The sequence below is a fragment of the Lissotriton helveticus genome, chromosome 4_1 (assembly GCF_964261635.1).
Source record: "Lissotriton helveticus chromosome 4_1, aLisHel1.1, whole genome shotgun sequence".
In the NCBI taxonomy this organism is placed as follows: domain Eukaryota; kingdom Metazoa; phylum Chordata; class Amphibia; order Caudata; family Salamandridae; genus Lissotriton; species Lissotriton helveticus.
Genome location: NC_136063.1, coordinates 1,131,789,145 through 1,131,861,233, shown reverse-complemented (window position 1 = coordinate 1,131,861,233; position 72,089 = coordinate 1,131,789,145).

Sequence of the window (72,089 nt, the reverse complement as noted above, 5' to 3'; positions counted from 1 at the left end):
GTATCAGGCCAAAGTACTGTGCTGAGGAGGGCTCCTGGAGCTCACCCACCCAGCTCCGTATGAACTGCGGGGGCCTATGTTAGCACCGCCTGGGCTGCAGGGGCCTATGTTACGCTACTGCCCCGATGACAATATTGGTCCGCATTAATTACCACTGTAACTGTATTTTTTCTGTGCCCTCTCAGTTTTTCGACTCCGGTTTCACAAAGCATGTTGTTTCATGAGTAGACTAGTTATATGTATTTTTCAGGAGTAAGACTTTCTTACTTTCTGGTTAGAAGAATATGCATATTTTACTCCTGGAAACTACCGGATGGATATCCGCTGTAATTTGCATCACAGCAGTGCTTAATTTGTGCCGGTGCTTTCCGGTGCTAAGCACCGGCACTTATTTCTCAGGCCCGGGTCTACTACACTGGGCGGCATATAACCTGAAATTTGGTTATTTTCGCATTGTGTGCACTTTCGCCCAGGCTGACATATGCGCAGCTGCATCCACTTTCACAGTGCTAAAAAACAAATTTCAGGTTACATGCTGCCTGAAACTAAACACAATTACACAAAAAGGTAGTAGTGTTCCCAACTTGGGAAAAACTAAGAACAAATTTCATGAGAATCCAGTCAATGGCGTGATGAGTAAGCAGTTGCTGTATGTACAGCGGCGTGCTAAGAAAGCTGTAAGCACTCACTACCCAAAAGTGCCATAAGCAAGTTGAGAAATCAACCTACCACAATTCATAAGAAAATCAGCTAGTGCACCACACCCATACACAATGTAAAAAGGTCCTAAGAACAACCCAAACTATGAGGACCAATGTTGGTGATGATTCAATAAACAATTTCCAAGAGTCCTTTGATATTGTAGGGCATTCCAAAGTTCCAGAGGATGAGATGAACAATCCACAAAGCTTCAGTACGAAATGTTGCTTTTATTAGTCTTCCAACAAATATCCAATATAAAGAACAGCCAACACGTGTTTTGTTTTAACCTGGTCAGCACAATGACTTTCTCAAGGCTAATGGTTGATTCTTAATGATTCCAAAAATCAAATATATACAATCCAAGAAATATCAACTCAATGAAGAGTCTCCACAATGTGAAAGCTAAAGTCAGGTCAGGTCAGTCCCCACTGCTGAAAAAGTATAAGAGCAGTGCGTATGGTCCACAATAAGGTACGTAATCCCGTGTTGTAATTGTCCCAGAACCTCTTAAAACGATACCCTGTCTTATGGCAACAAAAAGTAACACAGTGGTGGGAGAACCAACCGTAAGCCGTAGGATCCATCTGTAATAGCGACTCAACGTACGAATTCCCCACGCATGATAACGCTAAAACTAAACACCACCACGGAGCCTTTCATGAAAGTAACTCCGTGTTTTTTTTTCTTTTATTTACTATTAGTGAGGCAGCCGCCCAGTGTAGTAGGCAGCGTTGTGACATCAGGATGGTTACAGAACTGGATCCCTCGTGGACCCCCAGTTCTGGGCCCTTCCAATCCGAGGCCCCTGCTGTCCTACGTTCTCCAGGACACTCAAGCCCTCCTCAGGCCTTGGCTGCCCGAGCCCTGCTCCTTTCTCCGGGGCAGCCATGGCAGCTGGGGTGGGCCGGCAGCTCCCATCTGACTCTCTGGGACTGCTTTCACTTTCTGTTCCGGGCATGGCCTTCACTGTGAGGCATGGAGTACTGCGACCTGCAAGGCTGTGCTGAGGGGCCCTAGACCGGATCCCCGGGACCAGCCAGCACTCTCCGCAAAGAGACTGAAACTCAACTGGAGCAGAAGGCACAGGTGCTGTGGCCAATGCCCAAGGCCCGCAGGGGGCACCAAATGACCCTAGTGCTGAGTGAGGCGCTACAGAGGTGGAAGGACCTGGAGGCAGTGGATGGTGATGGTGAGTTGAGGGGGTGAACCACTGCACCGACTGGGAGTCTAGGGTGAGCAAGGAAACTTTGTTTACAAGCATTAGATAAGTGGGGGTGGGCAGAGTTGTCATGTAGGGGCGAGGGGGCAGTGGGGGGTCACCTAGCTCTAGCTGCTAATGTGTGCTCTCCCCAGAGCCACAAGAGTGGAAGAGAACGGAACCCAGTTGTGGAGAAATACACTGCTTATACTAAAAACTGTAGGAGAAAATATCTGTGTGTGTGTATATATATATATATATATATATATATATATATATATATATATATATATATATTCACTGAAAAAACCATAGGTTATAGACCATATATAGTTAGGAATTAGCATTTAAAAAACCTTATTTTACTCACACAAAACCATTGAAATTCCATATATAGTTAGTTGCACTAACTATATATCGCGCACCCGCAATCCACTGCTGATGATGTCACATATTACATCATTCATGACATGGTCAGTGACATCACTGATGACATCACTGATGACATCTCAAATGACATCACTGATGACATCACTGATGACATCTCATTTGACATCATTCTTGTGCTAATACGATAAACCTCTTCAGACTCTAATATAACCTTAGATACACTCAGTGTATACAGACACTCACACACTGTCACTCATCCATGGAGTTACTCACACACCTAGTCAGTCATGCAAAGAAACAATCTCACCTCCATTTCCTCAACTATACAGTTATACACACCTTACTTATTCAAACATATACTAACACATATTTACTCTCTTATACAATCCCTGATACAAGTTCACAATGATCCATACAGCCACTCACACATTCAGTGGCTCTCATGCACAGTTATTTATATATGCCAACTCTCACATGTACTGTGTTTTACATATGTACTTACTATGACATGTAGCATTGAGATATCCATTCACTCATCAATACACTCATGCACACAGTCAACCGCCCATGTAGCTGTTTCCACATGCACTCTTGAACTCATACACCTAGTGAATCAACTGCTCACACATCTATGCACAGAGTCACACACCTCCCAGCCACCCCCACACAAACTCAATCTCCCATACAAATACTTGGGCAACCAATCAATAACACATATAACCTCTCGTATAGCTAATGATCAACACATGCAGCAGTTTACATCACAACAGACATACTGATGCACACATTCAGACAGTTTAGTCACTAACCCATGCATTTAGTACGACACATTTATTCACTCACTCATACTGTGGAAAAGTAAATTTTGCCATGTTCTGTGTCCCTACGTGTCATCCATCATATGTTATGTGTGCATGATTAAATATGCATATGCATTCCCCATGTTCGATTAATGACGCAATTATAGTTGTGTCCATCTCTAATATGCCAGTTTCTAGTCCTCGTGAATACTACGAATATCAGGCCTATGTAAAGTTACGTTGCCACGTTTCTCAGTGTGCACGTTATTTCATTGTAAAGTCCCCGTTTCTAGGCCTCAAAAGGGCCTGGACACCAGATTCAGCTCCTGTCTCCTGAAAACCTCGCCGAGGAGCGATACAGCCCCCACCTGTATCCTCGACCCTTCACTTACTTCCTGCCTCACAGTGCCCGGTTCAGCCTGGCTCTGCCTCTGAGTCTGCCAAAAGTATGTTATAGTTCCAGTTATCAGTTCAGTCCTCCTTCTCTGCATTCCTAAGTTACTGAACTGCATCAATAGTTTCAGTCATTGTCTAGCCTTTCCGGCTCCATGTAAGAGAAAGACTGCATTTAATGGTCATTTAATATTCTTCATCACGCACTACATGTAGAATAATGCATGGTCCAGTCTTAGAATCAAGTTAGCTTTTCCCCTCCTGACTTCTAGTTTATATCAACATGTTCTCTAAACATCAGATACTAGATACTGCTTAGGTACATGTCGCCCTGACTCTCCAGACTTCAGTCTCTGCTCCTAGCACAGAGTTCATAGCCCCCAGCTTCTCCTAGTGATACGTCATTGCTAGTTTGCGCGCACCATCAGGTTAGAGGTCCCGGCTCCTTAGGTAGCCCCCTCCATGGTTTCCGCCCCATTCATGACATATTCTGTTACGTTTGCATCACATGTCTATGTATACGCCCTGTTACACCTCTTTTCACCCTTATCTTTCGCGACTGCTACGCGTCACACCTTCTGCTCCACCCACTGCTACGCCTATTGCAATGTAATGCTATGTGTTTGCGTTATGTATATATGCTCACGCACTGTTATTAAAAAATTCATTCCTTTTCCTTGTCCCGATCCTGACACCAGCAGCGCTGCTGGGCCCTGCCATCCTATTCCTATGCAGGTTGTCCTGTTCCTGTCCTTTATGCTGTAATAAACCTGCGAAACTCCTACTACCTCGAATTTTGACTCTTATTTATTGAGCTATCTGTTATTCATTTATACATTCAAAAATAGGGTATTATTTATTTATTTACCACATAATGGCGCCCGAACAGGGACTTGCCCTTTCCCCACGCGTCGGTGAAGCCACGCCGACCCCCTGACCCTCTGCAGTCGTGACGGAACTCTTCTGCGCACCGGCAGATATTTCTGCTTCAAGTATCCCTCAGGCCCACGGAGGAGACGGAGGAGGCGGTCCAGCATCCAAACGAGACGGTGGAGGAACGCGGCGAGTCCCGACCAGAGCCCAAGCCGAGAGTTCAAGGTCCGAGGTATCCGGAGGCCCACCCGTAACAGAAGTCCGAAGTTCGTCCGTCCGACGTCCAAGCAGTCCCCGTCCAGTCTGAGGCCTTCCGTTCTTGCTGCCCGGTGAGTACCGTTACTGGGGTGGTATCTAGACAGGGTCAATTTAATTGACTCTGGTCCGTGGGTTGGTGGTTCACAGACCCACAAACGAAGTGTCCACTTCGGTGGATGCGGGTCCTGACGTGTCTCTTTATGAGACCGGTAAGTTTCGTACTGTTTCAGCAGTGCATCTAGTTCCTGCTCTAGTCAGTTCTGTTCTCGAGAAAATTCATGTATTCTGTGTTCCGTATTCCAGGTAGTATTCTGTTCGAACTGTTATTTTTAAATGTTCTTCATGTATTTTAATGTCGTGGTATGAATGGGGAATAAGTATCGTGTTTATTGTGTATTGTATTGTGTCTAGATTATAGTTCAGTCATGCCGCTCTTTTCGAAATTACGTCAGTTAAAAACCAGAAAGGGTCTGCTGGAAGCAGCAGTTCCAGTTCCGCCTAGGGACAGTCCAGGTCATTTTATGTATCAGAAGCATGGCATAAGTGCCATATTGTATCTAGATTTATGGGTAGAGTATACCAAACAGTTAGAAGAAAAGTATAGATGGCCCGTATCGGGTACATGGGATGCCGAATGCATCATGCGAGTAGAAGAAGCATTATGGAAAAAGAAAGCCAGACAGTCACAGAAAGATGCCATCGAGTTATGGCGCAAAGAAGCTCATAAAAGAACTGAAAAGGAAATCAGAAAGTCAGAATTAAGTAGAGAATCCTTAGAACGAGCACAAGAAAAAGAACTAATCGAGATAGGTGAACAAGTCAGAGCCGAACAGTCAGACAGACAGAGGCATGCCCTTATTAGGGGTATGTATCCTCTCCTTGCCGAGGGCTTGCCAAAAGCGACCCCAGAGGCATCCAGTAATTTCCCGTTACCATTAGTTCCGACCAAACTACGTCACAAACAGACCGCAGCTGATATTTTTATTTCGTCCTATTTGGACGACACAGTCCCAGAATATGCAAATCCTGTTCGCGCTCCGCCAGTCCCTGTAAATCAGGCACTTCCCGCTCCTCCAGACACCGGAGTACCTGTTACGGTACCCCCGGTCCAGCCCGCCATACAAGTCCAGCCTACATTTCCATTTCCCACTCTGCCAGGACGAAGAGCCTCAGTAGACGACTCTAGTATAGGGGCCGCAGGGGGAGGTACTCCTCAAACCCCGCCGCCACACAAGCGTTTAACGACAGCCGAATTACATGCACAAGCGTCACAGCGTACGCCCAGACATCAGACTGTAGCAGAAATAAGAAAATCCCTTGCCGAATGCGGCTATGATCCAGTCCCAGGCGAGGATAATATGGTTTTATATTCATTTCGCGTAAGAAAGGTGACCGAGTATCTAGTCACCTTACCGAATATGAAAGAAGATCTAGACAGAATATATCGTTTCATCCGTACAGGGGATGATCCAGAAAGTATTAGCGAGGCCATGTCTCAAAGGAAAGCCGAGATCCAGCTCATGATATTAAAGTTTCTGATCAATTGTCTAATAAGAGAACAAGATTACCCGTCTAAAGATCCGGCTGAAATGAGAACCCTGACAAGGTGGAGTGATAATATAGCCGAGGGTAAGCACAAGACCGTCGGTGCTATGGAGAGTATGTACAAGAAAATCCGTAGAGAAATAATAAAATTACACGAACAGCGTAAAGCAGCACAAGTAAGCGAGAAAGAAAGTAACTCTGATCCTGAAGAGTTAGACGACGAGAATCCCGCCAGAATAGCGTATGTAGGAAAATCTAGATTTCCAGATCGCCATTTACGCCTAGAACACAAGTCTATTTTTCATCATCCAGCACCAGAACAAGGTTCACTAGAACAAGTGTTTCAAGCTACCGATCACATTTTGAAATCACGAATCGGTTACAGTGAGTTAAGTACCATGCATGAACAAGAACTAGCCCGATCAGCAGTCCGATGGATTACTGATTCTACCACTTTTCCAGACGAAATAGTGGCACAAATGTTTCTGAAAATGCCCCCAGCCGAGCAACGACTGGTGGGTATGTATATGATTCAGCACCTCATTACATTGTATGAGGGTCAGCACTCTGATCCAGGCCCGTTACATGATGTCCTGAACGAGTTACTCCAGTATAGATGGAAAGGTTTAGGTACCGATTTAATTAGTGTCATTCTAGAACAGCGCCACAAATATAGAACGTTTTTGAATCCGCATTTTGTTCCTGCCTCACCCCCAGAAGGTAAACCATTTTACATGGAGAGACAGAATCCGTTACGAGAAGTCCACCCAGTCAGAGGAACGGGTGGCGAACTAGAACGAGTGTTTGTTTACACTCCGATTACAAAGATGGAACTCCTCGAGATGAAGAAATTAATTCCCTGTCATGACAAAGATCCAGCAGGGTTCCATAGAGAATTAAAAGACATGCTCCGTATGGGAGAATACACGTATCCAGATATAATTAAAATGTTAAAGGTTCTGCTGCCCGCAGGGGTGTATGAAAAGCTCAAGGAAAAAGAATGGGAGGTGGGGGAGAAAAAGATCGATTGGGCAGTTCTAGAAGCTGAAGATAAGGCACGAGTACCAGGTACCGGTCTTGGAGATAAATGTAAAGAATTACCGGAATTATTAATACAAGTTTTACCCAGATTATTGACAACTAGAAAAGAAGACTGGGATGCAATCTCAGCCTGTAAACAGAAACAAGACGAAGATATTAGTGATTTTTATTCTAGATTTGAAAAATGTTTTAGCATCAACAGTGGCCTCAAGACAAGTAGTGAGTCATACCCTCACCTTTTTGTTACTAAATTAGTCGAGAATTCAAGCCCACAAATTAAAAATCGAGTTTTAAAAGTCGAAAGTACCTGGCAAGCTAATACCCCGTCCCAGATGTTGCAGATGCTTCAATACCACCAGAATAGAATCAGAGAAGAACAAGAACACGAAAGAAAACGTATGAAAGACACGAAAATGAAAGTACTAGTTGCACAATCTGTTCCTCAAGACAGTCAGAAGAGGGGTCCGAATCAAGCCAGTCATCCTGCAGCTCCCGTTAAAGGGAACTGCAATTATTGTAAACAGCCAGGTCATTTTATAAATGAGTGTGCAGTTCTGAAACACAACATAGCTACTGGTAAGACTAAAGAAAGACCACGTCCGCCTAGACAAGAACAAGTTTCACAGATTCCTCAGCCACAGAATGCACAACAGACAGTTACCGCACCGCAGCCTATTGCTGCAACACAGCATGTTACATCGCAGATGTACCAGTATGCACAGTCTGAGTATCCAGAGTACCAGCAGTATTCATGAAACAGCCTAGAGAGGGAGGTAGGCTTGCCTCTCATCGAGATACCTGTAGATCAAGAAGGTCCCTATGTTCACAGTCAAGTATTAGGGAAAGACAGAAAGTTTTTGATTGATACAGGGGCAAGTAGGACCACAATTAGTCACGCCGAAGTTCCAGGGGCTCCGCTCTCAGGCTCAAGAAATGTTTCCCTTGGATTCTCAGGAAAACCTATCGTAAATGAGATTTCAAAACCAGTTTCTCTAGAAGTAGGTCCATTGTCCCGCACTACTGATCTGTTACTTACTAAGTCATGTCCAGAAAATCTATTAGGCATTAAAACACTGAAAGAGTTAGGTGCAGTTATATGCTGTTCCCCAGAGGGAATACGATTGTTCCTACGTGACTTTAAGGGTCACTATGTATTACGAGATTTTGATTCAAGACTGTCTAATGTTCCGCAGCACTTATGGGCGCAAGGTCCAACTGATGTAGGTTACATGCAAATCACACCCTATCGTGTGACTCTCAAGCCAGGTGTAGTGTTACCACGAATCAGACAGTACAGATTGCCACCTGAGGCTGTAGCAGCCTTATCCAAAATTATTGACGAGCTTATTGCTCAAGGAGTGGTTGTAGAAACTGACTCCAACGTATGTAATTCTCCGATCATTCCAGTCATGAAACGTACTGATCCAAATGCACCCCCAGTATATCGATTAGTGATTGACCTACGAGAGCTTAATAAATGTATTATTCCGCAGTACCCAGTTGTCCCAGACATCTCTTCCCTATTAACGGCCATTGATTCCGAAGCCACGTTCTTTACTGTAATCGACCTCAAGAACGCATTTTTCAGTGTCCCTATTCATCCAGACAGCCAGTTCCTTTTCGGATTTTGTTTAAATGGAAGGAGCTATATGTTCACACGCGCTCCTCAAGGTTTCACAGAAAGTCCTAGTATTTATAGTCAAGCACTTAAAAGACAACTAGACAACATTCACATGCCAACTGACACTGCCCTGCTCCAGTATGTCGATGATCTACTGATCACAGCCCGTTCTGAACGTGACTGCGAACGAGCGTCACTTACAGTTCTGTATTTTCTGGCCGAGATGGGGCACAAGGTGTCCCCTTCAAAGCTCCAGTTCTGTGTCCAGCAAGTGATCTACTTAGGCCACTTACTGTCCAAGAGGGGTAGACAGTTGACACCAGACCGTATCCAGTTAATAGCGAGTCTTCCTCAGCCCAAGACCCAGAAGGAGGTACGTGCTTTTATTGGCCTTACTTCTTATTGCAGACAATGGATTCCTCAGTATGCATTTCTAGCCAAGCCACTGATACAGTTAACGACACAGGAGGCAGCCGTATCGACTGTCCTCCCTTGGACATCTGAACATACACTTAGTTTCAATGAGTTAAAGAAAGCCCTATGCCAAGCTCCAGTTCTAGCAACACCGAACTACAGTAAGTCTTTTACACTTTTCGTTACTGAACGCGAAGGTACAGCATTATCTGTTCTCACACAAGATCAAGCAGGACAATACAAGCCCTGTGCTTATTTTTCAAGCACATTAGATCCTGTAGCCCAGGCTCTGCCTGCGTGCCTCAAGTCAGTTGCAGCCACAGCCCTAGCTATCAGACAAAGTGATTCCATAGTCTTAGGACACTCCTTGACAGTACAAGTTCCACATTCCGTGGAAGTTCTTTTAAACCGAACACAAACTCAGCACTTGACAATTGCACGTTTAACAGGTTATGAATTGACACTGTTCCAGCCACACATAGAAATCAGACGCTGCAACGTTTTAAATCCTGCTACACTGTTACCATCAGTTAATTCAAATCCAGCCACACATGATTGCGTGGAAGTAGTTAACATTACGACAAAGCCAAGACAAGATCTGACAGATACTCCGTTACCAGACCCCGACCTGACGCTTTATGTGGATGGTTCATGTATGAGAACAAGTACAGGAGAACTAGTCGCCGCGTATGCAGTGACTACTGACACTGAAGTTATTGAAACACACCGTATTGATACCCTGTCCGCTCAAGCAGCAGAGCTAGTTGCTCTGACACAAGCCTGCATACACGCCAAGAACTTGAAAGTTAATGTTTACACAGATTCACGTTACGCATTTGGAGTTGTACACGACTTCGGAGTGCTCTGGCAGGAGAGAGGTTTCATGACTTCTCATGGAACCAAGATTCAGCATGGTCTCCTTATTCAAGCTCTGTTAGATGCCATACATTTACCGACATCTATCGCTATCATGAAGTGCAAAGCACATACGAAAGTTACTGACCCCATTTCTCAAGGTAACGATCTAGCAGATCGCACAGCCAAGCTCACAACACAGACTCTAGACATTCCAGTTAACATGACACACACTCCAGATCCGATTACATGCATGACAGTTAAGGACCCTACACAAGATGTCATAGATATCCAGTTACATGCTACTCCCGAAGAAATCAAGAAATGGTCCGAACAAGGAGGGGTCCAGACAGATCAAGGATGGTTAACAAAGGGTAGAGCCACATGGTTTCTCCCCGACTCTATGGTTCAAGTCATTATTAATACCGCACATAGTCCAGCACATTTAGGAGAAAAAGCTATGTTAGACAGTATCCAGAACATTTGGTTCAACAAGCATTTACGAGCTGCAGCCAAGCAGAAAGTCCGTACCTGTATGATATGTTGTCAGTTTAATCCAGGTAAAAGTGTCCCGGTAGAACAAGGTGGATTCCAGCCCCCTGACCACCCTTTTGAAGTCCTCCAGATGGATTATATTCAGATGGAGCGATGTCGAGGTTTCAAGTATGTCCTTGTAGTTGTATGCGCTTTGTCCAGGTGGACAGAAGCATATCCAGTCCCAGATTACACAGCCGCGACCACTGCCAAGCAGTTGGTTCGTGAGTTCTTCCCCCGTTATGGACTCCCTAGAGTCGTATATTCTGACAACGGCCAGCCATTCTCATCTGAACTCATGAAGCATGTTTCCCTGTTGTTAGGGTACCAGTGGAAGTTTCATTGTGTACGCCATCCTGAAGCAGCCGGTCTTGTAGAGAGATATAATCAGACTCTGAAAATCCGTATCGCCAAAGTATGCAAAGAAAAAGGTGTGGACTGGCTAATAGCTCTGCCAGTCGCTTTATTTTATATGCGCATGGTCGCACATTCCAGATCAGGTCTGTCCCCGTATGAGGTCGTTTTCGGCCGCTCCCCTAACATGTGGGGTACTCCTAGACCCCGAAGTATTACCGATGTTTCAAGTAATATGCTGACAGATTACCTAGCTTCCTTGATGTCTGCCCTCAACTCATGTCGTTCACAGGTTGCCGCCGCATTTCCAGACAATACCGAGGTGGCACCGCATGAAATCGTTCCAGGATCCATGGTGATGGTGAGGAATTTTGACAGATCAAGTCCGCTGGAGCCTCGCTGGAAAGAGCCCCGACAGGTCCTCCTCACCACCCGTACAGCCGTGAAGTTGGAAGGTCGCAAAGGCTGGGTGCACCTTTCTCATGTAAAACAGTTTAATGGACTGAAACCCGTCTTAAAGAACATTTCCCAGGATTTGAAGGATTGCCAAAATATTGTTCTCAAGGACTGTCCCGCAAAAGACATTGCTACAACCCCTCCCCTGTTAGAGAAAACTCCGCAACAGGAGTACAAGCTAAAACTCCGGTCTAGTAAAATAAGTCAGTCAGTTTGATTGTCTAAGTCCTCCCCTAGGTGAAACGGTTAGACTGTTTCTGACATGTATAAAATAGACCCCCATAGTGAGAGAGTTAGTCAAACCTCAATTCGATGTATCGTTTTTCTATGTTTCATATTGTTTCTCAGCATTATGATTTCCTGCACCAGTTATGCATTTTTCTTGTATTTCCCAGTTCTTCATGTAAATAAGTCTGCTAATGCTACAGTAGAGCACACGTTTAGTGATCTGCCTCCTCATGAACTCTCTTACCGCCTCGCTATGCGAAATAACTCATTCATCCGCATGTTACATTACTCACATCAGACCAGCAATGCCACTAATTGTTGGGTGTGTGGTCGACTCCCCCCTTTCCAGATGCCGAAGGGAGTTCTGCCACTTTTTCCTTATCCATTCTCACATAATGGTTCGTGTGGAGCATGGTCCACGTTAACGTCATCCTCAACAGATATGTCTTTTCTTAACAATACATGTTTTCCAGACAAGCAAGGTCTTCCCCACAGAACAGGGTTAGATCTAGAAAATGAAGTGTATAATTTAGGTAATTATTCTTCGAATTTCATGGTCTTGAATGTTCAGTCTGATACTACTCCAGACTTACCTGCTATTTCAGTACTGCCAGTCAAAGGTGAATTATGTGTCCGAAATTATGGTTCCGTACATGTAGGACATAGTGATTGTACTACTATTGTCAAGTATAGTGACAGTGGGAAATCTATCTTCAAAGCTTCACGTCATTCTTATTTTATTTGTGGTCAAACTGCATATGTTCGTCTGCCCCTCGGTTGGGAGGGAACCTGTTACATTGCCTTCCTACTGCCACCAGTTTTCCTAGCCCCACCTGATTATCATAGAAACACACATCTAGTACACGTTAGACATAGAAGGGAGTCCCCAATTGTCGATTATACTGAAACTGCTCTAGAACAATATACAGATTTCAACAGAGGTTTCTTTTTCTTTATAGGACCTATCCAGAATAGTAAGCTAATCCGTAGGTTAACAAGAACTCTTGAAGCTGTGGTAAATGAGACTGCCTCTGCTCTAGGTAACTTAACCGAAGAGCAATCTGCTATGAGATTTGTCGTTTTACAGAATCGTCTCGTCCTTGACGTCATACTGGCCGATAGGGGCGGGGCCTGTAGAGTCATCGGATCTAGTTGCTGCATTTTCATTCCAAATAACGCGCCGTCTGTTTATTCAGCTATAACCAGACTCCATAAAATTGCCCATCTGTTACACCAAGATCCAGGCACCTGGACATGGTCCGGTTGGTTCTGGAATATAATTTCCGCATGGGGATGGAAAATATTGTCCTTCCTAGGTATCGCAGTAGCGATCATATTCAGCTGCTGTCTCTGTATACAATGTGGCCCTGCGATTTGCGGCATTTGTGCTACCTCTTGTATTCCTAGTCCCAAGCCCCGTTCTAAATCCCGTTCCAGGATAATTCGAGACGAGCAAATGATACTGTATGAAATGATAGATGGTATCATGAATATTGATGTTTCCTGATGGAAACGTAGTGACAAGGAGGGAATGTGGAAAAGTAAATTTTGCCATGTTCTGTGTCCCTACGTGTCATCCATCATATGTTATGTGTGCATGATTAAATATGCATATGCATTCCCCATGTTCGATTAATGACGCAATTATAGTTGTGTCCATCTCTAATATGCCAGTTTCTAGTCCTCGTGAATACTACGAATATCAGGCCTATGTAAAGTTACGTTGCCACGTTTCTCAGTGTGCACGTTATTTCATTGTAAAGTCCCCGTTTCTAGGCCTCAAAAGGGCCTGGACACCAGATTCAGCTCCTGTCTCCTGAAAACCTCGCCGAGGAGCGATACAGCCCCCACCTGTATCCTCGACCCTTCACTTACTTCCTGCCTCACAGTGCCCGGTTCAGCCTGGCTCTGCCTCTGAGTCTGCCAAAAGTATGTTATAGTTCCAGTTATCAGTTCAGTCCTCCTTCTCTGCATTCCTAAGTTACTGAACTGCATCAATAGTTTCCGTCATTGTCTAGCCTTTCCGGCTCCATGTAAGAGAAAGACTGCATTTAATGGTAATTTAATATTCTTCATCATGCACTACATGTAGAATAATGCATGGTCCAGTCTTAGAATCAAGTTAGCTTTTCCCCTCCTGACTTCTAGTTTATATCAACATGTTCTCTAAACATCAGATACTAGATACTGCTTAGGTACATGTCGCCCTGACTCTCCAGACTTCAGTCTCTGCTCCTAGCACAGAGTTCATAGCCCCCAGCTTCTCCTAGTGATACGTCATTGCTAGTTTGCGCGCACCATCAGGTTAGAGGTCCCGGCTCCTTAGGTAGCCCCCTCCATGGTTTCCGCCCCATTCATGACATATTCTGTTACGTTTGCATCACATGTCTATGTATACGCCCTGTTACACCTCTTTTCACCCTTATCTTTCGCGACTGCTACGCGTCACACCTTCTGCTCCACCCACTGCTACGCCTATTGCAATGTAATGCTATGTGTTTGCGTTATGTATATATGCTCACGCACTGTTATTAAAAAATTCATTCCTTTTCCTTGTCCCGATCCTGACACCAGCAGCGCTGCTGGGCCCTGCCATCCTATTCCTATGCAGGTTGTCCTGTTCCTGTCCTTTATGCTGTAATAAACCTGCGAAACTCCTACTACCTCGAATTTTGACTCTTATTTATTGAGCTATCTGTTATTCATTTATACATTCAAAAATAGGGTATTATTTATTTATTTACCACAATACAGTCAGTCACGCACCTACTAAATCCTTCATCCAGACACTTATACATCCACTCTTTCTTCAATATATCAAACATATTTAAACTTTACAGAAACACACAGTCACTGGATGATGTCATCAGTGATGTCATTTGAGATGTCATCAGTGATGTCATCAGTGATGTCATTTGAGATGTTATCAGTGATGTCATTTGAGATGTCATCAGTGATGTCATCAGTGATGTCATTTGAGATGTCATCAGTGATGTCATCAGTGATGTCACTGACCATGTCATGAATTATGTAATATGTGACATCATCAGCAGTGGATTGCGGGTGCGCGATATATAGTTAGTGCAACTAACTATATATGGAATTTCAATGGTTTTGTGTGAGTAAAATAAGGTTTTTTAAATGCTAATTCCTAACTATATATGGTCTATAACCTATGGTTTTTTCAGTGAATTTTCGAGGTTTCTAAAAATGCTAATTCCTAACTATATATGGTCTCTAACCTACGGTTTTTTCAGTGAATATATATATATATATATAACATCTCTATGGCAAAATGAAAACCCTCATTTTGTTCCTTTGCAAATTAAATGTTTTAGGTGTTAACACTTTATTCCAATCAAGATGACTTCAGGTGTGCCATACTTTTGTCATAAGTAAGACTGTTAGCGCTCTAGTTGTTCTTTAGAACACTCTGGGACATTCTGTCACTGGGCTATAGTTGGGCTACATCTGGCTGATATTTGGGCTACATTTGGGCTCTTTTGTCTCTGGTGGCCATTTTTGGGCTACATTGGGCTACATTGGGCTACATTGGGCTCCAACATATATATAGCCCAATGTAGCCCAATATATATTTTTCAAAGTTAATTTTCGTAAAAACCACTGGAGCATATATCTTGAGACATAGCAAAGGCACATCGGGCTACCAGTCCCTACAATTTTGCCAAGTTTTGTGGAAATCCATTCAGCCGTTCGAGCTAAAAGTGAGTCCAACCGCCCTATGGAAAACTCAATGTTAAAAACACGTTTTGGGACCCCCCCTTTTTTCTCGGATCCCGCTTGACGAAACCCCCCCAAATTTTCAGGGGCTGCTCAGAAACAAAATGTGCCATTTTCCTGACAATTTCAGCCAATTCCGTCCACAAACGCCAAAGTTATTAGACATAGAATTTTCAGAAATCCCATAGAGAAAAAATCCTAACTATATATACCTACTGGCTATCGCCAGTAGGTAATATATATATATATATGTATATATCTGTATATCTGTAAATATCAATACTCGTGTAAAAAGCTCTTGACCTCCGGGTCTAGCCAGCGCTATATAAAACTTTTCAAATAAATAAATCAAATAAATCTGTAGCAAACAACATTTTAGAGGAAGACTATTCCGACCAAAACCGTTATTGTCTGCCGAAGAGAACAATTTTGTAAAGTGCAAAAGTTGTCAGATATTCCGGCAGCGGTCACATTGTTTGTCAAAATTGTCAAACATAAATAAAGGCAGAGCCCAAAAAGATGCTCGCTCTGGACAGTGTAACAACAGTTTAACCAGTGTTCAAATTGAAAAAACTTCACTCCTTGAAGCCATAAATTGGGGTGGTTAAGGTGTGGCAACGAAAATGGGGTAGGTTCAAAAATCATCCTGCCCGGTCAGTTTATACATTCATTTTATTCTTAATCTTTTACCACAAGGGAATTGGCAAGAAAATGAAATGTGACAGTGAATTTGAGCACCATTAATTCTATCACAGCAGCCTCCTTGCATAGATGGTCACAGGCCTTTCTGCTTCTATGAGTCAAAGCATGCTAACTGAGAGGAACTGACGCCCATAGGTCTTGCGCACGTGGGATCTATTGGCTTTGTCAATGTTTTTTTAGTGGTGTGTTGTATTGTGGTGTGGTATGCAATGGCCTGCCATTCCATAGTGTTGTATGGTATGGCCTGTCATTGTATAGTATAGTATGTGAGCAGTGTGCCTGTATGAGTGCAGGTTGACTTGTGTGCCTGTATAAGTGCAGGGTGAGTGGTGTGCTTGTATGAGTTCTGGGTGAGTGGTGTATATGTATGAGTGCAGGGTGAGTGGTGTGCATGTATGAGTGCAGGGTGAGTGGTGTGCCTGTATGAGTACAGTATGATTTGTGTGCCTGTGTGAGTGCAGGGTATGTGATGTGCCTGTATGAATGCAGGCTGAGTGGTGTGCCTTTATGCATGCTGACTGGTGTGCCTGCATGAGTGTAGGATGAGCGGTGTGCCTCTTAGAATGCCAGGTGAGCACTGTGCCAGTATAAGTGCAGGGTGAACTGAGCACTGTGCCTGTATGAGTGCAGGGTGAACAGTTTACATGTATGTGTGCAGAGTGAGTGGTGGGTATATGTGTATCTATACAGGGTAAGACCTGTGCCTGTATGAGTGCAGGGTAAACAGTATGCCTGTATGAGTGCAGGGTGAGCGGATGCCTGTATGTGTGCAGTGTAAGCAGTGTGCCTGTATTAGTGCAGGGTGAGCAGTTATCCTGTATGTGTGCAGGGCAAGTGGTGTGCATGTATAAATGCAGGGTGACGGTGTGCCTGTATGTGTGCAGGGTGAGCACTGTGCCTGTATGAGTGCAGGATGAGCACTGTGCCTGTATTAGTGCAGGGTGAGCGGTTTGCCTGTATGTGTGCAGCAGGGTGAGCACTGTGCCTTTATGAGTGAAGTGTGAGCCATGTCCTTGTATGAGTGCAGGGTGAGCGATGTGCCTGTATGACTACAGGCTGAGCGATGCACCTACAAGACTGCAGGGTGAGCACTGTGCCTGTATGAGGGCAGAGTGAGCACAGGGGCTATGGGAATACAGGGTGAGTGGTCCAAAAAGAAGCCTGCAAAGATGGACATTTCTGACTCGGGCATGTGCAGTTTACAGAACTTTATTTTTGCTGTAATGCCTGAGTTATTTGCACCTCTGAAAAGTGCCATTTTCAGATACCACAGCATTACATAATGTGCATATTAAGGGTCTGCATTGTATACTCTAGAGATATTTTTGACTATGCATTTTACATGAGCCTATGTCATATGCACATTTTGGAGACCTGATATATGCATATAATCAGAGGTTTTAGATGTCTATATTGGGCATATGACAGGATTGAATGATGTACATAAATCAGTTACAGGTCGTGCATATGCCAGAGAGGTGCATAATGAGCATCTAGCAGGGTCCCATATATTCTTCATGTGATAGATGCCTTCATATTGGGCTTGATCCTTTGACCTCCATCATGTCTTTTATCCTTTGGCAACAAAATGTACACATATTAGTGGTGAATTCTTCAAATCCTCAGGGCAAAAGAATTGAGAAGTGGGTAAGGTGTGGAACTGTCTTTTACTACTAGACTGGTCCGGGCAGTTTAGAGTGTTATCTGAAAATCCAGCCTGGGGAGACACAAAATCCAACAGAAGTAGATAGTCATTTCAGCACAACCTTAGAGTCCGGGCTTTCATGGTCAGAAAGGTTCATTATGCTCGGTTCCAAAAGTCATGACATCCAGTCTCTTTTGCGGTGTTGCCTAGATTTTATTAAGATATCTTTCCCAAGGAGCTGGAAAACCAACACGTGTTTCAAGTCAACCATCTTATTACCAAGGTAAGAATTCAGTTGCTATCACATCTCACTTTCAGTGCCAGTTGGGGATGTAGGCTGAGCCAATTGAATAAGTGGGTGTGGCCTCCTACAAAAATTTGAGCACCTGGACTTCATATTTTACAAACGAATCACTGCATTACAGATGGCAGCAGGAGACGCCTACTGATGGAAACCCTTTGTGAATGGAGCCCGCGGTGTTCAATCTCGGATCCCAGGCCCAGCAGTTTTTATTGCTTATTAATGGGCCAACGTATTCTAGGATTGATCAATGTTAGGAACCTAATTTCCAATCCTAATTCAGCAGTAAATATATAGCCACAATATAGACATCAATCAAGCCCCGCGAGGCTGGGAACAGTATGCGTCACGGGACCAATCAGGGTTTATTGCTGCGCCGGCAGTGCGCGTGGCTCGATATTTAACGCTGAATTGGTTCTTCAGCTCTGATGTAGCAGGGACAAACAACAGGGAGCGCGAGCTGTCTGATGGCATTGTGCACGGAACAGTGCTCCCCGCAGACAGCTTCATTCAGTATTCAGGAATCGATGGATAAGGCAATTGTTTGGAAATAAAATGTTTATTAGAAAATGGAAAATTAGATGCAAGCCACTTGAAGACAATTACCCCACAATAAGCTGGCAAAGCACTGTGGTAGAATTTAAGGGCAATTATATTTTATTCAGAAAACGACTGCACATTTACAGGATCCATTTTCCTATTTATTACATGAGAATTCCCACTCTGACCTTTAAGGAAATATGATGCTACAGCGTCCAGAGAGCCCCCCTTTATATTACACGGCCTCATTCTTCAAGTTAGTTCTGCAAAATGACGGTCATTTTTTTTGTCACACAAAATCAAATTCAAAAGTTATTTTTAGGATAGTATATGTGAACTGAGCATTAGCAGGATCAGCGAGCTGCAAGTTTTTAGTTTTTTAAACAACTTGAACACAATAGCCTGCTTCAGCATATCTTGAAAAAACCGTCTAGCTAGTGTCACTTTCCCTGGTACGAAGGCAAGAATTAAGGGACCCCCTCTGCACTAATTCTAGGTCAGGGAAAAGACGGGGAATAGAATACATACAATAATATATATGTTTCCCGCATAGAACATCATACTTTTTCATCCGACATTGTTCATGTGTTTTTTAATTCACTTCTAAAATACAACTGTGACAAAAAAGATCATCTCATAGTTTTTTTATTTTATCAAAACATTTCTTTTCTTTTTATCAAAACTATTTATTCTTCTTTTTTTATCGTATTACATGATTATAAATAATCCTTGATTTGTACAATCATAAGTATATCTCTTTTTAAACCATGATCATAGTGAATCAAATATGAAATCAAATCATAAGGCAAACATATATAGCAATACACCCCTGGAATGAATTAGACATAAGCAATCATACTTCAATCATACCACTGCATCCAATCTCACAACAACTGCACTCATACAATTTCTGTACACAGTAGAGTTTGTCTATGACAAGAGAGAATCTCTGCCAACAACATAGTCTCAATGCAAAGCATGAGACTCAGCACTGGGACGACGCGCATTTCGGTGGGTTAAAGATGTTGGGGCCACCTTCCTTAGGACCTTTCCAGATATAAAACTTTCATTTCCCAGGAGACCTATAAATACATAGAGATGTCAGCACTGAAGAACTAAACCAAGTAAATTCCAAACAATATATCATTGTCAGACCTAACATGGTCACCCACATGTCGCTCCTGAACATATATCACTCAATCTAACCACATTCATTCTCAGAGAACAATTCATAGATTCCATTTCAAATACGTGATCCTGTACAGTATAACAGTCAGAGTTGACCATGTACAATATTTAGTCAACAAAGAAGAGAAATATTAAAAAGTAAATACCTGTTACTAAAAATTCAGAGTCCAACGACCCCACTGGTTCTAATACCATCACCATCACCCTGTGAACAAACACCATAGAAGCCTGTGATAAGCACCACCTGTCACCCTAATTTTTCTACCTCTATGCTGACTTACATCATGCCATAGGATCAGTATTCGTTCCACTAAATTCTGTGTTTCTGTCTCCCTGGTGCGTCCTACAGCACTGTCCAGGATCAGTCATCTCCGAGGGGTGTCATGAGAAATGTAGAACTGGTGGAATGTAAACATCAGTGGCGGCCGGCATGGCTTGTGGGTGGCGAGTCGGGGGCTCATGCGGGGTAGGGGGGTCGCAACTCGCGATTGCGGGAGGGTGGGCAGAATAAAAAATTAAATTAACTTACCTTGTCGCTGGGTCCTGCATCTCTGCTCCTGCTCTCCTAGAGGACCAGGAAGCACAGCCAAGCCCCACTGACCAATCACAACGCTGCTATGCAGCATTGTGATTGGTAGGCACCCAGGTTCCACTGACCAATCGCAATGCTGCAATGCAGCGTTGTGATTGGTTTTCAGAGTCCTGGTTCGACGCTCAACCAGGGAATGGAGGCCTGGGCATGTTCCCCACACAGGCTGTAATGCAGGGGAAAGTGCGCATGACTGGTTTGGGCGGCACAAGAGCACTTCAGAGACCACTCCTCTCCTGCCCTGCTCTGAGAGCAGAGCAGCCCCGCCCACCTGCCCACCCGCAAAGCAACACAACTATAAATTGAAAGTTATTGTAATTTTATGTTTCTACTTCGCGCACTGCTTGAAAGCAGTGGGGCGATGCTCCTCCGCCATAGCGGAGGAGACGCCACTGGGAAACGCCATCCCTCCTGCTGTGTTTTTGGCAGGCCGAACTACCTAGTAGTGATAGTGATGGAGCGAGATAGAAAACAAAATTTTGTTTAAACTCGCAAAGTCACATTTCCATAACATGAATAATAATATTAATGATTTGTGATGTATTGTGCTAATTCAATCTAGATTAAACTTTACACATGGGGGGACTAACATGTGTGCTCATAAACGTGCATAAGTGTTGCATCTTTTTGTTCGTGCAAAATAATAAAATAATTTGTTGTTTTCGTTTTTGTCATTACTAACTGCAGCAAACCTAAAAGAAGCATGTGCTTATTTTGCTTTTCCTTGTCTATGTGGTGTCATTTCTACTATTCTAGGTGCACATAAGTTTCATGGATTCATGAAGACTGGTAGATATAAACGCTGCTTTATTTGTTTGCATTTGCTAGGTAACATTAGACTAATCGGGAGGGTTAATTAATTAGTAAACCTAGGGTGGATACATAATCAAAATTTTTTCTTACATTAATACTTTTCTTGTGTTTGTTTATTACTAGAAAGCATAAGTTGTCTGCTTTTGGGCCTAGTTTGCTCGAGTTTGCTAAAGCTGAATTTTACTTCTGCAAAAGTCACGAGATGCCCATTCTGAAAAAGTGTTCGTCAAAGCTGCATTCACTAAGCAAATCTGACATGCTGTCATTATTCTGTCGGACGTGGCCAAGGTCGGAAACCGGCGATAAAGGACAATTTTGTCAGCTCTAACTTGGCACCCGCGGAAGTGAAATGAACGCTGCGAGAACATTAATTTACAAATGTTGCAAACCAAGGAAGCTCCTGGTTGCATTCGGAAAAGACAATGGTCCTTAAGAAATGTGACCTAATGGAAGTTTTGAAATGTGGGTGACATGTCACTTGTCACTCTCAACCAATGGGACATCGTGGATTTATGAAAACTTTCCTTCGCTTAGATTAGCTAGCATAGAATGGTATAAAAAGTCATGCCCTTAGGGATGGGCTGGCTGCTGCTTTCTGATTTTCCGATGAGGGTGAAGTGCTGTCGGACTTTGCGTGGAGCACATAAGAATCCTCAAAGAACTTTACTTTACTTTTCATTTATTTAGCTTAGCTAGGGACTTAGGTTTTAGAAATGCTAATCTTTTAAATACTTACTTAAACTTTGATTCACTTGCTTAAATTGTATTTTTCTCATGATTCTTTACAAACATGCTTACTTTAATGCTAATAAAATTATGTTTATAAAACTACAATTTGAAATATCATAATTTAGTAAATAAATTCTTACTTTTGACAAACAAGCTGGTCTTGATTATTCAGAAGTGCAGGTTACTATTAGCTAGATCACATCGCCAATGGTGGTCGTTTAAATAAGTTAGGATTTGTTATAATGACAACATTCTTTACGCAAATGTATAAAATTGTATATAGTTTGTAAATAGGGTGTATATAGATTAGATCTGACCACCTGATTCAGTAGGCCCAAATATGTCATGTTTATAAATGGGTCCATAAGTTAGTATAGAATTTGTTTATAGGTTATGAAGTTGGGTAGCGTTGATTATGGCATATTTCTTATAGGCCGCTGGATCAATTCTCTGGTAGCAGAAATTGATGGTTGCTAAGGGTAACCAAGGTAATATGTTGGTTGCTAAGGGTTACTAAGGTGTTATGGTATGGAAATAGGATCGATGTTTTAACACATGTTGAGTTTGTTTTCCGTGCTATCTGTAAGCTATACCGGTATAGATTGTGTGGCGAGAAATTAGTCACGCAAGTCATCTGTTCTGTTTGCAGTGATATCGCCGAGTATCACAAGTGGTATCGCCGTGTACCAGAGGTGTTGTCGCCGTGCAGCACAGTGTTAGGGCTAGGTGTGAATCTTGTATAGTGAGGGTTTTCTAAAAAAAAATTAGAGCAGCATGAGAATAGGGACAAAGCGCCTTCCATAAAACTCACTGCGATAAGAGTATTAGTTATATCCGAGCTTGAGTGAAGGGTAGAGTAGCGTCGGTGCATGATTATCTATAAACAGGTTAGAGTCCTGTAGGGGTACATGTTTTATATCTAAAAACAGGTGAGAGCCCTGTACGGATAACGTCGTTATTTTGCTAACGGTGCATGATTTCTATAAACAGGTGAGAGTCCTGTACGGATTTCATGTGTGTTTGAAATTAGGGAATTTTCCGTGTGAAAGTGCGAGTTTGATTTGTAATTTATGTTCAAGTGGAACTCTTAGAACTGTCACTTCGCGGTGCGTTCAGAGGAAAACGAGTTCATAATTTTACGTGTTAGAAGGGTGGGGTAAGAGTTACTCTACTGACAATTGAAAATTATCCTTAGTGTGAATAGCGCCGACTATTCCGAAGTGTGGATACTTGAATGTATGTAAACTATCCTAAATAGTGAAACAAACAGATGAGTCCTTATTGTCATTGTTAAGAATTAATTTACACTGAAAATTGTTCTTAAAATGGCGCTGTGAAAAGATTTTGTGAAGGAGGGGTAAGCGCCAGGAGTGAGAAACGAGAAACCGCAGCTGCTGTGTACGTCAAAGAACCGCGCTGGGATTGGGTGACCTACGTCACAGACTGTACTCTGATTGGCTCTTGAGTATCTGACGACCTGTAAGCTAATTGGTTCTTCAGAAAAACTCCATTTTTATTGGTTGAGCAGAAAAGTGACGTAGCTCAACTATCATTGGCTTGTTGGTGTGTTTCGCGCACGGATTGGTTGTTTTGCGGAACATCCCGGAAATATTTTACGAACGATTTTGTGAATTAGATTTAACTCTTAAAAATGAGTTATCATTTTAAGCATGTTGAGAAAAAGCCAACATTATTTCAGAAATTAAAAAATTTATTTTCGCCTGACAAGAAAATCGAAACGCGAGGTGGTAAATTACTTCATAAGTATAAAACACCTGCAGCGTACATGGAAGGTGAATATGGATATCATACTGTTTTATGGTTTGATAGCTGGAAACGATATACAAAGAACGATGGTGTTTTAACTTGGCCTGATGATGGTTCATTTAATGTAAAAGTCTTGAGAAATTTACGAGAGAAAATGAATGCTCTTATTCCAAAACCGAGACCAACTCAATTTGAAGCTTTAGTGGAGTGGGAAGATGAGATGTATCAGTTACAAAGAGAAGCCAGTGGAATTAAAAGACCTTCTAAATCTCCAGCTTGGAGAAGAGATACTCATGAAGACAGGTTGCGAATGTGGAGGCAGGGAAACATGAGTGAAGGATTATATTTAATTCAGGAAATGGTTATGGGTACTCCTGCTGGGAAATCTATAGAAAGTGAATCTGAAGATGCAGTTATGGAAGAAATATACACTACAGCTAGAAAGAATCAGCCTTTGAGACCACCTAGATCATGGTCTACTCCGGTGGTTTCTACAGAAACTTCACCGAGTGCACCTCCAATTAATGAATCTCCTAAACTTTATCCAAATAATTGCGAAATTATTGAAACTCCTAGAAGGCCAGAATTTGATAATGCTCGAAATGAAGGTAGACATTTTGCAATGACTCCAAGAACAAGGGAAGCTCCAAAAGATTATGCAAGAGAAACAAGAAATATTGAAGCAGTTGATTCTGCTGAATATTTAAGATCTAAGGAAGAATTAATTAGACGAATGACAAAAGGCATGGAAGCTGTGACAGTTCCAGTAACGATTGGTCCTGTTCAGCCTGTATTTGACCAAAGAGAATCAAACAAGACAGGGTTAACTATTCCTTTAAATGCAGAAATTCATAAGGTTGCTGAAAAATTTTATTCAGACATATCTGAAATAAACTCTTCGAAATCAAGAATGCCAGATTTAACCTTTAATGAGGATTTATCTCCAAAAACACCAATAGGTGCTATATCAGATGTAGGGAGTCCTGAAGTCAGGGTGACTACACCAAAACTCGATGTGGCCAAATTAAAAGCAAATATTGAAGAATTAATAATTGGAACAATTGGTCCAGATAGTTTAAATTACTATCGAGATGATGAACTACTGTTCATTTGCAAAAGTATTCAGTGGAAAACAAAGAATAAATATGATCAATTAGAGGATCTAGCAGCAGAACTAGAAATCGATGTGAGTAAACAAAAGAATTTTGCAAAGCATTATAGACTAGACTTTTCAGAAAGTGACATTGAGAGTTTGAACTCAATGGGAAGAATACTACATATAAAAGATTTGATTGTTTACATCAAAAAGCTGGGAGAACTCAATAAGTGGAGAGTGAAATGGACGAAAAAGAAGGAAGATGAAAGATTGGAAAAATTGTCAAAACAATTTCCAATGAGAGAGATTGCAGGTGGAGGATATGTTCATGTCCCTTGGTCGAGACAGGACATACTGTTGTTTACAAATGACTTTCCGAAATTGAGGGAAAAACCAGTAGAGTGGTATAGACAAGTGGATAGGTTTATCAAAGTCTCAAAAGTTCTGTGGATTGATTTAGATGGATTTTTCGACATTGTCGTTCCATCAGATCTTTGGACAGAATGTAAAATATCAATAAGTTGGCCAAAAACAGAACCTGAGCGAATCAAAGAAACAGGTGCTCCAAATCCTCTTGTAATGGATTTTTACGAAAAAGTGATTGTTTGGATGAAAAACAAAATTCCACCCAAAGAAGTTGATTGGGTTAAAATAGGAAGAACAAATCAGGAAACAAAAGAATCAGTTCATTCTTTTTATGAGAGGCTACTGTTAATTTTTAAACAATACAGTGGCTATGAAAAGCTGGATGAAAAAGATATGAGTCATTTTGTCTATTGATTTGTTTATGGACTAAAACCTGAAATTGCAGACATGATCAGGAATAGCATTGTAGGATGGCAATCACTTTCTGTAGATGATATTCTGAGGAAAGCTAAGTATTGTAGTGATGAGTTGGAAGTGAGACAAAAGAAGCTCAAAGAGAAAGCTATGTGGGCTCAGGTAAAAGTGGCTGAGCAACAAATTGCCAGCATGGGTAATAAGAACACAAATTTTGTTCAAACTGGAAATACAAACCAGTTACAAGGAAAACTTAAAGGTAATATTTTTCCGAGAAAATTTAGTCCAAAAATCGAGGAGATGAAACAAAGATTACCTTGTTTTAATTGTGGCGAATTTGGACATTGGAGAGACGAGTGTCCTAAACCTCCTAAAAATTTAAAGAATCCCTTATTGAATCCACAGATGCAGAATGGTGTTGACCTGCAGCAACAGCTACAGATGCAACAGGGGTTAAACGAGTTAAACATTCAGCGACAGCAACAGCAACAGGTGAATAACCGTCAGGATCAATTGCCACAACCACCTTTTCCGAATTGTGGGGGAGTTCAAAAATATAATCCAAACGTGGGATTTCAGGGAAATGAACAGGTAATAAAACCGCAAAAACAGCAAAAGCAGCAAAGAGTGCAAATGCAAAATGCTTCACAACAATTTTTGTTAACAGAAAGTCAAGACAGTGATTCTGATGATTATTGCTGACGGTGCCCGAGAGAGGAGGAAGAGTGTGTCGTTGGAGCCACTCTTGAGGTTGACCAGTCTGGTCCATTTGTAAATGGGAAAGTTAATGATGTAGACATCACTTTTCTAGTGGACACTGGTGCTACCCGTTCTACTGTTAGATCAGTGGAAATTGAAAACCTACCTCTCTCTGGGGATACCATCCAAGTTGTTGGAGTAAGTAATCAGCAAATTAAAACTGACTTAACTGATCCAGTTCCAGTTGAAATTGGAAATTACAGAGACAAACACAGATTTGTGGTTTGTAATAGTAGTCCAGTGAATCTATTAGGCAGAGACATTCTGTGTAAAATGAATTGCAGAATATATTGTTCTCCTGATGGGGTTGAGTTACAAACAATGGAGGAAGATGGTTTGTACAGGATGACAATGATGATGATGGAAGCAGAAGAAACAAAATTGTTTCCTGCATTGGAAAAGAAAGATTTGCCTGAAGAGCTCAAAGAAACAGTGAAATCTGAAATATGGGATTTTACTGGGAATGAGATGGGTCTGATGAAAAACGTAGATCCAGTAAAAATTACATTGAAACAGGGAATAGAATTCCCTAACATTCCACAGTATAAAATGAAAGCAGAAACAATTGAAGGTGTTACGCCTATAATTGAAAAATTCATCAAACAAGGTGTATTAAAAGAAATGGAGAGTAGTCCTTGTAATTCACCAATTATGGGAGTTAAAAAGTCAAATGGAACATTTAGGATCGTACAAGATTTGAGAAAGGTTAATCAAATTGTCGTTCCATGTTGTCCTGTGGTTCCAAATCCAGCAGTAATTTTGTACCAGATTCCACATGATGCTGAATGGTACACTGTCATTGATCTTTGCAATGCATTCTTTACGGTTCCTTTACATCCAGATAGTTATGAAATCTTCGCTTTCAGATTCCAAGGTAGGACCCTCGGATGGAGTAGAATACGTCAGGGCTATACAGAGAGTCCTTCAATCTTTAATGAGTTGTTAAAAAGATCTTTGGAAAACCTAGACTTACCTGGTAGGTCTACGTTGGTGCAGTATATTGACGACTTGTTGATAGCTGCAAAGACAAGGGAAAATTGTGTGACAGACACAATAATACTGTTGAATCATCTTGCAGATGAGGGACATAAAGTGTCTCCAGCAAAATTACAGTTTTGCAAACAAGAAGTAAAATATCTTGGTCACAGAATTGCAAAGGGAAAAAGGCAGGTGACAGTTGAGAGAATAAAAATGATTCAAGCGATGCTACCTCCAAAGACACAGAGGCAGGTCAGAATGTTCTTGGGAATGGTTGGTTACTGTCGACAATGGATAAGTGGATTTTCAGTAATTGCAAAACCACTACAGAGATTGACAAAGTCTGATATAAAAGATCCGATTATTCTCAATGAAGCTGAGATGGAATCTTTTGAGAACCTGAAAAAGAGCTTATGCCAAGCTCCTGCTTTAGGTATGCCGAATTATGAGAAAGATTTTGAGCTGTATTGCAGTGAGAGAGAAGGATGTGCATTATCTGTGTTGATTCAGAGACATGGAAATCTAAAGAAACCTATTGCATACTTCTCTGCAGTTCTCGATCCCATTGCAAAAGCATTACCAGGTTGTTTGAAAGCAGTTGCAGCTACAAGTGTCAGTCTTGAACAAAGTGAGGGAATCATTATGGGATTTCCTGTGAAAGTTTTTGTGCCTCATTCAGTTGAAATATTGCTGACAAGAGGTAAAACTCAGCATTTGACAAGTAGCAGATTGACAAAGTATGAGAAAATCATACTAGGAGCAGATAATGTTTCGATTTCAAGATGTTTGAATTTGAATCCTTCTACATTACTGCCTGATTCTGAAATCATTGATGACATTGAAATAGAACATGAGTGTTTAAATGTTATGGAATTCTGCACTAAACCAAGAAAAGATATCAAAGATAGACCTTTGTCTGAATCGGATTTTGTCTACTTTGTAGATGGCTCATGTTTAAGATCTGAAGGAGGTGTCTTGAAAGCCTCATATTCAGTCTGTACAGTTGCAGATGTTGAAGAAGCATCATGTCTTGAAGGAGTTCGTTCAGCACAAGTGGCTGAATTGATTGCTTTAATTCGTGCATGTGAAATATCAAAGGACATAAGAGTCACCATCATTACTGATAGTCAATATGGGTATGGAGTTGTGCATGATTATGGACAACTCTGGTCTCAGAGAGGCTATATGACATCAGCAGGGTCTCCGATTAAAAATGCAGTTTTCATTAGGAGATTAATTGAAGCAATACAATTGCCGAAAGAAATCGCAATTGTCAAGTGTGCAGCGCACACTAAAGGAGTTGATTATATCTCAAAAGGCAATGCCTTTGCAGATGAAACGGAAAAATATTGTGCAAGAAAAGGTTATGCATACAATCGGGAAAGGAGTAAAGAAACTGATTCAAATTCATTAATGCTAACAACAGTTGTAGAAACATGGCATGAGATTAGGGATTTACAAAATGAAGCAGATGATGAGGAAAAAGATCTGTGGTTAAGATCAGATTGTAGACCACGTGATGAAGATGGAGTGTGGGTTTACAAAGATGGCAGAGTGGTCTTACCAAATTGCTTGATTGCTGATATGGCCAGATTATATCATGGTCCAGCACATCTTGGAAGAGATTCTATGATTAGACTTTTCCGAGAAACTTGGTTCAATACTAAATTCAGAACAATTGCAGAATCTTTTTGTCAAAGGTGTTTATCATGCCAACAAATGAATCCAAACAGAAAATCAGTGGTGGGGACAGGAATAATTGGTCGAGAAGGTGGTCCCTTTACCAGGTTACAGATGGACTTCATTGAAATGCCCTTACACAATTGTTTAAAATATGTTCTTGTGATTGTTTGTTTATTTTCAAGATGGGTAGAAGCATTTCCTACACGACATTGTGATTCAATTACAGTAGCAAAACTGCTGCTCAGAGAAATTATCCCAAGGTACGGTTTTCCAGTCACTATTGAGAGTGATGGAGGAAGCCATTTTGATAACAAATTGATGAAGTTAATTTGTGAAGCTTTGAGCATTGAGCAGAAGATACACTGTGCATACAGACCAGAGGCATCTGGGGTAGTTGAACAGATTAATGGAACAATTAAAAACAGAATTGGAAAGATGTGTCTTGAAACAGGTGTAAAGTGGACAGATGCTCTTCCACTTGTTTTGATGTCATTAAGAAGTACACCAGATAAAAAGACAGGTTTGAGTCCTCATGAAATTTTAATGGGAAGAGTTATGAGGCAAGCTTTTGTACCTGTAGGTAAACTGTTGAGCATAAATGACAGTGCTATTTTGGATTACTGTAAAAGGTTATCTGATATAGTGACTTCTGTGTCTAATCAGGTGGGAACTGAAGCACAATCAAATGAAAAGGTTTTGACACATGATCTGAGGCCTGGTGATTGGGTCAGAACAAAAGTACATCGGAGAAGAAATTGTCTGGCTCCTAGATGGCAGAAACCTAGGCAAATAATTTTGATCACTACTAATGCTGTAAAATGCAAAGGATTGAAACGTTGGATTCATCCTAGTCATACTATTCCAGTACCAACTCCTGAGAGTTCTGATGTTGAAAGTGATACTACAGATGATTCTGATTCTGAAGTAGAAAGCGAAATAAATCCAGATTCTGAAGATCGACAGGGAAGTCGACATCTGGAACCTGTGCTTGTGAATGGAAATTTGACAAGAAAAGACTTGGAAATTATTGAAATAGATTCTGAAGGTGAAGAGAATCTGTTAAAAGGAAAGATAACTGAGGATTCGGTTGTTTCCGTTGAAGACAGAGAAGCAGAACAAAAAGAAGTTTCAGACCAGGAGAGTATCGAAAAGCAGAAAACAAGCTCTGGAGTAAGTAACAGAAATCCAAAATCTGGGAAGTTGGAGGTAATTGAAGAAGAGGAAGAAGACGAATTACCAAGTACCAGTGTTGGAAAACAAAGTGGTGTTCCTGAAGGAGTAAAACTGCCGAATAGAGAAGTTCCTGAGTCAATTGAAATTTCAGACTACGAAACTGAAGAAAGTGACGTGGATGGTGAAAGTGAAAACAGAAAGAAAAGGACTTGGAAGTCAGAATCAAATGCTTCTGAACCAAAGAAGAAATACGTAAGAAAAGCAGACTACTGGCCTGGTGGAAGATTGAGAGTCAGGTTGATCAAGAAACCTAAAGAACAAGTTGAAGAAATCAGTAGTCAAAAGAGTCCTGGAAAAGAAGTGGGAGTTGGAAGGAAAATTGAAGTGGTGTCGAGAAAAGGAAAAAGAATAGTAAGACCAAACCAGAAATACAAGTCTCCTGAGTGGACTTATTTAGCAATTCCACCTGTTATTGATATTTATGGTAGTAGTGAAGAAGAAGACGAAATCGAGGAAATTAGTGACAATGATTGAAATACAGAAATTTTAATTTGGCAAAAGGCTGAAGAAACTTTGTTAGTTGACACAAGGTCGAAGAAAAACTGTTTAGTTGAAGAAAACTTATGTATGACATAAGGTCGAAGAAATCTTGTTTAGGGTTTTAAAAAAAAAAAAAAAAAAAATTTTTTTAAAAGGGGGGTGTAAATTGTAAATATAAATTTAGATTTTAAAATAATTTTTGTTTTATTTTTGAGGCAAAACTAACCAAAAATGCCTTATGTTAAGGAAAGCACTTCAAGGTGTTCTGTTTTTAAGAGATGCTGTAAGATGACTCTGGTGTGTCTGCTCATTTTAATTCTGCTCTGGTTAGTTTTAGCTGTGATTATCCCTTTGGAGATGAACAGAGAATTACACAAAGTTAACATGACAAGCAAAGCTTTGGTTAGTCAAACTAAACATAGTGCATCTGCAAAAGTTATTGATCATCAGCCTAACATTCATCAAGATAAATCTATTAGTGATTTTTCAAGCAATACATTCACAAAGCTTTTAAGCGAATATGTTAAGGTAATGGATGCAAAAGACTGTTACGTCTGCGTCAAGTTACCTGCTTCTGTTTCTGAGGGAGTAACATACAATATGCTTCCTCTTACATATGGTGTAACATGTAGTGTGTTAAGTAGCTTATTTTATCAAACTGGACGCTTAGAATATTACTATTCAGATTTTGACGAGATTTTTGCAAATGTAAAGATTGAGAATGCTTTAAATAAGCATAAGAAAGCTAAACAAATGAGGGAATTTTTCCTTGTTACTAATGAACTCACTTATGAGTATGCTTACAAGAATAATCTAACCTGCAAATTAAGTGCTGAGGGAAAGAAATTTTTGAATATGGTTGAGGAGAGAAGAGCAATTTACAAAAGAAATGAATTAGTCAAGCAGACTAAGTCAAAATTTTGGCAGAAAGAGGAAGAGAAGTTAAATGGCAAAATGCTTGAAAATGTTGCAATTCACATAGACAAACCAGTTAGTGGAAAGCTTTGCATTAGAAGAGATAATACTCTTTTTGATAATTATTTCGTAGGTGCAAGTAACTGTGAAGATACTTATCAGATTCTGGAAGGTTGGGGATTTAAAGGTGGAAAGGATCCAATCTTTCCTGGGATTTATTTTGTTTGTGGTGACAAGGCCTACTACAACCTTCCAGACCACTGGTATGGAACTTGTTATGTGGGAATTGTTTTTCCTAAAGTGTTTCATGTTGACAGAGATTCAGAAGGATTGTTTAAAATTCATAATTTTGCAAATAGAGTCAAAAGAGAAACTTTCACAGAAGTAATGGGAGATATTTTTCAAGCAGTGATACCTTTTGTTGGTATAACCCTATATGCAGGGAGAATCAGAAAATTGTCCACAATTGTTGATAGATTGTCAACAGACACAGCTGATGGATTTCAATTAGTGAATGTTGAAGTAATTGCAATCAGATCCATGGTAATTCAAGATCGCCTTGCTTTAGACATACTCCTAGCAAAAGAGGGAGGAGTCTGTGGCATTTTGCATGTACAACATTGTTGCACATATATACCGGATGAAAGTAAGAATATTGAGATGTACATTAAAAACATTACACAGATGCATTCAGAAATAATTCCTTTAGAAGAAGATGATTTTACAGAAAAACTTTCAAAAAGATTCCAAGCAATTAGAAATTGGTTTCATGACATTGGAAGTTCAATTCTTGGCAAGATTTTGGCACCTTTGATTATAATAATATTCATTTTCATTTTGACAAAAATAGGTTGTTTGTTGCATAAGAGAAAGAAACAGTTGAAAGAAAAGAAAAGGATCTATAAACTTAGAAAAGAAGAAGAAAGGGAGATTGAGTTACAAGAGTTACACAGAGAACGTTATGCAAATTCCGAGGATTATGCAGACACAGGTTTTTAGGATTACTGACATGAATGAATTTGAATCATTTTCTCGGAAGTTTAAATTACAAAATTTTGGGTGGTGGTGTGGTGATTTGTTAATCACCAGATGAGGGAGTTGATGGAGCGAGATAGAAAACAAAATTTTGTTTAAACTCGCAAAGTCACATTTCCATAACATGAATAATAATATTAATGATTTGTGATGTATTGTGCTAATTCAATCTAGATTAAACTTTACACATGGGGGGACTAACATGTGTGCTCATAAACGTGCATAAGTGTTGCATCTTTTTGTTCTTGCAAAATAATAAAATAATTTGTTGTTTTCGTTTTTGTCATTACTAACTGCAGCAAACCTAAAAGAAGCATGTGCTTATTTTGCTTTTCCTTGTCTATGTGGTGTCATTTCTACTATTCTAGGTGCACATAAGTTTCATGGATTCATGAAGACTGGTAGATATAAACGCTGCTTTATTTGTTTGCATTTGCTAGGTAACATTAGACTAATCGGGAGGGTTAATTAATTAGTAAACCTAGGGTGGATACATAATCAACATTTTTTCTTACATTAATACTTTTCTTGTGTTTGTTTATTACTAGAAAGCATAAGTTGTCTGCTTTTGGGCCTAGTTTGCTCGAGTTTGCTAAAGCTGAATTTTACTTCTGCAAAAGTCACGAGATGCCCATTCTGAAAAAGTGTTCGTCAAAGCTGCATTCACTAAGCAAATCTGACATGCTGTCATTATTCTGTCGGACGTGGCCAAGGTCGGAAACCGGCGATAAAGGACAATTTTGTCAGCTCTAACTTGGCACCCGCGGAAGTGAAATGAACGCTGCGAGAACATTAATTTACAAATGTTGCAAACCAAGGAAGCTCCTGGTTGCATTCGGAAAAGACAATGGTCCTTAAGAAATGTGACCTAATGGAAGTTTTGAAATGTGGGTGACATGTCACTTGTCACTCTCAACCAATGGGACATCGTGGATTTATGAAAACTTTCCTTCGCTTAGATTAGCTAGCATAGAATGGTATAAAAAGTCATGCCCTTAGGGATGGGCTGGCTGCTGCTTTCTGATTTTCCGATGAGGGTGAAGTGCTGTCGGACTTTGCGTGGAGCACGTAAGAATCCTCAAAGAACTTTACTTTACTTTTCATTTATTTAGCTTAGCTAGGGACTTAGGTTTTAGAAATGCTAATCTTTTAAATACTTACTTAAACTTTGATTCACTTGCTTAAATTGTATTTTTCTCATGATTCTTTACAAACATGCTTACTTTAATGCTAATAAAATTATGTTTATAAAACTACAATTTGAAATATCATAATTTAGTAAATAAATTCTTACTTTTGACAAACAAGCTGGTCTTGATTATTCAGAAGTGCAGGTTACTATTAGCTAGATCACATCGCCAATGGTGGTCGTTTAAATAAGTTAGGATTTGTTATAATGACAACATTCTTTACGCAAATGTATAAAATTGTATATAGTTTGTAAATAGGGTGTATATAGATTAGATCTGACCACCTGATTCAGTAGGCCCAAATATGTCATGTTTATAAATGGGTCCATAAGTTAGTATAGAATTTGTTTATAGGTTATGAAGTTGGGTAGCGTTGATTATGGCATATTTCTTATAGGCCGCTGGATCAATAGCAAGAGTATAGCTAACCTGGTACTGATAACCTAGAGTTTATACTTCCTTGCCCAGAATATAATGGTAGTGCAAGCCTGTATGAAAGTTATAATCTTGCCATCTGAGAGAGGGCTCCCATCTTTGCTGTCCACCTTGAGTACAAACTGAAAAAGAGAAGAATTAGAGTTCTAGGAAGCATATTCTATTGTTAGATTAAGAAGTACAATACAATTAACTGTATTGGTAATCTTTCTTATAGAGGTCAGGTAGAAACTATAACTCATCTTCCACAAGAAGTTCACAGCGTTGGTGCTTGAGTTAATTATCCCAAGCATAGGAAGAATTACTAATGTACATGCATATATTAGACACATATTGTCTGTATGTTTAGTTTTCAGGCATTACTGTGTGAGAAATTGGGTTGTTGGTTCAGGGAGGTGAAACCCTTCTCAAGTAACAGCCACCATCCTTGTCAGGGTGGACAATACATGTTGCTAAATTAACCTGTGCTAAATCCTCTGGTAGCTTGGAACAGAAGCAGTCGGGCTTAACTTAAAGGTAATATGTAAAGTATTTATGCAGCACTTAAAGGGTCCTAGACTCATGCCTTGTACCATCTTTAAAGTGGAATTTCCACCCCACAGAAGCGTCTGGAATTTCCTGCCTCCCTGTCCTGAACACAGGACGCCTGGAGGCAAAATAGGCTAGGGAGAAGTTTTTTGTGTGTGCTGAGGCTGTGTCTTTGAAGTACAGATGAGGCCGGGCACAGATCTGCTGTTTCATCTTTCATGGATGGCCATTCTGCCAACACTCTATTGTGTGACTGTCTATGAGGAATACACAGAGGCCAACTGCCAAATACACCTAGTCAAGTGACCCAGAAAACAGGCTACAGGCACCAAATGGTTAGGACAAGAAAATGCAAACTTTCTAATGTGGCATTTCTGGGATTGTGATTTAAAATCCAACTTTACCATGAAAGAGAATTTTAAATGACTATTCCTTAGACACCAAACATGAACAACCACCTCCTCCCAAAGAAAAGCGATCACTTATCACCCTATTTCAGTAATCTGCCAGAGTATTCAGTGAAATATCATAGTTTTCGGCAGCAGTCTTGCTTCTATTCTTCAAGTGTCCTCGATTGCGTGTTGTTATGGCTGTTCTGTTTTGCCAGAACAACTCGCATTCGAGGACACTTACAGAATAGAAGCGAGACTGCTGCCGAAAACTATGATATGTCACTGAATACTCTGGGAAATAACTGAAATATGGTGACCAGAAATTTTAGAATAAAATCACGCTTCCTCATTGATGATAGGAAAGTGTGTAAACCATTGAAAATTGGAACTAATAAGGATTATAATTAAGCCCGGGCAGTGGAGTATGCGGAGATCTGACTCCTACGCGTTCCGTGGAGTACTGGGAGAAGGCAAATCTCTGCACACTCCGCAGTGGAGCTAAGTTGGCCAGCGGCCGCCTCCACCCCCCCTATATTAACAAGTAATTCTACATTGCTTAGAATAAATTAAAACCACTTACCTGTACTGTGGCGTCCCCAGGCTGCCCTCCTCCTCTTACTCACCGTCTGGGTAATCCTTGAGAAAACTGCGCAGGCGCCACACCCGCGCATGTCTCGCAAAAAATGTGCTTGCACATTTTTTTCAAGAATTACCCAGACAGCGAGGAAGAGGAGGAGAACAGCCCAGGGACATCGCAGTACAGGTAAGAGGTTTTAATTTACTTTTAAGTGATGTAGAATGTCTTGTTAATATAGAGGAGGTGGAGGCGGGTGGCCTAGCGTAGCGGAGTTCCATGGAGTTTGTTAGCAACTCCGTGAAGCTCCACGTAGCCTCGCTACGCCCACTACGCCCAGGGTTAATTATAATAGGAAGTAACTACCAGTACATCTATCTCCTGGAGTTTTCCTACCACAATGAGATTTATTACTTGTGGCTAAGGCAACATACTTCAAGGAGATTCCAACTGTATTTAAAAAATAAAAGCTTGTCCTGAAGAAGGTGGTGCAGAATAAAACAAGTCCACCGAAACGCCGAGTCAACACTTTGCATGAACATTGGTTCGATTTTCTGTTTTTTTTTAATTGCTTGTGTGGGATTTTGAAAATATGTGAAATGTTTATTAGGAGTTATTCATGTGCAGAGATTCGCAGATAAAAATCAGTGTATGAATGTAGTGATTTTTAAACAACAAGTGTTAATAGGAGGAATGACAAAGGAGGCCTCTGTTTTTGTTTTACATTTTAGTTTAAGATTGGTCGCTTTGTAGTGTAGTTCCTATACTCCCAATAGGCTCTGCGCATTGGAATAATATATTCAGCAGTGTAGACGTAGGACTGAAGTCGACTAGGTCTCTACTGACTATATTAGACTTAAGTTTTGCCAGCTAGCTCAGAGGTCACTAGAAACTTTCTCGAATAAACGAGGAGGAGTTTAACCTCCCTGGATAGACAAGAAGGCATTAGCGTCTGACAACCATATAACATGACAACTTTGCTCCCTCAGAATAAGAGTGTATCTCTAGAGTCGTGTGAAAACAATAGACAACTATTTCACTCAGTCGAGTGTGCATACTTAGTTTCACCAGAGTGTAGAGAAAAGAGAGACGGGCGTTTTCAATAAAAGGTGTTATTTTATTGAGCAGTCTTCTTTCTCATACAAGAGAAATGAATTGCCACAATTGCAATACTTAGCATAAAGTAATGTGCGTACAGTAAAAGGAGTATTATAAAATAATACTGTAAAAGCATTGATATGGTTTCTTAGTCATATGTTTCTTTAAAATAGATAAAATATATACATACAAATATACATTGACTAACGTACTCAACTGGTGCTTCTAAATACGCCTACCTCGGTGTACCTGACCTAAGCCTAATACGTGGGAAGGAGTAAATAAGTAGCAGTTTAAGTTAAGTTGGTTTTGCCAAGGATCTGAATCAAGAATTCTCTTTAAGGGTTTAGTCAGCTCCGTACCTGGATATTAGAAAGCAGGAGGTCTGGTATCTCTCTCTCAGGACTCGATATCCCAGTAACCCGCGAGGGTATCTGGAAACACCGGAGCTGGATTTCTCGGCAGGAGAAAAGACAGCGTCTCTCTCAGTGCGTCAAAGGGGAGGGGCAGCGTCCGTGGGCTCTCGCATCAGCTGGGCTCTCGGGCAAGTAGATAGCCGCTCTGCTCCAAAACCACCACCGTGTGTTTGCTTAAGGCAACGTTGGTATATTTATACCTGAAAGGTGCCGGGTTTTGACATAAGGTTGGACATAAGACGTCAATAAAGATGTCACTAAGAACTGGCCGTTCCTAGAGTGCTCACAGGAGTTCTAGGACGAAATCAAAACAAAAGCAATGGGGAATTCCCAGGTTGCTGGAGGTTTGGCACAGAAGTATACCGCTTAGTGATCGTTTACAATTTTTACCACTAAGAAATACATTCTGTTTCTTTTCACTGTAACATGTGTGTGTGTAAGGTAATTTCCATGATGACTTGATGTACCCTTTACCCAACCGTTCATACTGGCCTGCTGGTATATACTCTTGGCAGTATTTAAATTGGAAAGTTGTTATCGGAATTGTTATTATTCCATGTATTATCCATTCAATGACAGGTCTTTCTGACATTGTCAATGGTAATCTCTCAAGTTTTTCAATGCTCAGAATCGTATAGTCTGCTCCTTTTTGTGCCAAACTGGTTTGTATATCAGTAAGGTTAAAGATAGAGAATAATGACATTGTGTTGATTAAACGCCAGGGCACGTAGCCTGAACGCAGATTTTGTAATGTCCAGCCAAGCTGTACAATAGAACGTAATTGGGACTGACCGTGTTGTAACATTAGTAAGTCTTGTTCTATTATATCAATAGCAGATGATACAATACTGTCCAGTGAATATATTCTGGAAGACAGAGTCGTTAACCCATTGTCCACCACAGAAAATGATTTTTCCAAATTAATACGATCAATTTCTCGTATTTTTTCTGCTGTTTCAATTTACATTACTTTCCAAGCTTCGTTGTACGCAGCGTATATACCGGCCGCTATGAAATGTTTTTGACGCTGTTTGCGTGGTCCTATTATGAAATCACGCAAGTCAGCAACTTCTTTAAGTAAAGTCAAGTGTTGCTTAATTTCAGCCAGTGTGGATTTCTGTAGCCATTCGAGGCAGAGTGTCCCTACACTGTATGTTGTGACTATCCCTGGATGTTGTCTCTGGGAGTATCTAGGGTCTGGCCTGGTCATTTTGAACCCCTGTTTTTTGTTCAGGAATCTATCTTGACAGTTATTTGTGTCTGTGGGCCAGATCAACCATTTTTTCCAATCCGGATGTGTTCTGTTTTGGTTTAAAATATGGGATACGCCTATCTCCACATCGGTAGTGCTATTACTATCTGTCATGGGCATTGGAATAGACGGTTTGTTTAAGTCTTTAATTTTGGCTAGGCCAAGACAGGTTGTCTGTTGAATTGTGTCATTCAAGAATATAATTTGTTCTGGGATCATGCAGGCTCTAAATAATGCTTCTAGGTCTTGGACCTGCCATTCTTTTGTACCCCAGATGGTTTTTGTTTCAATGTTATTTTTCCAGAAATCAAAAAAAAATGTAATCATTTTTTCATAAAATGTTTCTGAATAAATCAATGTAGTATTTGTCAGCATTGTTTTCATTCCTGTCTTATTCAACATTTTGAAATAAAACGTTTCTGCATCACTCGTGGTAAACCCTGAGAAGTATGGGAATTTCTCGTAAAATGTTTTCGAACTGCTTTTAGGTGGAGTTGCACAATGTTCCCATTGATTATAATTAAAAACATTTCTAGGTTGAGCAGATTTATGCAAATAGTGATGTGCAAAGTGATTGTAGCAATACATTTCTTCATAATTTGATGAACCCTGTAAGTAATCATGTTCTGTAAATTTTGCTGACATTACTAAATCTGACATCATATCATTAATACTTTCAAAGTCCCAATCATCAGAGAATGTACTTGGTTTTACAAAGTCACGTAATGAAATCTTTAACTGATGTGGATATATTCAAGAGCTCAACCGGGCAATAGATTTCATAATCCGTTTTGTCCCATGCTACCCCACCGGGTATTGGATTGGCTGTGACATTCACTGATGATAGTTCTCTTTTCTCAATGTGAGATGACTTGTGAGGCTTTAGGACCAAGTTGATGTTCTGACTTGCTGTGTCCATTGTACTGTATTTTCCTTCAATGAATTTTCCCAAACAAAGAACCATGATGAGCCAAAGCAGGAGGAAAAGTACACCTAACACAATCCAAAATTCAATCCATGGAGAAATCAGATAGGTTTCTTTGAGTTCATGTAGAAGTTCAGTTACTTTGTCTTTAAAAGTTTGTATTGCTGGCGTTTCTTCAGGTTCGCTCGGATCTTCAGAAAAGTTATCGAAATTGATGAAGTAGCCAGATGCAGTTCTGTCAATTGTTGGAATTGCTTTTGGATTTTCAGTTGCTTTTGGATTTTTCTTTGTTTCCTTAGCATAGTCTGAGGCTACATCGTTGTAGACTGGTGTTTCTTGATGAACTGTCGCAATTTGGGTTTCAAGAGGCACAAGTTCCATTGCATTGTTGCATAGTCCTTTTTTATTCACTGCATGTTTATCAAATATGATTAGTCTCTCAGTTTGAACCTCTTGTATTGTAGCAAGTTTTGGTACTCTGCTACTTCTTGGGAGTCCACTGGGCCTACTACTTATTATTGGCCACATAATTGTGGTTTTACCAGGTCGATGGATACAACTCGGTTCTCCTTTTTACCAGCAAGGGGCGGTAGTACAACTGATCTTGTTCCGCTAATAGCTAAGACAGGTACTGCTTTTCTATAAGAAGGCCCAAATTCCTTCTTCACTGCGATCTTCTCTCTGACTAGATCCCCAATCTTTGGAATCCAGACAGGCCTTGCTGGGACAGGTGGTTTTTCTTCAGTGGCTATTGGCTGTTGTTTTAACTTTATGTTGCTCAGGTCTTTTCTTGTTTCATTTAAGTCCTGTAAAATAGCCAAACGATCTTTGATATCAAAGCATTTTTCTTCTACCACTGAAGTCTGACTATCGAGGTCCTGAATATACATTCTAGTCCCGAACAATAGTTCGTACGGACTGAAACCTTTTAGAGAATTTCTTGGCATATTTTTTAAGACTGCGTTGGACACTTGTTAAATGTTGGACCCACCCATCACCCGAACCTAATACCCTCGCCGTTATAGATTGCTTTATGTCCCGGTTTTTTCTTTCCACAATCCCATTTCCCTCAGGATGGAAGGGACAAGAGTACCGCAATGCAATGCCCATGCTGGTCATTGCCTCCTTATAAGCTCGAGAGCTAAAAGCAGGACCCTGGTCAGAATGTAGCATGCCAATTGCGTATGTGCCGATATGGACTCGCAAATCTTTTATAACAGTTCTGGTATCAGCCGAGCGCTGGTGTCTGCATTTTAAGTGAATCTAGTCTTAAACATAAATGGGACGCATTTCTCCTATTGGATTTCTGCGTAAAGATAGCCTTATGCTTTCTAAAAGAAGGGTCCTGGCAATACTCTGGCTGGTTCGCCACTGCGATCTCTGTTGCAGTTTTGACAGCCCTTTGCTAATTTGTAGTTATGCAGGCTCATCCCCGGCCACCAGTATTCTGATTGTAATTCTTTCAGAGATGTCATGATCTCCTGGTGCCTTAGAGCTAATCCCATATGTGCTTCTTGAATCAAGAAGATTCTCCTGTTCGTGTTTGGAATCACTCTATCCCCCAATCCAGGGATTCGAGCAAAAGGAACGGAGTATGCATCAATTGTGTATGTATAATTGAGTGGATAGTTCAGAGGTAATGCTGCACAGTTGCCTTGTAAAGACGTTTTTACCGCCAGCATGGTTTCCCCGTCTATGTATTTTTCTGAACGCTTTTTTGTGGCTACGGAAGCCGGATTAGTTGCTTCCGCTGTGGCTGTGTTAGCCAATTAATTCCCTGCAACGTGAACGCCATCACGCTGATGACTCAGTGTATGGATCAAGTGAGTCTTTTGTAGTTCTTTCTGCAAAAGAACTACCTGTTCCCAAAGCTTTTTATGCTTTATTGTGGCACCTGTGTCATCTTTGAAACCGTTTTGAACCCAGTTCTACAAGTCATTGTTGTAAGATTTCATGCAGTAATGCGAATCGCACACTATTAGTGTGGGGAATTCGCGATCGGCAATATCGAGCGCCATTTTTAAAGCTAGTAGTTCAGTTCGTTGATCCGAACTATCTTTTACTGATTGAGTCATAGTTACCAATGGTCTCAATTTTCCCTTGTGCCACCGGCATTTAACAACCGCGCACGCAGCACTGTAAGCTTGCTTACCCCCAACTGCGGGTTGTGCTGATCCGTCTGTATATATTACACAGGCGTAAAGTTGTAGAGGCAGAATCTCGATTGGCAGAGGATATTCTAGTTCATATTTTAGATTTTTAAACTTTTTCATTTCCGGGTCAAAGTAGTATTTCACGTCTTCTGCAGCAAGAGAATTTCCCCATTCGATCCATTTTGGATCTAATGCCACTTTAGTCAAATTACGTGGGCTTGTTAATGCCTCAAAGGCTGATTCTGCTGTTAAAACAGTTATCCTTTTGCCTTGTGCTTGGGCTCTTTCTTTTGCTACAGCAGTTTGAACCGCATTTACAATGTTTTCTGTAATACTGAATGTTTTTTCAGCTTGTGTGTACAAGTGTGATTTGTAAGCTATTGGTACCTTTTCTCCCTCATTAGAGGTCAGGTACGTGAAACCGCATCTTCCTGGGATGACTCGGATTACAAGGTTGCGTATGTTTTCGCGTGTTTGCAATTTTGTTTTAGCTAACATGTCTGTTTGCAGTGACCTCAAAATTTCTGTGTGTTTTTGAGTCCAATTGATTGGTTTAAAATCAGGGTTTATTAATTCATAGAGAGGTTTAACCCTCTCTGCATAATTTAGAATGTATGTTCTTCTGAAATTCAGGAAACCTAGTATTGATTGTAAGTTCTTCAGCGTTTTTGGTGCTTGGAGTACAGCGCACTTCTCTAAGAAGTTGTCTGCTAGGCTTTTGCCTTCACTTGATAATTCATATCCTAAAAACAGGACAGTTGGAGGGGCAATTCGTGACTTTTTAAAGTTTAATTTGTAACCCTCAGCTGCAAACCCAAGTATTATGGTGTTTGCTCTTTTCAAGTGAGTATCCAGGTCATCATCTGTGAGATAGATGTCATCGACATAAGATAATGCCTCATCATCATATATTTGTAGTAACTCTGTTACTCTTGCTGAGAATAATCCTGGGCTATTCTTGAATCCCTGTGGGAGTCGTTTCTGTGACCCCATTATTGAGAAAGCGGTCAAATACCTGGTTTCAGGTGCAATGTTTTGACAAAAGAATCCATTAGAGATGTCTAATGTCGTTTTGTATTTTTTGCGCACGATGTTATTCATTAGTGCTGCACTGTGTGAGTTTTGTACTGCAAATGTTTTGCAACATGAGTTAAGGTGTCTGTAGTCCAAAACTAGACGATATGAATCGTCTGGCTTGGAGACAGGAAACAAAGGATTGTTCATTTGAGAGGTGCATGTTTCAATCACCCCCTGGTATTCAAGTTGATCTAAGATCTCCCTGACTTGCTTTTTAGCTTCTTGTTTGATTGGGTACTGCCTTTGTGCAGTGGGTTGACATTTTAACTGGATTTTGTGAGGAGGATAGTCCTCATCGCATCCTACATGATTTTTGTATAATGCAGGAGCTTGGGCTACTGCCCATTTTCTTGCATATGTATATTTTCTATGAATTGGAATATGATTTGAGAAGGCAGGCATACTCATTTCTTCGCCATGAGGGCACTCCCTGACAAACTCTGGTGGCCAGTCGTTCTCAGCTAAAAGGATGTCATAGCCTTTTGAAAGATTATCCCAAAAGAGACCCTTTACTTTCCTAGTCTTAACTCCCTCTATACGCAGTGTTATTTCGTATATTTTATGAGGTTTGCTAACTCTGGTATCTGCAGTTTCCACCTGAATGTATTCATTCGTGTCCACTGTCTCCAGAAGATTCATTAGGATCTTGCGAGCTATGGTCACTTCTGCTGCGCTGTCTAGCATTGTCTGGGCCCATTCTCCGGTTTTCAGTTGTGTCCTCAGTATCCTCGGCATGTTTTATTATTTTAATACTGGCTACCTTCTTTCATGGAAATTGTAACTTTTTACTTTGTTGAGCAGGTTCCTTGTCTTTGGACTTGACGTGCTCTTCCCTGTGTTCTGACCGTCCTCTTCTTTCCGATTTCTGTGAGGAAGTCTGAAAAGATCGAGAGCGACGTGTATCAATATCTTGATATCTATCAGGTTTTTTCAAATTATCCCTATTTCTAAGGTTGTATCTTTTCTCAGAGGGCTCCTTCTGGGGAGACTTGTTCCCTTGGTCCGGAGATCTTTCTCTCCACCGAGGAGACCTTCCTCTGGACTGGAATCTTTTTTCTTTGGGAGGGGATTGTTTATTTCCATCCCAGCTCTTTTTTGGAGTATTTAGATTATTTTTAATAAATATCTTTTCAGGATTTTCAGTTAGTTGGGGTTTTACTGGTTTCCCACCCAAGCTATCTCTTCTAGTTCTTCATAGGATTTCTCTATGATTCTGGCAAGTTCAAATGGTTGTTCTGCTATATCTGTTTCTTTCAATTTCTGGAGGTATGTTATATCCTCCATTGCCAATTGAACCAATTCTCTATATGCCTGTGTTAATTCTTTTAATTTAACTAAAAGTTCTTCACTTGACATTTTTCCAATGTCGGGAAGTGGTCTGTAGCTGGCTTGAACCGGCCACGTTGCTCCTGGTCTACCTAGTGGACCGAGCCTGGTGATGTGATTTTGATGTTTTAGGGCGCCTTTAAACCAGAGCAGGTGCTCTTGGTAATTTAATGGGATTTCCACCTCCTCGAAAGGGTTGTTCTCTTCCGGAGGTTCCTCTATTTTGTAATAGTGGAAGTCGTGTGTGACAGCGTTTGCTGCTGGAAAGTTTATCCATGAATAGAATACCTCTGTCTGCCGATATTCATGGGTCTCTATCACGAATATGACTATACAACCTCGTGATGTCAGTCCATTTTCTATAAGTTTAAGAGATATAGTTTTTCTTTTGTTGACCGGAATGAGTATAATATTCGGGTCATTGTCTTGGAGACTCGTGTCATCCGCTAGGAGTTGAGCTGCTATTCTAGCTGTCTCCCTTTCGTCTTCACTTTCTACCATTTTTACTGACAGAAAGCGTTTTTTGGTTGCAGATCAGGTTTCAAGGAAACAAAGATTAGGTGCACAATATTTTGGAACACTGTATCCTTCAACGTTGACTAAACCAAAAACTTTACATAGGAATCTCTTCCTACTAAGTTCCGGCGGATTTTAACCTTTTACCTACTCCAGACGTCTTTTGGAGTATTTACGGGAAAAGGGGTCTGTGTGAAAAAGCACGACTGAGTTACTCTAACGTCTTGCGTTAGATTTATCGCCTTACCAAACGTTGGGCGCCATGTAGTGTAGTTCCTATATTCCCAATAGGCTCTGCGCATTGAAATAATATATTCAGCAGTGTAGACGTAGGACTGAAGTCGACTAGGTCTCTACTGACTATATTAGACTTAAGTTTTGCCAGCTACCTCAGAGGTCACTAGAAACTTTCTCGAATAAACGAGGAGGAGTTTAACCTCCCTGGATAGACAAGAAGGCATTAGCTTCTGACAACCATATAACATGACAACTTTGCTCCCTCACAATAAGAGTGTATCTCTAGAGTTGTGTGAAAACAATAGACAGCTATTTAACTCAGTCAAGTGTGCATACTTAGTTTCACCAGAGTGTAGAGAAAAGAGAGACGGGTGTTTTCAATAAAAGGTGTTATTTTATTGAGCAGTCTTCTTTCTCATACAAGAGAAATGAATTGCCACAATTGCAATACTTAGCATAAAGTAAAGTGCGTACAGTAAAAGGAGTATTATAAAATAATACTGTAAAAGCATTGATATGGTTTCTTAGCCATATGTTTCTTTAAAATAGATAAAATATATACATACAAATATACATTGACTAACGTACTCAACTTGTGCTTCTAAATACGCCTACCCCGGTGTACCTGACCTAAGCCTAATACGTGGGAAGGAGTAAATAAGTAGCAGTTTAAGTTAAGTTGGTTTTGCCAAGGATCTGAATCAAGAATTCTCTTTAAGGGTTTAGTCAGCTCCGTACCTGGGTATTAGAAAGCAGGAGGTCTGGTATCTCTCTCTCAGGACTCGATATCCCAGTAACCCACGAGGGTATCTGGAAACACCGGAGCTGGATTTCTCGGCAGGAGAAAAGACAGCATCTCTCTCAGTGCGTCAAAGAAGAGGGGCGGCGTCCGTGGGCTCTCCGCATCAGCTGGGCTCTCGGGCACGTAGATAGCCGCTCTTCTCCAAAACCACCACCGTGTGTTTGCTTAGGCCAACGTTTGTATATTTATACCTGAAAGGTGTCGGATTTTGACGTAAGGTTGGACATAAGACGTCAATAAAGATGTCACTAAGAACTGGCCATTCTTAAAGTGCTCACAGGAGTTCTAGGACGAAATCAAAACAAAAGCAATGGGGAATTCCCAGGTTGCTGGAGGTTTGGTTTGTTACAGAACTCGTTGTACTTTCTAGGAGCCTGGGGAAGTAGCCTTTGCTTAATGTGGACTGCATGGGCTACGACTAAATATGGATATGATTCTTATGCCTTTATAGGGATATTATTTATTATAACCACATAAGGGCACAAATCAGGTCTATCGAATTTAGGGTCCTAGATAGAACTACAACAGCTCACAATTTTTTATGAAATATTTATTTGGAATATTGACATTGAGTCTGTGGTTCTGTATATACATATTAATTATTGTGATTCAGCGTTACATGAATATAAAAGGAAATTTTTTTAACAAAGGAGGAGACATCTATGGCAAAAAACTGGTTTTATCATTATGAGTATGTATGCATGAATGTGATAATAGAAGAACAATAGGGGTGTTCCACAAGTTTGATTGAATCAGTACAAGGGGGACGATATTTTTTTCCGGTTATTTGAACCCAGTTCCCTTTATTCTTTTGAAGGGTGACTCTCTATTAATTTGAAAGTTGATGAGTTTTTCACCACCAGGACATGCATAAATTAAAAATACATGGCCAAATGTATATAAATACAATGCACCCTGACCTATGGCGTATTTAGGGTCTACCCGAGCGGGGTGACATATACATGTGTTAAAAAGGGAGTTTTAGGCTGAGCAAATGGTTTAATTACCAAGTTGAATTGGCAATATAAAAATGCGCACAGGCTGCAAAGGCAGACCTGTAACTTGTTTAAGAAGGCTACTTAAGGGGGTGGCACAATAAGTGCTGCAGGCTCCCTGGTAGCATTTCATTTCCAGGTCCTGGGTACATGTACTTTACTGGGTCCTTACAAGTAAACAAACGTCTCACTGGGTGTAAGCCTATTTTACCATGTTTTGGAAGTGAGCTCAAGTACTTTAGGACTGGTTAGCAGTGGTACAGCGAGAGTACTAGAGTGAAATGCAGCGATACGCAGCCAGACACTGGTGTGCAGAAAGAGTGAGGCGGAGGTGTTGGCGTGGACTGAGCGAGGCGATTGAGGTAGCCGGGACTGAGTGAGCTGGGAGCCGAGAACTAAGGCCGAGCAAGTGGGTTCCTTTGCTCCCACTCTTATATCACAGCTCAGGTGCGGTAACTGTGTGGGTGCACAGACATAATATTGAGTTTTTAATTTCAAACAAACAGAAATATAGAGTTTTAAATATTGAAGGGACAGAATATCGACTTCAAGAATATCGGTGACCAGAATATCGACCTGAAGGTAAGAAATATTGTTTTTGTTAATATCAAAGTCAGGAATATCGTTTGCAAAAATATCGTTGCTAATAATATCATTGTTTATATTAGTGGTATGTATTTTAGTATGTGTTTTATATGTATGTGTTCTATATTCTTTGTTATGTATTGTATTTTTTTTAAACTATATGTATTTCATTTTTTAAAGTTAGTAATATTTTTTAAAGTACATTTTGCGTTTTTGTACCGTAGCGGGTTGTGGATTTATAGGGAAATAGGGTGGGAAGTAATTTATTATAATTAAGTAATTATTAATTTTTATTTATTGGTATTGATAATTAATGTATTGGTAACTAATTGTTAATTGGTATTTAATGTTTATTAACTGATTGCTTGATAATTATATTAATTGAATAGGGTGGGAAGTAATTTATTATAATTAAGTAATTATTCATTTGTATTGATTGTATTGATAATTCATTTATTGATAATTATTTATTAATAGGTAATTAATTTTTATTAATTGATTAATTGATAATTATATTAATCATGTTAATTTTTTCCCCGAAATGGTTTGTGGGTTTATAGTTGAATAGGGTGGGAAGTCATTTATTAAATAATTATTGATTTGTATTTATTGGTATTGAAAATTAATTTATTGTTAAATATTTATGAATTGGTAATTAATTTCTATTAATTGATTAATTGAAAATTATATTAATTGTGTTAAATTGTTTTTGGACTGGATTGTGGGTGTACAGGGGAATAGGGTGGGAAGTAAATGTATTATAATAAAGTAATTGTTAATTTTTATGTATTGGTATTGATAATTCATTGATCGTTAATTAATTAATAATTGGTAATTAATTTGTATTAATTGATTAATTGTTTAATATATTAATTGTGTTAATTTATTTTAGGAGTGGGTTGTGGGTTGTAGGGGAATAGGGTGGGAAGTAATTTAATGTTATTAAAGTAATTATTAATTGTTATATATTGATATTCATAATTATTTAAAGGCTGGTCCCACTTCTGGTTTTACTGGGATGATCTCCCAGGCGTGCCAAGGACTAGCCAGGAAACCTGGCCACCAAATGAAAGGTTTGGTTCATTGTTGCATATACACTGCAAAAGGCGTTAAAGTACTAGGGGGTCTATTACGATGGCGGGTGGACAAAGTCCGCCCATCATCGCCCTGGGAGATGGGACTGCCCACTATGTGTGCGGCGGTTCCGCATGTTTTGCATTGCGGCAGGCGGTGCTGTCAGCTGCACCCGTCGCAATGCAAAAAAGGCATCAGTGCATTTGCATGCACAACATGGCAGGCACTGCGTGGTGCTTGCCACGTCGTGCATGCAAATGCAAGTGGTACCATAGGTACCCCCCCTGTGCACCCCCCAACACCCTGGGGCCCACCCGGTCGACTGGTCGCCCGGGCAGAAAAACAGCAGACGGTCTTCCCGTCCGCCGCGGTACCTCCCGCCATCATAATATGGCAGGGGTAAATGGGAGGCGGGCGTGAGATTCTGTTGGTCGGATCGCCACTGCCATGCGGGCGGTGGCGATCCGCCCGACATTGTAATAGACCCCTGTGTGTCTGAGTCAAGTAGAGAGAAAGAGTTAGATTGAAGCCTGCCGCGTACACCACTGTAGCTGGTTTAAAGCCATGAGTGGCGTAACTACAGCCGTATCTGTAGGAAGCTGGCTCTGTATATACTATACCAAAGTGAGGTATAGTGTGCACAGAGTCTAGTAGAACCCCAAAGGTAGGCAGAGGTAAAGTTAGATAGCACCTCACTCTCTATCTGTGGTAGTGTGGTTGAGCAGTAAGGCAGTATCAGAGGACAGTGGTAAGCATCTGTTGTACACACTCAGTCAGCAAACTAATTCACACACTCAAAGACTGAACTTCAGACCAATTGCTTTTGTATCAAAAATATTCTTTTAGGTGTTTTATTTCCTAGAACCAAGCAAGCCTGGCTCAGGTAAGTGATAAGCACTTTGCAGCAAATTTGCAGATTGTAACACAGTTTGGATTGCAATTGTAAATGTACTTTGATTTGATTATGGTAGTGTTACTGATAATGCATTGCTTTTCAGAATACAGTACATAAACGTTGAATGGGATTTTCAGTAAGATTACAGGTAAGTTACTTTTGGATTACTTTTCTTACTCAGGGTAGTATACCCGTATACCACTCTGGGACATTTCCTGTAAACAGGTAAGTAAAATTGTTTTGATTAAATAGTACAATTTTAAAGAATTTCTTTAGATTTTCTAACTCCAAGCTTTTCCAAGAAAAACAGTCACTGTTATCCTATGGAGGGAAATAGTGTTATCGGTTTTGAGGTAAGTATTTGGTAGTGGGAGTTGAGGTTCTGTGGGTAGACTCAGGGGTCCCCGAGGGTCAAAGACGCACTCTAGTTACACCCTCAGCACCACTAGGGCGGCCGAGTGCAGAGTGCTGCAGCCCAATGGTATCCAATGAGGGATAGGGGGCCTCCGGTTGGTGGCTGCTGACGAGCAGGCACTTGGTTGTGGGAGAAAAAGCTCCTGGCGTTTAGCTCAAGGCAAATGGGGAAACAATGTAGCACCAAAGGTGCTACATTAAACTCAAGACCTGGCTCTTTTCCCTCATCTAATTTATCATCTCCCTACTTCATCCCACTGACCCTCGGTGAGGGAGTATCTTCAGCGCCGGGACACCTCCGTTGGAGGTAGCTGAGCGCTCTACAAACTACTAAATAAATAAATAAAAATAAAGGTGCACCCTCAGCGGCACTAAGGCGGATGGGTGCACGGTGCTGTTTTGACGTCAGGCACCCTGTTGTTTACAATGGGGAACCTCCGGTTTGCAAAGTCACTGCAGGCTTGGGGACGAAGGTCTTCTGGGTGCGACCACCACTTCAAGAGGTAAGTTGAGAAGTTGGGGGTTGGTTAGACACCATCGGTTTGGCCACTCAAGGCTGTGGGGTGTCGGGTGCAGGGGTGCCTTTTGGGGTTGGATCTTCTTACCAGCTCCTGGTTTCGGTTGGGGGGACCTTCCGGATTTAGGCTGCAGGCGATGGCTGGAGGCTTGAGGCAGGTCAGGGGTCACCGGATATTGGGTTAGGATCACCGGGTGGACATCCTCGTGGTGTGATGCACAGCTCGGGCTGTGGACGGTGGGTGCAGAGTGGAATGGATCCACGGTGTCCGGCCGGAACCAGAGGTTGCAGATGAACAAATCTGGTGTTCAAGGAAGACACAGTCTTTGAGGTTAAAGGCAGACATGTCTTCCGTGGTTTTCGAGGTTGCTGGCTGCAGGACACACCGGGCTTTCGCAGAAGCAGGTTCAAGGTGGAGCCAGGCCGGTAGGGCTGGGCCAAGTCGGTGGGCGTCTTCCACTTGTTAGCTTCTGCACGGCTGTTCAGTCCTTCTTCTTCTTCTCTAGTAGCTTCTTCTAGTTTGAAAAAGCAAGGTTCAGGGGTGCCCCTAAATACTAGATTTAGGGGCGTTACAGGTAGATAAAAGATGGGTCCCTTCCCTGGGGTGGCTACACCCACTATTATGCCACCCTTCAGTGGGAGGGGGCACAAGCCTTTCCCTGGGTGGCTGACTTCCCCCATCTGCAAGATGGCGTGGTCTGAGAGTTGCGCTTCACCTCACCTCCCCCACCTGAGGGGTGGAGTTGGCAGTGGTGGGCACACCTCTCTTGCTCACTTGTTTTTCTCACTGGTTCTCCCACCCAAAGTGGGGGTCAGAACCAGTGGGGACCTGTTGCTGAAAGCAGCAAGTGGCCTGGAGAAGCTCACAAAGGCGCCAAGCCTTTGAAGCTTCCCCTTCGTGAGCCCTGCCCATCTTGAGGGGGAGACTTGGCACCTCATTCCAGGATGTGCATTTTTCCACGACCTAGAGAGCAGCAGGCTCTTGGCCCAGCGGTCCAGAAACATGTCTGGTGGTGACAGCTGAAAGCAGCCACTCAGCCTGGACACTAGTGGTAGGTTCGTTTTCAGGGGGCATCTCTAAGATGGCCTTTGAGTGCAATTTTCATGATTTCCCACACTGGCATCAGTGTGGGTTTAATGTGCTGAGAAGTTTGATACCAAACTTCTCAGTTTTCAGTGTAGCCATTATGTTGCTGTGGAGTTCATAGTGACAAACTCCCTGCACCATATACTCTTAATGGCAGCACTGCACTTACAATGTCTAAGAATGGACGTAATCACCTGTACCCTCACCACTGGTATAGTGCACCCAGCTATAGGGGGGACTGATCTATGCCAGGGCAGTGGGTTGTAGGCATGGTACACAGAGATGTGTGTAATGTCGACTCTTCACTTTGTTCGGCACCAAAACACGCATCCTGCAAAGGCAGTGTGTGAGTGTAATGGTACGGGATCTCTAAGGGTGGCACAATAAGTGCTGCAGCCCTTAGAGGCTTTCTCTGGTCACAGTGCCCTGGGTGCCTGGGGTACCATTTACCAGGGGCTGACCTGTGGCCATAGATGCCAATTGGGTTTGGACTTCAATGCAGTTTTAGGGAAAGAACATAGACCCTGGGTACCTGATTAGCAGGAGCCCAGGGCACACTCAGTCAAAGCACATCAGCAATTCAACAAAAAGTGGGAGCAACCATGCAGAAAGAGGGACCTTTCTCACGCTATCTACAGCCGGATTATAGTACCTATTAAACTTCAACCCCCCTCATACAGGTAAAAGTGCAAATAGAACCAGCACAGTGAAGGGGGTGTAAACCAGAGAGCTCACAAGGGAACCACCTATGAGGGAACCTAAACAAACAGATGAACTGGAGAATTGGCTGAATCAGGATTGGTGTAGTGCCAAATCAAATACTATTATAAACATTGCTAATTATTATATAACCCTGGATCAAAGGAAGGGATAGTCCAAGTAACTATACAGCGTATCAGCAGCCAGACTCGACTGAACAATAAACAACTAGTTGAGCACTCACTGGTAGCCCATGGAGAGAAGCTTAACACCTTAACCGCTGCGGTTTTTCCGCCACGGTGCGGGCGTTCCATTGAGTGGGCAGGGCTCCGTCGGCCATTGGCCGATGGCAGCACCCCCGAGGTAGTGCTCCCGTCGGCCAATGGCCGACGCGAGCACGGAACGGGTTAAACACGCAATTGTGCTCATCCTGACAGACCGGTATTTATGATAGCCAGAAGGGTAGAACCAGTACTCGTGGAGACTACCCCTCCAGGTAGGGTTGCGATTTGCAGGCTTGCCGTGATCCCAGTGCTAAAGTTATAACATCATCTAAAAAATTAGAACAGGAAAGGTTAGGACGCAAACAACACAAAGAACGTCAAACCAAAAAAAGAGTCAAGAAAATCTAAGACTTCTCTGGATAACTCAACAAAATTAATCCAGAGTCAAGGGGGTACATTAATATCACCCATTCTATCACTATTTGGGAAAATGAATCCCACTAGAAAATTCACTTTCCTAAAGTATCCAGCAACTATCATCTATGCAACTATGGATAAAATAACAGGCCTTCTGGAACCTGTTAACGCCGCAAAGGCTTGATCCTGCATCAGAGGGAGACTTAAAACTCAACATAAATCAGAATAAATAAACAATTCTAATACAGGGCGATAAGGACACAAAGGATCAGCCCGGGGGCAATAGAACTGTGACCCAAGTGCATGCTATAAACCTAATACATTCTACTCCAAGATTGGCGACACAGGATGGCGCTTCACCGTGTTATAATCACAACCTGGAAGGCATGAACAATTCTTGCATCCACTCAATTCCACTATCAAGTAATATGGACTTAATGCAGGCTCTAGAGGCCAAAACTATGAATCCGGCTGACAACCTGACTAGTAATTTATTCAATGACCAACTGGAAGGCCAGTGGCAATCAGTGATTGAGATATCAAGTGCATCGGAACAATAAATGGTGAGGATGTCAATCTTACAAGAAGCAAGGAAGTTAAGTAATTTACAAAAAACATGTTCAATCACATGCTATTGAAGGTTATGATATTAAAGTACCATCAAGAAAGGCAATAAGGAAAACGAAGAGGCCAACCACACGTGCAATGAATAAGGAGAATGAGGACAGGCCATGAATAAAAAAGGAAGACATTTTAATCCTGCACACTTTGTTAATAAACATCCTGCAAACATCAATTATTGCACTTAATGTGCAATCAAACAAACTGGACATCCAGATAAATCTATTAGATATAATAGCTGTGTATATCACTGGTATAAACTTAAAACTTGAAAAGCTGACAGACTTCATAATAGAGACCAAGAACCGACGCTACCATCTCCCCAATAGAATGTGCATGTGGCCCAATTGTTAAAAAATCGAGCACTGTACCAGGCATCTTAATGAGTCTTCTGAACAAAGGAAAAAATAGCAAACAGAAAATTATGTCTAGTGGTCCAGTACACGAGCATTGTAACAGCTTACAAAAACTGATACTAAGGAACCTCAAACATTGACTAAAAGCAAACCAAATAGTGACCCAGTGGTGGCACAGCAACCAAAAGATTGGCCAAGTAAACAAGATATCCCCATGACCACAGTTCAAACAAAGAGACAGAAGAAACGAACCAGGAAAGCTAGAAAGAACCTTCAGCGTAGAGGAAAGGACTACCAACACAGGAATAGACTGTATCTTATTTTTTAGACCCATATATAAGAAACAAGACCTAACAATGGCCTGCACCACAACAAATCAAGGAGCAAAAGAAGACACCAAGGAAAGCCAGGAAATCTCTACATCGTTGGACTCATTAGACTCCATGTCAATAAATGTAGATGGGAAGAACAACTTACAGAATACATGGGATAAGGATCAGAAGTTAAGGAGCCCTGCTCAGAGATCGCAAATGGAAAAGAGTCACTTGTCCGCCAGTGGGTACAGGGCTTGGTGAGTGATAGGAACACTATCCTGGACAAAAAGAAAACAATATACCTGTCAATGCTGTCACAACCCATATTAAAACTGAGAGGATGACAAACAAGGAGAGAGACAAACGCATTAAACCAATCCCAGGACAAACAATCCAATTGAAAAGCAACAATCAGAAAAAACCAATGGGAAGTAGCCTGCCAGGGGCCCCTCAAACAAACAATGGGCATAATGGACAGATAGTAATAAATGTTAATCTACAAAAGGATAATGAGACGCCCCAAAGGCCAAATCGTAAACAGGGAAACACAGAGTCTCGCTCCCACTCCTCATTCTTGACAATGGTCTAAGAGCGTCCAGAAAATCGCAACAATCAGATTATACTAACACCTCAGTACACATCGCAAGGTCACCAGGAACGCCTCAATGGAGGTAACATCTTGAGACTGTTGGCGGAAATATCGACACTGAAACATCTCTACTCTACTGACTTGCTACCAATTAAATGTATCTCTCAGCGGGAGAATATGCAGACGGAACACATTTTGTCTTCTTGGAAAACTAAGGAGATTGTATCATTAATTCTAAACGCTTCCCAACAGTTTGAAGCCTGGGGCATAACACTTTCAAAGCCAACCAGGCTATGCTATCCTGTACCCTTGCTACTTCCCCATACAAAGTATAGCTCTGACCCTCGAACAGCTCCTGTATACTTGGTGCTACAAAATGGCAGAGGCAAGATGGGAGATGCAGAACAAGAAGTAAAGATGCAGTGGGAGGAACAGAATGAGCGTGAATGGCACTGGATTGCATCAACCTTAAACAACATTGGAGGGGACTGACCCGTTCAAAATAGAGCAAATAAAGGCAACTAACCATCACTAAGGGCCAGGTGTATGATAATTTGCTTTTGCGACTCGCAAATTACGGAAAATTGTGAGTTGCAAAAGCAAATGTACAACAGTGTCAGAGACACTGTTAGTGATTCCCAATGGGGTCGCAAAATACGAGGCTCATGAATATTAATGAGTCACTCACAATTTGCGACCCCATTGGGAATGGATTGCCCTCCCAGGGATGGTGGCCTGCTGGCTCAGCAGACCTCCATATCTAGGACTGCTTTCAAATAAAGCACTTTTTTTTAACATGCAGCCCATTTTCCTTAAACGAAAACAGGATGCATTTAAAAATTAAAAAAATAAAAACGTTTTAGTTACATTTTTTAAGGGCAGGTAGTGGTCAAACTGGTGGTGGTGGTATGATTCAACCCTCCTAGAGGGAGAAATATGACTACTCCGGTACACCCGGTACCAACTTAACAGAACCCTGGCATCAGAAAATGGATGTTGCAGCCACAGACACGTCTGGCCTCCTGCTGCTAGATGAAACTCCAGCAGGGGAGTCTGGACAATACGTTTCCTGTCACAGGGAAGTGTAACCACCTCCCAGACAGGCTTTAGTGTATTGGGGCAGGGTGGGTGCACTCCACGAGTACTTTGATGTCTGCACTGGGGGCACATTTAGTGTACCTGTGCATAGTCCAGCTCAAACGGGTTGCAGGGGCTACCAGCCCCTGCTCTGGTGTGAAATTGGACAAAGGATATGGGTGTAACCACCCCTCTATCCTGACCCTCCCATTGGTGGGTCCCCAAAGTTTGTCCCACCCCTTCCTTTTGTATAAAGTGGAACCCCTAACTACAGGACTTTAGATTTACCTGGATGAAACTCTGCTACAGAATCCCAGAACTTCAACTATCTACACTTTGTTGGATGACCGAAGAATCTCCCTTGGAGTAAAGGAGTTACCCCCCTGCAGGGCTGGCACCGAAGACGCATCTATCTGGTTTGCAACTATGCAGCTCCTGAAGAACTCCAAAGACTTTGCAACACAGGAGGTGGGTTTCCAAGCATCCCTGAGGCCGATCCATGTTCTCAGCAAACCTGAGATCCAAAGCCCTCATGGGGACTGTGCAACCCGAACCCCTGGACACTGTGACTATTTGCAGCTGCATATGCTTCTTTGCAATCCCTGAGGCTGTGCATTGGGCTACTTGTAGTCCAGATCCCAAGCAGTGATTCCACCAACGATTACTGGCCTATAATCCACGAGCGACCCGTGGGCTGGTATTTAGGGATTCCTCTTTAGGTCCCTTCGCGATCCCTTGTCTGTAAGCTTGTGGGTCCCTGAAAAGGGTACTGTAACTTTGAATGGGTTTACCTGGTTGCTCCAGATGTTCCCTGACTTTCCATTGCTTGGGGAGTCACCTGGACATTGCTGGTCTATACAGAAGCCTTTTTACTCTCACCACATGGGTTGCTGTTGCCAAGGCTTGTTGGTCTCCGATCCGGACACCGACCCCCCAGCACTTGACAGCCTTCTTGGGACAGCCCACCTGCAGACTCTGGTCATTGTGGACATCCCCTGGTCCCCGTGGCTGCGGAGTCAAGCATCACTTCATCACACCTGAAACATCCGACATTAGTGGGCATTGGCCTACCGTGCCTCTGGTCACCCTTAAGTGACCCATACTTTGTTCCCTCTGCTTTCAGGTCCTTCACATCCTCGATCCAGGCTTGGATCACACCGGACACTTTTCCTTTCCACGGCAGCAGCACTTTGTAGCAACTCGCCATTGAAACCAGCGACGATTTCCGACACCATTTGGCACCTATGCACCCGGCTTCCCTGGGTGAGGTAACATGAGTACTCCAGTGCTCACATGGGTGCTGGCCTTAGAACCTTCTAAGTTTAAAAGGGTTTGCTCCAAGTCCTCTCTAAAGTATCCTTAATCTTTAATTTTCCAACCGTGACTTTCCCATAGGATTGTACGGAGCTTGTACCTGTGTTCTCACGCTTCACGCATCCCCCGTGGGTCCCCTGTGTCACTACCTTGGGTGGTTCCTTGGGGTCCCAGCGATTCTACGTGCTCTCGGCACTGTGTCTAGTCAAGTTTTGGTTCTTATACTACTTTCTTAATATATGGTTTGGTCTCACCATGGGGACCAATGTATATTGTGGCATTTACTGACGATCTAGTGTGTTGGTATTGTGTATCTTGTTCTCTAATCTCATAAAGAGGTTAGTAGAGAGTATTTAGTAATAAATACATATATTTTATATATATATTTTTTATATGTGCGGAAGTTGAAATTGCAAAAGTATTTCTCCAATACAAGCCAAAGTACGTCCGGAATACAATCTTACAATGACTCTGAACCAATGCTCAATGTAGAACACATGGAATTGTTACAAAACCTGATAGAATTAGAACAATCCAGTGAAATGGCCAACGAAGAAATCACACCCAGTGGGGCAGCTAGGAGTGCAGATATCGACATTTGGCAGTCAGTCAAAACAGGATTCAAACCCAAATCAATTTTTCTACCAACAATGCCAAAAGATGGACTTGACCTCTTTGCTGAGTATGTAATAAGGGATCTTAAGGAACTTTCTGCAAAGAGTACTAAGCAAAATCATCAAGACAATGTAGATCACAACAGAAAATACAGCGCCTTGATGGAAAAAATCAAATCAAGGTCAGATATAGTTGTGAGGTGGTCGGACAAGGGGGGAAACATCGTCCTTTGGCCTTTGGAAATGTATAACAATGAGGCTTTAAGTCAACTGAAAGACAGAGAATGTTACTCACGAATCAGTCCAACACACCTAATCGGAATCCAAGAGAAATATCACATGGAGTTATACAAATGGAAAGGGAAAGGACTACTAAACAAAAAAGAGTTCGAGTTCCTGAAAACCGATTACCCAGTGACGGCTCAAATGTACCTGATTCCCAAAATTCACAAAGATGACAAAATACCACCAGGAAGGCCGATTATATCGGCAATGGGGAGCCTATTTGAAAATACTAGCATTTTCATTGATCATTTTCTGCAACCTGAAGTCCGGAAATTACCAGCATATATAAAAGACACGGGAGATTTCTTAACCAAAGTATATGATGTCAAGTGGAAAAAAGACTATCTATTCCTAACACTGGATGTCCAATCGTTGTACACAAGCATCAGACATACGGATGGCCTAAATGCTATGAAACACTTTTTGGGAAAAAGACCAATAACATTATTTGAGCACACCAAAATGCTTCTAGAAATGACGGAATGGTGCTTGACTAATAACACGTTCATCTTTGACTACCTGTTCTACCAACAGGTCCAAGGATCGGCCATGGGTACTTGCTTCTCTCCCAGCTATGCGAATCTACACATGGGCTGGTGGGAGGAGCAAGTACTCATGAAAGTGTATGAAGATATTATGACCAAAAATGTTATTATCTATAAACGTTTTATAGATGATATTTTCATTTTGTGGGAGGGCAGTGTGGAAAGTGCTTTGTCGTTTACTGAAAAGTTAAATGAAAATGCTATAAATTTGAAGTTTACCTGCAACACAAGTAGGGACAACATCCAATTCTTGGATGTAGAACTTTTCATTCAAAACGGCAAAATACAAACACGCACTTATCGCAAACCAACTGCTGGCAATTCTATCCTTCATGCCAATAGCTTTCATCCCACACCACTCAAACAGTCGATTCCCTACGCTGAATGTCTAAGGATGACACGTAATTGTAGCACCACAGAGGGACTTACTGATGCCAAACTAAATCTCTTTACGAGACTTAAAAGAAGGGGATATTCTGAAAAAACATGTAAGAATGCTGAAGCCAAGTGTAGCACCAAAAACAGACACGACTTACTGTTTCCTCAGACAACTGAAGGTGAGACAGCCATACAACAAAGACAACCTCCCAGATTAATCACGGGGTACAATCGCCACCATGCCAACCTTCGTAAGATCTTGAGAAGGCACTGGCCTCTAGTCAGAAATGACACAACCATAGGAAACCTAATGGGCAATCACCCATTGGTTTCATTTAGAAAGGCGAGATCCATGCGATCTGAATTAGTGTGCAGTGCCCCGGCGGTCAAAAAGAAAAAAAACTGGCTACAGTCCCAAACCGGTTTTAAAAAATGCAGTAAATGCAAGGCATGCACCCACGGCGTCAATACAACCAGCGTTGTGACACCATTCAGAAAAAACCCCCTTATCATCAGAGATCAGTTTTCCTGCAAGACCGAATTTGCGGTGTACGTTCTCACCTGCGAATGTGGAAAACCCTATGTAGGATCAACCATTCACCAAGCACACGTCAGAATCTTACAGCACTTGCGGGCCATAAACAACAAAGACCAAACCTGCGCGTCATATTCACGAAGCACATGGTAGGGACTCTTCAGGTCTGACATACTTTGTAATCGACAATATTCCCAAAAAAGTGAGAGGCGGGAATCGCAAATTGGCTTTACGCCGATTGGAATCAAGATATATTATTCTCTTGAATTCCAAGATCCCGTCAGGGCTGAACGCTGATGAAGCCCTCACAGTCCATATTTAGTTGCCTCATTTCTCTCTTCCCCTAGTACCCATGAAACACATTCTTACCATCCAGTATTTTTACCACACTCACTTATTTTCTTGTCGGGCACAGGCATCGCACACACTTTTGACATTGAGGCACACCTACACATAGCTAATCTCCGAGGCGGAGTCCGTCATCCCACCCTTAACCAAGTAACGCACCACCAGGGCGACCAAACATCCATAACACTAGAAACTCACCGGCAGTATGCCACGATTAGCAGCATTGATCTCCGACCAACACGACTACCGTGTATTAGGTCTCCGCGCATCAGGAAGCAAACCAGGTTTGACTGCGTGGTTGCCAGGGTTATACGGACAACAATAGCCCTAAGCCAATCAGGGATTCACACGTTTCCCAGCTTATCCAGCCAACGTATCGGAACTCACTACACATTCTCGTGGGCTGACATGGGAGGGCTTAATGCGGATGACCCAAAAATTACGGAGATATGTTAGCGCAATGTGTATAAGTAGCCTCTATGTATTTGTAGTAGGTGTAGTCATCCTTGGTCAAAACTCACAATGCAATATGTTTTCATCTTTAGACATGACGTAATGTTTAATTTCGCATGAGTGTTTAAACAGTATTAATACAATACGGACATGCAATGAATGTGCCGATTTTCGTAAACTGTGACGTCACTCACCAGGATGCAATTAAGTCACCATAGCAACCATGTATGCTAATCAAGTGTGTGATTTGTGGGCCCCTGACACTGTATGTATATAAATGCACTAAGAGATGGTCAGATGTTTGTGAGCAAGGCGGGAGTGAGCCGCCGAAACGCGTCTGAGCAGAAGCTGTAACTGAAAAATAAACGCTTGAATTATGATACACGGAGTCAGCGCCTTCTTTTGATGGAAAGTTTGGTATTATGAAAATATATATATATATATATATATATATGGCGAAGCTTGTCACTTATAAGACAAAGAATGTCGAATAAAAAGCAACAAAGAGTCGACCCAAAAGTGCTGGTGCAAGGGTGGTTTAATTCAATAAAGCCAGCACTGCCGCCATGACGCGTTTCGCCTTCGAGAAGGCTTGATCACATGACAAACTGCATGACAGTGAGCAGAGCATTTAAAGTGACAGTGCATGGAAACGTATCATGAAAATGGAAAAAATACTTTGCATTGAAACGCTGCGTTTATGCAATCAACAAAGAATGCCTATAATGAAAACATCAAGTTTTTGTTCAATAATGTTTCACAATTAATAAAATCAGATATATAATTGATGAATAAAAGAGCATATTGACAAGACACAAACCGGTTGAAAAAACAATGTATATACACAACAAATATTTTCATCTATGTACAAGAGCGTTGGCCCATAATCTAGATATCCAGTTTGTGTAGATAATCAAAATAATATGCTCATATTCAAAACAGCAGCGTCAGTCCAAATTCATGAGACAGCATGTACAGAGAGTCTGAATAGAGCCCAAGTGGGCCAGTCACAATGTCTGCCAAAAATATAAAAAGTGCATATAGTGATGGTGCAAAATTAGCAATAAAGTGCAAGTGTTGAGACAGATGATTCCAAAATAAAATCTTACAAAAGATTTTTCTCATAAAAATTCATACTATTGTTGTTTAAAAATTATTCAATACTATATACAGAATGGAAACAACATACGGGGAACAGAAATTACTCAATAAATCCAGACAGGTCTTATGGGCATACTGATTAATCCTAGAGACAAGTATAGAGATCTTCCCTGTCATTAAGACCATTAGGATATATATATACATTGTGTGGTTCTCCTTTCATTTGGTCATTCAAGAGGTTATAATCTAGTAAACCAAGCTGCTTTACACTCCTTAATGTCTTAGCCTGAAGGCTGCTCTCCATAGCTACCACTAGGATAGATTTCAATAAAGGTTGTCTTTAAACCTATCATCAATAAGGGTTGTTTGGACTGGTGCAAGGTGCCCACTATAACTAGTGGACAGCATATGCCAGGCCAATTTCTCACATCTTCTTCAACCGTTCACAACAACTTCTTACTTAATAAGTCTCAACAGTACGTATATAGTACACCCTTACAGTGAGTGTAATGTCAATAAGTAAGGATTAGGAATATAACTTATCACCGCCCACCACTGCTGCTGGCTCACCCCATGCAGCTCCTCCTGCAACTGCCGCATCTCCTCCCTCAGCAGCCGCGTCGCCTTCGCCGCTGGCCCCGGCACTGGTGGTCGGTAGTGCGTCTAGAAAACAATTACACATTTTTTAGATGCCATATGCACCTCCCCTATTTTTCACTACCAATATTGAATAAAAAATTAATACATACATATACAACATACATCACTAGTACAAATCAGGTAGTAGATTAGACACTACTAGTGTTATATGGTCCCTAAGGTCATTCTAGTCTTTGCTAAGTTAGCCCGAGCCATGCAACCATTTTAGCTTTGTGTCTTTTATTTTTGCGCACGTTACCTCGCAGCTTGTTGTGTAAGACACCTTTGAGCCCTCATGAGCTCAGACTGCTACTGTCTGAGCGCTGTGTACAAGTTAGAAAAACAAGCCACTTTGTTATGGAGTTCTGGTGTTAGTACATATTTCTTATCCATAAAAATGCTACACTTTTTGGCACGACTGAGAAATGCTTGCAATATACTAACGCGCACTACATAACGGACGGAAGATTCCCTTCTACGAACCAGAGCCTTGCAGAGTTTATGATGTAACCAGTACTAGGTTCTTCTAAGGTGAGGGGTCCCAAGAATTTGCTCAGAGATCTTCATTTATAATTTTATATAAACTATATTCCTACCAAGGGGTAGGTTGTTCTTCCACCACTGTTCAGTTATCATGATTTCGCCTTTTGGCTTCTATGGACTTGTAGTTGTAAGTGTAACTAAGTGTAACAATGTTTATTGTTTTAATCTTATTCATTTTGCTATTGGTGCTGCATTATAGAATAACATACAGAGCTTGTCAGTTGAAAATAAACCTTTTGAACATAGGCTTGGTGGTATTTGGTGTGGACTTATACAAGTGAGTGAGCGAAAGAGTGTGGGTTGCTTCCACGATTGAGAGGTTGGGAGTGTTATTTTCTGGGTTGTCTACTCATTGGGTATCTTGGGGGGTTCGTAGAGCTAATGAGACACTATAACTAGTTGGTCAGGGGATTGTGGTGGGTTCTGAATGAGGTATGAGGAAGGTCCAACCTCCCATCACCAACGTTTTATTTTCTTGTGCAAAGTTCTGTATGTTCAGAATCCCTGCAACAGTAGTAGTATGTTCTATCCTATCAAAAATAGTCAAATCTGGTTGGGCATTTTGTTGGTGGGAATTGTCGAAAAGCCTCAAGATTAAGAAGACTAGAAGTAGTGTAAGAGGACAACCCAAAGGACTGGACTCAATGGCTAGAGCTATTGGTGAATCTGAGTTTTAATTAAAACCTTTTAAATAAAGAGTGGCCAACTAGGCAAGCTTAGCTAGTACAGAGAGTCATAGCAGAGGCAGTTAGAGTCAGGGATATCAAGAATTTAGAAACAGATAGTCTAAATCGAAGAAGAATTTGTAAAAAATAAAATTAGGAAACTGAAATAATAGTTCAAAAAAATAAGGAAGGAAAAGTTAGGGAAATATAATTATTAATATTAACCACTGGAGAACTTACTGAGGCCAGCAGCAGAGCCCTCGGTAGAGGAGTGGTCCTTGCCCTGGGAGGCATGTTGTTCTGGTTTTGCCGACTCGGACCCCATCTTCTTGCCCCTGGGTGCTGATCATGTAAGATTTAATGAAGAAAGAGACAAACAATAATGTTTGGTGTGAAACAAATAAAATATTTTAAAATACGCTCCAAAAACATTTTTATGAACAACAATTGCAATAAAATTGACCTATCTAATCTGATCGACTAGTAGTATTGCGAGATACACGAACTGTAAGCCTAAGTACCACCTGACCTAGCCCACCTATTCCAGACAGGCCAATTGTTCACTAAGTCTGCATTTCCATTTATTTTAGTCCTCAATAGGCAAAGATGGAGGACACATGCATACATTTTTACATACACCAAATTGTTGGTTGGTTGCTGCTGATGTTCTGCTAGTGATGATAACCCTATTAACACTCACTAATCAAACAAAAAAAGGTTCTACTAAGGACTGGGGTAAGCAGCACTCAGCAGCATGTGACGGGACAGGGGATGCGTCACGCAGACCACTTAAAAATTACCAACTAATACTAATAAGCAATTAAACCTATCGATCCACCACTATCTCTTCTTAGTGGCAGGAGCACAAAGGAAGGACTAGAGTCTCTCTAGCATTACCTAACTTAAGTTCTCTAAAGTAACCTCTTACATAATCAGGCCAAGCAAGAGCAAAAGTTTCAAACAAGTAAGATTAATAGACCTGGGCACCTGTGTCATAACAATCACAGAAAATGTTTAAACGTAATTTACCTGCAATGTAAGCAGCAGCATTCTTGCTGGTCGCAAAAAATATATATTGGCAATATATAACACAGAGCAGAAGAATACAAAGTTGTAATATTAAATAGCTACTCGCCAAGCCCCGGGACCTCCACTCCTAGCAGGTCCAGCAGGTCCTGATCCCGGTCCAGAAGGTCCTTATCCCGGTCCAGAATATCGGACCACCGGTGAGTCAGCTGGTTATTGGTGCGCCAGACACCAGAGCAGTGAAACACTGCCCCGTGCACCTTTCCCCACGACTGCTGACGTTCCCGGAGCCCATACCCGGACCCAGAGGTGGTGGCGCTGCACAAAAAAAATCAGTGCGGCCACCTCCGCCTTACAAAATAAGGACAATGCCTGCACCCCGTGTTGCCACCGCCTTCCGCAAAGAAGGCGGTTGCAGCTCTGGCTACGGCTACAAGGCCTGTTGCCCTTTGCCATGGTTCTGGGTAGGCGGGGGGGCAGGAAAGAAAAGGTAAGAATGAAAAAAGTAAGTAAAAGAAATGAAAAAAGCAGGTAATAGAAAAAGAGTGAAAAAGTAGTGAAAAACCCTCAAAATATAGAATCAGGAAAATAGAGAGATAGATAATAAATAAAAAAGATTTTTAAAAAGTTTCCAGAAACAAAGGATCGAAAAGATAGAGGAGGATTTAAAAGCAGGCCCAGAACCATAGCAATAGAGTGAAAAACAAGATGGCCGCGCCCATTGCGACCGCATGGGCAAGTTTGCGCGATATTTCCCCCCGAGCACGCAAAAAGCATTGCAAACACGTAAAACGTGTTCCCAAACAGGAAATAGTTATCGCAAACGGGCGGGAGCATGCAATACGTGACCCGGAACAGGAAATAAGCATCGATAGCGGGCGGGAGCATGCAATACGCGACCCGGAACAGGAAATAACCTTCGCGAGCGGGCGGGACAAGTGAAGAACAAGATGGCCGCGGCCAGTAGCTACTGCATGGGCAAGTTAGCGATATATTTTCCCGCGAGCACGCAAAAACACATTGCGAACGGGCGGGACAAGCAACGCCGCGTCTTCGCGGAGTTTCTGCGTGCTTGTGGAGATTTTTTACAATTTCGCAGAGATTTGCGTATCGCAACTATGCAAATTCCACCCACCCCTACATATAGTCTCAAATCGAGGCAATAACCCCATTGAGTCTAGAGTGGTTTTAAGCCCAATGTAAACAGGCTCATGACTGGGAACCCTGATTCTGCATCACAAAGAAAGGTGCGTTGAGAAAGGATTTACTTTGGGCCAGGAAAGGGCAGGATGTTGTTTGCTTAGGGGGTCAACGCCTCTGTCTACGCTCTTTTTAGAAAACCTTGTGTCTAGTGACATAAGCATCACAAGATAGGGGAAATAAAGGAGATTTTTTCAGCTTCCTAGTGATACCCTAATTACTTATTTTGATTGTAGAGCCAATCTATAGTTTGATGTTTGGAGTCAACACAAAACATAAAACATTACTTCTGGGATAGTGGGTCTCAGTTCTTGTTCTGTCTCATGACTGGGACTGTGAGATCTGATCCCGGGTCCATGCACAAGCTGGGATTCTTTTATAGAAGGAAGGAAACATAGTACTTGTATTAAGATAGGGGCTTCCACATTTCATCAGACGCTGGTCCTTAGGGTCTAAGAGCACCCGTCCATATGTCCTGGCCTTGGCGTAGCCCCAAGAAGCAGTATGAGAGGTTAGATGTCATTATAAAGGCAAGAGTATTTCCATCCACGTGACACCTAACATGTTTTAGAAGGGCTGGCAGAGAATATATGGATTTTATGATTAAAACTCTCTAGCACGCACAATAAATCCATGCACTGCTGTGGTATAGTGGCCCAGGCCCTGGGGGTCTTGTGAACAGGGCTATCCTGCCTGTTGCAAGCCTCCTTTTGGTGCACTGACATCTGTTCTGTCTCTGTGTGGTGGAATCAAAGAAGCATAGGGTTGGGCACTTTTGTAATCCTAACAGTTTATGTTTCCTGCTCAGAGACAGCAGAAGGTAGAAACAGTCAGAGAAACGTTCTGGTGGAAGGACAAGATCCTTGCATTTAAAATGGCGCCTTACTGTTTGTTTGGAGGACCACCGTCAAGTATAGATAAGGGTCATGCAGTTTGACTAAAAGCAGTTTTGCTTTGGCTGGTAATCTGGTAACTCCAGCTGCTGGTCATCCTGGTTTATCTGAGGACAAGGTACTTGTCAGCACTGGGACAGCAGCAAAACTAAGCCGTGGGAATGAAAAACAAGAAAAAGTATCTTTTTCCATGATCTTAAGTGCGTCGTTCAAATCTTCTTCGTGTTATCTGTTATTGTCATGAATGTGGTGTCGATGAAGAAACCAATTCATCACTTTCCTGAATATGTTGGCACTTTTTTTGTAATTCATCTGGTGCCGAAGGGAATTGCTAGCTTCAAATTTCTTTAGTTTTTCAATGCAGACTCCACGTTGTGGCACCGTCGTTTGCATAATGCATGAACCTCCTCCAAAAGAATTGTAAGAGGACTAATTATTCCGACGCACGCCTTATTGACACAAAACACACTGTTGGGGAATAGTGGCAGACGCCAAGGGAACAGCAGCCGCACCGCCTTCCAAATTCCAATGCTCGCAGACTCGTGTCAGACAAATGGTGATAATAACCTAATGCTCGAGGCCTGCTTTTCGCTGTCTGCATGTGCGGTGGATTCTGAGGAGCCAAGGGAAGCAGCTTGCATGCACCATGCCAAATTAGTGGCGCTGCTTGCGTCCCTGCTGCTTATTTCCATCAATATTTAGACAATGCTGGTGTAAACTATGCCCTTGCTTTCGCTTGCTCGACTCTGACACAGACAGCGGGCATTGCAGACTAACCAGTGCTTAATTTGCAAAAGATAAAGTTCCGAGCCCAAAGTTTTCTTCTGAAACACGCGCCAGGTGCTATCGAACGTTCGCGTGCCGGATTCCAAAGCAGCGTCATTGATTCCACCCAGGGTTTTAAGTGGGCCGGGTCCTACCGGTGCTCAGCACCGGCAATTCTAAAAAGCTGGTGCTGAGACGGGTCCCTATTAAACTCTTTATTCTTTGCCCTCACCCTCAGGGTGACAAAAAATCTTAACTCTGCAGCTGTAGCACCCGTTGCTGCCTTTGATGTAACTTCAAAGACACTTATAGTTCTTTCACAATCTCATTTCAAAACCTTAGCATTTTCAATAGTCTATACAGAGAAGCCATAGTTATTGCTTATTTGTCTTATACAACTAACAACCATCGACAAATCCAGTAGTCCTGGCTTGTTGTAGGTGTAATGTTACTTGTTATATTATATATCTGGATGCAATTGCAGAGGCTGCCCCCAAAGGAGGCCCCGAGGGCCGGCGCCATAACAGCCGCCAAGCCACCAGAAGGATCCATGTCTGGGCGCTTTCCGATGGGGCAACCTTTTGTACCAAAGGTGCGCCAGGGAGGTGAAAAAACTCCAGAACAAAGAGGGCGGGGCATGTGATTTACGAATCTCCCCAATGGGGGGAAACCACTCTCTAAGGTGGTAAATCTGCGGGGGGTTATAACGCGCCGCTCCCCCAGTACAGCTCGTTATCATCGTGGAGCGGGGGGAGCGGTGCAGTAAGAAGTTCTTGAATTACCCTTACCTTGGCAAGGATGGAGCTCAAGGGTGTTGAAGCCTCCGGATGTCGAGGAGTAAGAGACCAACCAAGTAGCTGTGGACCTGGTGTGTGGAGCCACTGCGGCGACCATCTCGCACACAGCCAGCTTCAAGATACCCCGCTCTGCCTCTCCCTCGGGGTGCGCCAAAGAACCTTCCAGCATCTGAGGTGCCCGACTGCTGCTCGGCATGGTGCTACACTGAAAACGATCCAGTAGCGAGCGAGCCGCTGTTTTTCAGGAGCGGCAGCTGATTTGTGTGCAGAAGGAAGAAGCACGACAGTGGGAGGGCCGGCGAGGTCCCGTGGTCGCTAAAATAACGACCGATGCGCAGTGCATCAGGGTACGGGCGTGCCGGTCGCCCCCTACACACCTTCATCTCCAGTGCTGGATCACCCTCACCGCATCGCGCAATATCCACTCCACGCCATTAGATTAGCGTAAAAGGCCATTTATTAGGACAGGTATGACAACCAAATTCAACATAACCTCCATAACAGTTAACAATCCCCCCAACATCATGACTTCCAATCATCATCCATTCACATACTCCAATACTCACTCCCAATTCACACAACGACCTCTTCACGTATACCATTCACTTCCCCCTTTACTTTCACATTCCTCCAGCATCTCCAGCCATCGCACTCCCGTCTACTACACCCCCCATCCTGCACCTGTAACCCCCTCCCTGGAAGGGTGATTCTGCCTGTCATGGACTCCCCATCTGTCCCAAGTCCTGCACCCCCCCCCCCTGTGTCAACCCGTCCTACACTGGCACGCTGAACACCTTAGCAAACCAAAAAACACCCGTACCCCACTCCAAAAACTTGTAGGGTGGGAGGGCGGACAAAACTTAGCCTAATCCCTGCGGCACTGGGGACAGGAAGAGGAAGGACTTCGTCTCCTGTCCCCTTAAATAACCTTTCCTAACCCCCACCCCTAAACCCACCCCCTAGCCTAACTCATGCCTGTCCCTATCTCGCGCGAACACCCCAGGGGAAGACTGGTCTGTCGACCTCACTTCCCCCGGGGGCTGCATTCCCTACACAGAGAAGTCCGGCTGCTGAATCAAGCCTGAGGGGTTGGAGCTAGGATAGCAGTCCGACGTGTGCTGCTCCTCTTGGTATTATTGGGAAGGAACTGGGGTTATTTTCGCTGCAGGAGGTTACATGACAACTCCCCGGATTAGCGGTGGTTGCTATGGACCTGTCCCCACGCCTTGCTCACTGCCCAGCAAGCCGCCGACGCAGCCTAACCTCGTCACAAGGCACCTAATTGCTCGTGGTCTGGGTCTGCATAGGAAGACTGTATCACATCCCGTACCCCTGGATGCTTACACTAGGCCATCGCCAGGTCCAGCATCAATGACCACGAGGGCCACTGGGCTGGCGAGCCTTATCCACTTAGCAGTAAAAGAGAGGATATGAAAGAAGGAATTTATTGACATTTTCTCCTTGTTAGAGATTCAAGTAGATGGGCTGGACCTGACGGTGAGCGATAAAAAAAGATGAGGACCGGGGGGAAAGGAGAAGGGAGCTGAAAGAAAGGAATTTTGATAACTGGTTAGATGCATTTAGAATTTATGGCCTGCATTATTGTTAAGAAGTTCCCACGCTGAGCGGCAGACCTATGGCTGCATGAGGCCAACATCCATGGGGCACATAGGCAATTCCCAGGGGAATGCATGGTTAGAATACTATAAGGGACTTAGTTGGATTTTTGCATGCGCAAATGGGTTTTAGACCCGTATGCGCATGCAAAAAACCTGCGGGCCATGTGCTAACCCTATTTTGCAAGTTGCTAATTAAATAGCGACTCGCAAAATAGGGTTCGTGACTCGCTATCAGGAAGGGGCGCACCGAGGGCGTCTCTTCTTAATAGCCAGTCTAAACTCTATGTAAGAATGTTTTGCGACCACAATTGCGGTTGCAAAACACTCGCTGTTCACCACCCTCTTCAAGAGGGTGGTAAACCATTCGCAAACGGGAAGGGGTCCCCAGGGGACCCCTTCCCCCTTGTGAATGGGTGCGCAATCATTTTGTCAGAGCCGGCAGTGGTCCCGGGGACCACTACCTACCCTTAAAAAGTGAAACAAAAAAGTTTTTTCTTTTAATGCATCCCGTTTCCCCATAGTAGTGGCCCTAACAGTCTGAAAGCGGAAATTGAGGAACATGAAGCTGGCGCTTTAGTCGGACAACAAAGTGGTAGTGCAGGCAATCAACAGAGACTCAGCCATGTGCCCAGAAACGCTGAGACTAATGCGCCACTTGGTCAAATTGCAGTTTGAGGGGAACATAGATCTGATGGCACTTCATTTACCAGGAGTGGAGAACGTAGTGGCGGACACCCTTTCATGAGCACAGATGAGCAGATTCAGGGAATTGGCACCGAGGGTGGAACAGGTTATGACCCCCTTCCCAGAGCAGTTATAGGACATGGCGGGACTGACTTGTCGGTACTAGTGAACCAGGCTCTCACTCTGGAAGCGGCTAAGGGCTACAAGAAATACATAGGGACAGTGATGCAAATAGGAGGAATTCAGACACTGGGAGATACGGACGAGACGAGGAGGGCTGCCGAGCAGTTCATCCCGTGGGCATTCACCATTAACAGGTCAAGATCCTGGGCACAGGCCCATCTGTCAGCAATAGCACACTTCGCTAAGATAATCACTGGTCAGGACCCCACAGCCTCTCACTACATTAAAGCAGCTATGAAAGGGTGGAAGCGGTCAGAGGTGGAAAAACACACAACAGGTGACCCATAGACTTCACAAGATTGACCCGGCTCATGGACACACTGGGGTTAATAGCAAGGGACAAAGTCGAGCGAAACCTTTTCAAGGCTGCTTTTGCGACCGTGTTCTTTGGGGCAATTTGGCTCAGCGAGCTGGTGGCCCCAAGAAAATCTGGCTCAGCAGGACACTTCTTGCAAGCGGAGGTTGAGCTACTGCTGAGTCGGTCGAAAATGGACCAGGCTGGCAAAGAGGCAGTGGTGCAGTTGAGATGCATCAAGGACCACAGATACTGCGCAGTCTGCTGCCTCCTACCTTGCATGACAGTGCCACCAGCAGGGGAAGGCCCATTTTTCTAACATGGGGATGGGAGCCTCTTATGTAAATTTCAATTCACAGCAGTGATGCGCCTAGCCCTCACCAGCGAAGGGCTCCCCTCAGCAGCATTCAGCTCTCATTCATTTAGGACTGGTACGGCAACATTGGCAGCCCAACACGGGATGACCGAGGCAGGGATCAAGGCGATCCGCAGATGGCAGTCCAGGGCATACAGGACTTATGTGAAACCCCAATTATTGTAGAAACACTTGGCAAAAGAAAGGGGGCAGCGGGGGGCAGGCGCAGCCTAAAGTCCATGAGGCTATCTGACATTTGTGATTATTGCTTCACCAGGAATGCGACCTCGACTGGTATGGGTGTTCAGGCACTCTTTTGTATCCCGGATTCAGTCTTGGTGGCTGCGGGGGGGCCACAAGCAGACAGGTAGGACAGTAAACACATGCGTCTTATGGCTGAGTTGTCCGGGAATGGGATGGAACCAGTTGCTGGAGGCACTAAAGGAGTTACAGGCTGACGTGGCATGGCATCCGGACATCTTGATAATATACCTCAGGGGAACGACCTGGCCCAGCTGGGGAGGAAGGTGCTCCTCCAGGCCATCCAGACGGACTTAAAAGAGGCAGCGAGGTGCTTTGATAATACGATTATCATATGGTCAGAGCTGATCAGTAGAATGGCCTGGCGGAGGGCAGAGTTGCACAAGGCGGTTGAAAACTCGAGGCGAAAACTGAACATTGTGGTAAACAAGTTATGCAAAATCAATGGCATGGAAAGCTACAGGCAAGGCTTCATCCACCCAGACTTCCCGTAGCTCTGTGGGCGGGATGAGGTTCACCTATCGGAGCAAGGGATGAAGGTCTTTTGGGATAACCTGTGGGGCGCAACGGTTCTGGCAAGCTGCAAGTAACAAAAAAAAACACAAAAAAAGATGACGCAGGGGGGAGCCGCAGGAAGACGTTAGCCTCCCTGACAGCGGGGTGGATAAGTAAGGGTACAATGGTTGGTTATGGAAACACACCAGCAGGGCGGTGTGTAGGAATAGGTGTGAGAAAGTGCCATCTTTCTTGCATTGGTATGCCCCCACTTTTTTCTGAACTGCTGATGTGCTTTGACTGAGTGTGCCCTGGGTTCCTGCCAACCAGGTACCCAGGGCCTGTGTTCCTTCCCTAAAACTGTATTGAACCTCAAACCCAATTGGCATCTCTGGCCACCTATCAGCCCCTAGTAAATGGTACCCTAGGTACCCAGGGCCTGGTGACCAGACAAGACCCCTAAGGGCTGCAGCACGTATTGTGCCACCCTTAGGGGCCCTGTACCATGACACCCACACACTGCCTTTGCAGGCTGAGTGTCTAAGTACAGAACTAAACAAAGAGTCGACATGGCACACCTCCCTGTGTGCCAGGCCCACAAAACCCACTGCCCTGGCATACCTCAGTCACCCCTCTAGCTGGGTGCCCTATGCCAGTGGTGTGGGCACAGGTGCA